Below are 72089 nucleotides of genomic sequence, written 5' to 3'. Positions count from 1 at the left end.
TAGAAAGGAAGAATTAGTGTTGTATGTAGTTTATGTTAGTTAAAGAGGTATTCTTTTAAATTAGAAGAGAGGTTAATAAGAGGAGTAGTGTTTGCGCTTTACTGAGTGAAAATTTGAAAATGATTTTGTATGAAGCTGTGAGTGAAAACGTGCAGTTAAATATATTATTCATGTGGGGATAGTGTATGGGATAGTGACAGATGGGTGAGAGAGTGGAAGAGAAAGATAGAGGTATAAGTGAAAGTGGTATATGGAGGGAGGGGGGATGGGAGAGGTGGATCAGTGTATACTGTGAGGAGGTATAGGAAGGTAGTATGCGTTGGTAGTACAGCGAGGAGATAGGTAATGTGATGGATGAATGAACGAATGTAGTGGTCAATGCATACACTTAGCACTATGGGGCAGATTTATGTTAACTGGCGCATCCCTGCATATCAGCAGGGATGCGCCAATTATTATGCGCCACAGCTCCGCCATCATGAATGCGCCGCATTTATAATGCGGCGCACCATGGGGCAAAAACGGCACAGATGCGTCACGCATCTGTGCCGTAAAAGTGGCGCATTGCTGGAGTTGCGTCGCAAGCGCGACGCAGCTCCAGCAAGGCTCTGGGGGGCCCTATCTGTACAATGCTGCGTCAATCCTTACGCCTGCTTCAAGCAGGCGCAGGGTTTTGACGCAGCATGGGCTCAAAAGTGACTGAGTGAAATCTTGTAGATTTCACTCAGCCACTTTTAGGAGGCGTTCCTGCGCCGGAACGCCCCCCCGCGCAGGAACATCTACATGTGGCGCAGGGCTTTACAACGTGACGCATCTCCCAGATGCGTCACGTTGTAAATACCCCGCACCATGGCGCAGGATTTGCGCCGCTGCTGCATCACGAAAGTGACGCAACGGCGGCGCAAAAGTGGCGCAAGTGCAACATAAATCTGCCCCTATATATTTAAGCACTACATACAAACTCAGTGTAAATTGTTATTGTACAATTTTATTATCCTACTCCTTGTACAAACATCGTGTAATGTATCAATGGGACGCTGCTAATTGTATTCATGAAACTATGAGTGAATCATTCCTCTAAATATGCCTATTTAGTATTTGTGCTCCGTAAAATGGTAAAACGACTCTAATGCTTGATATTGCAATCATTTCTAAAACAATTATCTCAGTGTGAATATTTGTAAACTGGTTCCTGTGCTCCCACTTGTGTCGTTTCACCTCAAGTGTGTATCTTGTAAAGTTAAACATGCCTGGGGCAGAATTCTCCTATTCCAAAGAGCTTTTCTGAAGTCGGACCTTTAAAGTGGAAACTGCGATGGCTGTATGAGCCTGCACAGAACGAAACATTGTGAGTCCTCTTAAAGATGGCAGTGAGTGGTGGCTGTGCTGTTCCTCATGCTGCCCGTGCCTCTATTTGCAGTCATTCATGCCGTGTTTTCGATGGGATCATCTCATTCCCAGTTCTTCAAACGATGCCGAACACGTTCCCCATTTTCATCACCTCCCCTAAAGCTGCTCCCAGTGACTGGAATTACTGTGTTTGCACAAAATAAACAAGCATTGGCAATGCCAATTGGTCTCGCCATTGGGATCTTATATGTATTTAGCAGTGCCGCACATTAGCATGGGTGCTGAATCACTTTCCCACTAGAAGTCAGGGTAAGTGCGTATCAATAAAGAAGGTGCTTTTTGAGGCAGCAGAAGCTCTCCGCAGACATTAGCTAAAATGCCGAGTGTCGCGCTCCCCCTCCGCTAATGTGCTGCATAGCTAAATACATATAAGATCCCAATAGCGAGACCGATTGGCATTGCCAATGCTTGTTAACATATGCATGCTGTTTTATAAACCTGTGAAGTAATTATCTGCGGTTCCAAGAAGAGGGACGTGAAGCCAGGCAGCTCCTTTAAAGTAATTTGTTGGTTTATGGACGTGAAGCACACGATTTCAAGAAGACCTCTGAAGTACTTGGGTGCAGCTTTAACACCAAGCCAAGCAGCAAATTTGTAATTATATGTTTGTTTGCACTCCGGAAGCATATAATCAAAAGGAGACCTCTGAACTGTTTGACTGCAGCTCCACCAAAACGGACGCTAACACAGCCACCAACTTTGCAAAAATAAAAAATAAAAGCGTGTTTTTGTGTGCTGCAAATTATAATTACAAGTACTGCATCTTAGGGGATTTGTGTGCGTGTACTTTAATACATGTGTAAACATCTTACAGGGAATGAAAGGATGTCAGCCTCAGTGAAATAGCACAAATACCCACCAGCAGTGAGGAAAGGAGTGGGGCAGCAGGTGCACAAGACTCTTCCAGGCCTGGTATCCCCCGGAGCGAGCAGCCCCTGTACCCTGCTGGTTGGAGGGCCGTGATTCATCCGGGCAGCTTTTGACAACCAAAGGACAGGCTGCCTGTGTCTGCAAAAGCCCTGGAGCTGAGATGTGATACCGCCTGCCCTCTCCGGCTCTGGCCAGCAGCATTGTGAGTTGGCGCGTCCCCCTAGATGTGACCGCACACTGGGGCAAACTTTTGTTCTGCGACTACCTGCAGCTTAAAAGGGGCATGTCGAGGAGCGCGCGGCGCGACGATCTAAGATGGCCGCCGGGTGAGAAGCTCCGCTCGAAAAACGCCGATTCGAGCATGAAGGCACCTCTTCCAGGCAACGAAGCTCCGCTTTGAACATGGATTCGGCTTTTGGACATTGCAGGGACTGCCTTGGCAAGTTTTGTTGACCGATATGCGGTCTTTTCGTTACCATAATTGCGTTCTTTCTGCTTCCCTCAGATGACGCCCGCCATTTTGTTTTTTTCTTCAGCGTTTTTCTTCTATTTTTTCGCTGCCACTGAATCTTTAAGCCAGGTTCCTGATGTTTTTTGGTGGTGTTGCGGCGGTGGCTGCGTTAGCTCACCTTTTGCCTTCTTTCTGAGCAATTATCTGTTGGCGCCTGGTTTCTCTGGTGGCTTCTGTGGATTCCTCAGATTGTCTCTCCTAGTAATTATTTAAGAGGGAGCCAGTTGTGTCTCAGGTGTCCCAATACCCTCCGCTGTGTTAAACCTTGATACTATCATCGGCTGCTACTCCTCCTCTTGCTGCTGACTACGCAATTTTTCTGCGGTCCTGCCTGTATTCCGCCATTGTTTATTTCTGCCATAATTGGTTGCGGCACTGTCAGTATGGAGGGCGTACACTCTACCAAGCCTCACGGAGGCCCTACTGGGGGAAGGAAGGACTCAAGCAACCCTTCGGTTAAACGCACCAAAAAGGACCCGCCTTCCCCAAATAAATCTCCACTGCCTCTCACTCTTGAGGATATTATGGAGGATTTGCGTCTTATTCGTCCTTTTATCACGGACACTGTTGCCACGCTTCAGAGGTTAGATGATAAGTGGTCTAGTATGGATATGAGACTGTCTGAGGTGGAACAGAGGATTAGTGATGCACAGGATGTTGTCACTAAAGTTGACACTCTCACCAAAGAAGTTGGCCAGCTCAAGAAAGTGGCGGAAGATTTGGAAAACCGCAATAGGCGCAACAACCTGCGCATTTATGGTATTCCTGAAGGATCAGAGGGGTCGGACATGATTCAATTCCTTAAATCCCAAGTTCTTCAAATTGTTGGCCTCCCGAAATCCTCAGATTTTAATATACAACGTGCTCATCGTCTGGGGCCAAGAAATGCATCTTCTGCATCTAAACCTCGTGGAATCATAGCATATTTCCTCCTCTACTCAGATCTTATGATGATTCTCCAAGCCGCCAAGCAACATAAGCAAATGATCTGGTCTGGGCACAAGGTCTTTTTCACTCAGGATGTCTCCAAGCCTACGGCTTCCCGCCGAAAGGAATTCTTGGACCTCAGACCGGCTTTGAGATCTATGAACGCTCGCTATGGTTTAATACACCCTTGTTTTTTCAAAGTGACCTATAAGGAAAGAACTTATAGCTTTGAGGATCCTGCTGACCTGCGGAAGTGTATTCATACTCACAAGGGAGAACTTATGGAACTGAGCAAATCCTAGTTGTTTCTCTTTCTTCTTAAAGTATAGGATTATCCTGTTTTGCTTAAATGTTTACTTAGAAGTTGGATAGTTCCTGTACTTCTTGTGCTCATTCCTTGTTTTTCCTTTGTTTTGCAGGATTCCCCTTTGTGGTGTTCTTGTCATGGTCATCCTTTTGTCCCATCCCGCTGTTTACAGTGTCTACCCCTTCTGTTGCCGTCTCTTTCCCTAGATGTTTGGTAAGTTCCTTCGCTTGTCCTATTTGATTTTTATATTGTTCTAGTTTTCCGATTTATAGTCTTTTGTCTATCAGTTTCTTTTTATACTTCTATGGTGGTTTGTTCTCTTATATGCTTCTCTTGCGCGGCTGTTTTGGTCTTCGTCGCCCCCCTCTCACAGTAATGTTTTTTGTTCAATTGTTTTCCGTGGCTAAAGTCTATTGGCTTTTTGCCACCCTCCTTTTGATGCCTTTTGGGGGTTTCTGTACCCCTGCACCCTTCTCCCTACCCTTTCCCTTCTCCTTTTCGCTTTTTCCCTCATTTTGCTGTTTGTCCTCCCATTCCTCATACCTCTTTATTCCTGTCATCTCTATTCTTCTGGCAACCTCTTCACTATCTGATACACACCATATTTTCCTTTTCTCTTTTTCTGTTCATGGTACTTCTTTGTCCTTCTTCTCTTTTATATCTTCACCAACGTATTTGCGGCTGTTGTCTGCTTCAATTTTTCTGTCCCTTACTATTTATTCAGGCACCTGTGCATTTCATTTTTATTTTCAGTTTGCTCCTCTTTCTCTTTCCTGTCCTAAATTCCATACTCCTTTCGGCTTATCCTTACTTTCTTTGCACAAATGAATGGTCTTTCGTGTCATTTCTTGGAATGTTAAAGGAATTCGCAACCCTGTTAAAAAACAACGTGTCTTATCTCATTTAGCAAGGTTGAAATGTCATGTTGCACTGTTACAAGAAACCCACCTTAATTCTCAAGATTTATCGTCGTTGCGTAGACAATGGGTTGGAGAGGCATTTTGTTCTCCAGCAGCAAATGCTAAAAATGGTGTTCTTATTTTGTTTCATAAGTCTTTATCTGTTCAATTGCACAATGAATTCCATGACACTTGTGGTAGATGGTTATTCTTAGATGTTACTGTTAATAATACACAATTTTCCTTTTGTAATGTTTATGGCCCTAACGGGGTAGATTTGACCTTTTGGAGGGACTTCTCTAAACTTCTATCCTCTCATGCGAGTGATAATTTGATTGTAGGTGGTGACTGTAACCAACTAATGGACCCATTTTTAGATCGCAAATCACACACCAGATATGTCCCCAACAAAATGCAAAAGTCCTTTTTTAATGCTATCTCCTCCAGAGGTCTTATTGACTCATGGAGACTTTCCCATCCCGATACCTTAGAATTTTCCTTTTTTTCTCCAGTACACTCCTCACATTCCCGTATAGACTATATTTTTCTCACACAGCATTCATTCCAATTTATGACTAATTCAGAAATAGGCTCAATTCTTATTTCTGACCACGCTCCGGTTATTACTGATCTGGACTTTCCCTCACCTACTCCCACCTCTAGGCGGTGGCGCTTCAATAACTCGCTCCTCCTAGATTCACAGTTTGTCGAGCAATTTACATTTTTTGCAAAGGATTTTTTTATAAATAATCTTCACTCCACTCCTCACTTTCACTCTATTTGGGACTCCTTCAAGGCTGCTGCCAGAGGTTGTATTATTGCTTTTGTCTCACGAAAAAAGAAAGCAGCTCTTTCAAAGTCGGCCCAAATTCTTAAACAAATTAAAGACCTAGAGCATCTCTACTTCACCACTAATTCCTCAGAATCACTCTCTTCCCTCATCAAAGCAAAAATGCAGTTTAACAAGCACTCTTGGGACTCTGCGAGTACCACCCTCCTCAATTTTCACTCCAAAATGTATGGCGGGCGCAATAAAGCTGGTAAGTCTCTCGCTAACTATCTAAAAATTAAAAAACAAAAATCTAAAATAATAACTATTACCGATTCGCATGGAGTTCCTCAGCATACTGATGACAAAATTCTCGACTGTTTTGTTCAATATTATTCTACACTTTATACGCCCGAATCTGTTCCCTCGCCTTCTCAAATAGACTCCTTTTTTCAGTCCCTTCCCTGGCCTTCGGATAGGTCTGTGGATCTCTCTTCGCTCGATGTTCCTCCTTCAGAAAAGGAGCTACTTAATGCTATTACTCTTCTTCCCAAAGATAAAACCCCGGGCCCAGATGGTTTCACGGTTCGTTTTTATCTCCATTTTAAGTATATCCTTTTACCTCATTTATTTTCTTTGATTACTTCCTTTGTGGCTCAAGGGAGGTCTCAAGGTTCTTTCACTCAGGCTATGCTATGCTTAATCCCTAAAAAAGATAAAGATCCCTCCCTCTGCAAAAAAATAATCGACCCATCTCCTTGATTAATACGGACTGTAAAATGTATGCTAAAGTTTTGGCCTCTCGTATTAATAAAGTTATCCCTGATCTTATCAACATCTATCAATCTGGGTTTGTTAAAGGTAGATCCATCACTGACAACTCGAGAACCTTCCTTAACATTATTCACCTGGCCTCAAAGATGGACTCCCCAATCGCTGCCATTACCTTAGATGCTGAGAAAGCGTTCGATAGAGTCTGTTGGGATTTTATGTTTGGTGCTTTGCGTTGGCATGGCTTTAGTCCTCCCTTTATTCGTTATGTTAAGTTACTATATTCCGCTCCCTCCACCTCTATTTGGGTTAACGGGTCTCAATCCTCTTATTTTTCTTTGCATAGAGGCACTAGACAGGGTTGTCCTCTCTCTCCTCTTCTTTTCATTCTTGCGCTAGAGCCCTTTTTAGAAAAAATTCGCCGTTCATCATTGTATGCTGGCTTCAAATTTCAAAACATGGATATTAAGTTTACGGCCTATGCTGACAATATTTTGCTTTATATTTCTAACCCGTCCACCTCTTTGCCCGCACTCTTTTCTCTGTTACAAGAGTACTCTCTGGTTTCTGGGTATAAACTTAATATAGATAAATCTGAGGTTTTGCCACTTAACAAATTTTGCCTTCCTCATATGTTTCAGGGTTCGGGTTTTGAATGGAACTCAGGTAATATTAAATGTCTAGGTATTCTTTATGCCAGCACCATTAGAGATACGATAAAGCTTAACCAGAAGGATATTGTTAAAAACTCTCTTCCCTTATAGAACGTTGGTCCCCCCTTTTTTAGGTCTCGCTGAGACAGCGAAAGCTGTCTCTTTGAGATATTTTGTAAGTGGGTTTTTAAAGTGCTTCCCCTGGCATAGAGCTATAGTGCACGAGGCGTGCACGCGCGCAAAGCAGCCATATGGCTTTACCTCGCTCTCCCTCGTAGCCCCTCTCCGCCCCCTTCCCTGCTGCTATTTCACACCATTTTCATTAGAACTCCCGCTTCTCTCCCCCAACCCCACGTCTCGCGCGTCCAATGCTTGTCTTTCCTATGTCCTTTCGTTTCTTACATGCAGTACCAACTTTGCTTTCACGCTCCTCCGCCCCTCCCCGTCAGTCGCGCTGCTTTCACTTTCGCGGGTGGCCAATGCTTGTTTATTTTGTGTATGCGGTGGCTTTTCATCTGACACTGGGTGACACGCTCTCCCTCTTCCCCAATGGTAATGTTTTTTTATTTTGTGTGTGCGGTGGCGTTCATCTGACACTGGGTGACACGCTCTCCTCTTCCCCAATGATAATGTGTGTGCGGTGGCTTTTCATCTGACACTGGGTGACACGCTCTCCTCTTCCCCGACAGTAATGGATTCTCTGCTGTGGCCGAGCTGCTCCCGCCCCGTCAAACTCCTCTGTTCAAGGCTGTTCTGGGTGCCACACCACAGGCTTTCGGCCGGCTCTTCCTCGTAAGTTTAAGAGCAGGGCACTATGCTTCCGTGCACAAAGTAAACACAATAGTTGTATCCGACCACCGTTCCCCAGCGTTGCCCCCCTGCTTGGACATGGATACAGTGGGACTCGGGGCTACCTACCAGACTGTGGAGTTCCAGGTGAGGGTGAGGGCGCCATCTAGTTGTCTCTTCCCCTTTGCTCCCCCCAGGCACATACATTTTACCATTCTCCAAGCTTTTAAAGAATGCATGGGTGTGGTGCAGCGTTTTCTTTGTTTCGATCCGGGGCATACTTTAGCTTGGTGCTTGGTGTGACGTGCTTCTGTTTGTTATTCTTCGTCTCCAGCCTGCAGTGGATGTATTTGTATAAACCCTTTTCATCTTTATCTAAAAACAAAACAACGATCATTATTGAAGTTCATTTATTTAAAAGAGGCTCCTGTGGGATGAATGTGTTGTGTTATAAATGAATGAACATAAAAGCCCCATAGCCTATGGGTTGTTTGGCCGCCCTGCTCCTATGTCCAGCAGAGACAGCATCCGGCAGCGCTTCAGGCGCTATCAGCAGAACCGCCTCTAACTGCAGCTCCTCCTCCCCGGCCTCTGTTTCTTAGAATCAGGGCTCGTCTGTCGAGGGCACGGACCTGAAGTCTTTGTGAAAGGCATGAACTCATCTGATATTTATTGTTCTGACCTTCCAGTGTGTGGTAACAGATGTTGAATTACTATGGAAGTGTTGTATCCAAGGTCAGGAGCTGGAAGTAGATGCAAGCCTGCCCCGTGTTTAGATCACCCATCGCCCAGCTGCCCCTTCCAAGGGTTACACTGTGGCTTGTCTGGTTTGGAGGGGGTGAGAGGGAACATGAGAGTCTTGCCAGAAGGCTCACATCTGCTGCTCAATGGCACACCTCGTACAAGTGCTACCTTGCAGATAGTATTCAGAGAAGGCTCCTCTGCAGCAGAATGGACTCAAGAGACTTTATTTTGCCTCTTTTCCATCTGTAAGAGCTCACCGTGCCTCGTTGAGGTGAATGCATGGGTGTTTCTGTGTGATAAGACGCATTGTCTTGCCTCTAGTTTAGCCTCTGCAGTCCACCAGACATCCCCACTATGTACTGTGTCCAGGCGGCCGTGGTCCTTCCAGTTCGCTTGTTTTACCTTCTTTCTGTCACAGCGAGATCTAACTAGGGCTGGAGTTGCTGTTTTTTGGCCTGCCGGGTGGCTCAGCGAGTTGAACACTCACTGCTGACAAATGCAGTAATCTGCCAGTGACTGAGGTTGAATCTATACAGTGCTTCAGCCCTTTACACATCCCTAAGAGTTGCCAAGCCTGCTGCTACTTGTAACACATACATGTGAGCAGGTATCTCCGTGTGGTGCTTTGACAACTTTCAATAGATTCCCTCCAATCTGCATCACTTCCAGCTTCTGCCACAAGTTTTCCAGCTGCTCACAATGAAGCTGAGACACTCCAAGTTCAGTCGAACCGGCACCTTCATCTGTGTTCTGCAGGTAGTGATGGTCTGCTCAACCGCTGCATTGGGTTCAAGAGGTGATTTTCGATTCTGTGTCACTGCTCACTACCAATCTCTTCTAAATGACTCATTAACAATGTCCTCTGAATAGATGTGGGAATGTATATCTAACAAGGAGACATTATTTGTCATTGTAGTTGGGAAAACTGGGGAATGTGCTTGCTATTTTATCAAACTCCAGCATGTAAATTGTTGTTGGCCAAGATTATAGGAGAGGTTGAACGTTTCACGTGTGGTCTAAGGTAATGTGGCAGGTATGGATGTGTCCTTATATGTGTTACGTATGCCCCTGTCTGCCTGTACTAGGGTGTATGTGTGAAGTGGTGCTGCGTATAGCACCCTTTATGCCTATTGCTTGTGTCAATGAATGCCTGCACCTACGCTTTCTCTATATAGAGATATTTGTGTAGCGTGAACCCCGCCGGGAAGCACTGAAGCGCTGATCATTGGTTGTGGACCCGCACAACGAAACAACTGCAAATAACCTTGCATGTATGTTTGCTGGGTGCATGCTTGTGTTCCTGTGTGTACATATGACCGTATGTGTAAGCATGACAACTTTTTCCTCTGTAAGTGTGTATGTACGTGTGTTCAACTGTCCTTTTGTGTACATATCGTACACAAAACCATAATCTTTTGCATTTGTGAGCGTTTTTTGTGCCTCTTCAAATTCACTCTCCTCCTCTTCTTTCACTATCTTCTACATACACAACCACAGCCTCTTCATACATCCATGGCATTCTCTCCCCTTTCTTTCTCACACACTATTAATACCATGTTGTCTACAGTTCATTTACCACTTCATACACAAGTTGCCTATCCCTCTCATTCTTACTTTGCAACTATTTTATACAGCTCTCACCCCTATCTATTCACCATATCACATATTTACACCACACAAACACACTACATACCACACAATCCAACCACTTACAAATTCACAACTAAAAAGTCTAATGCAAATCACAAAAAAACCCTACAATCAACATACATCCAATTCACTACAAACGACTAAAAAGAAGTAAATAATAAAATTTACAATGCCAAAAACTCAAACTTTCTCAAATGCGAGACCTATTGCATTGCAAATGCTTGTTTATCCTGGTGGGGGAGGCTCGCCACTATTAAAATGATGCTCTTCCCTATAGTCAATTTTTCCCTTTCAATGCTTCCAATCTCCCTTCCACTCTATTTTTTTAAAACTATAAACCGTATTTTTACCTCCTTTTTATGGAATAAACGTAAGGCAAGGATTTCTCTCTCTCGTCTTCAACAACCTAAAGATCTGGGTGGAGTGAATTTCCCCAACATTGTTCGGTTTCACTCAGCTTTTACTCTGAAACAGATTTGGCCTTTTCTATCTGACTTGTCTGACCCCCCTCTAACAGCCTGGAGCGCTATAGAACTTGCCCAGCTCTCGCCTTTTCCATTCGTTACGGCTACCCGGTTATCTCATCCTCCACAACGTTTTCTTACTCCTATCTTTAGACACTCTAAGGCACTCGCCCTCTCTGTCTTTCGCTCTTCCCTTTCGCAGTTGGAATTCCATTCCTCAATCCCAATTTGGTACAACAAATCCATTATGATTAATCACAGAGCACTTTTTTGGAAAGAATGGATAGATAAAGGCATCATTACTTTCGATTCCTTACTTAGTAATAATTCCCTGCGCGACTTTTCCGATATTCGAGATTCTTTTCACCTCTCTAATGTTCATTCCTCTCAGTATCCCTTGCTCAAGAACTTTTAGATCTTTTTATTTCTCAGGGTGCTTCATTTTCCACTGCTGACTCAACCATTTTCCCCCTCCCGGACTTCTCTATTCCCCTTAAAGCTGCTGCTATTTACAAGTTACTTTCTTGTTCTCCTGTAGCAAGAATTAAGTCCAAGCTTGAACTCTCCTGGGAATTGGACCTAGCCCAAGAGTTTCCTCTCCAAGTTTGGAACTCTTTATGGTTAAAGTTGCACACTACTTCACGTTCTGCCAGTACCACACAGACTCTGTATTTTTTTTATAATAAACTTTTTTTTACTCCTTCTGATTTATATAGCTTTAAATTGATTGATTCTAAAAAATGTTGGTCTTGCCCCTCTGAGAATAGTGACTTTTTGCATATGTTTTTTCACTGCCCGTTGGTTAAATCCCTCTGGTCCCGTGTTAGGTCTAAACTGAACAATATCTTAGCTACTGACCACACTTTTGAGATTGTTCATATCTTTTAAGGTGGTATGGCTCCTATATGGAATGTTTCTGCTAATGTTCGTAAATTTATTGACTTGTATATAGCCATTACTCTACAGATAATTACGACCAATTGGAAAGATGCCTCCAAGATCTCATATAATGCATGGTGGAATCTATTATGTCATCACCACCGAATGGATCGTGCTTTTTCCACCACTGTACCCCTTTTGATCAAAAAGGATTTGTTATGGTAGCCATTAACCAATTTTCTTTCCCAAACTGTTCCTTAAATAGCTGTTTTTATTTCTCTTTTTTTTTTGTTCATGTTATAGATACAGCTTCTCCTAATATGTTTATTCATCTATTAACTTCTACACTTATATGATGTTTATTCGGTATAATGGTTACATTTTTCCCCCCACCCCCTCCTTTTTTTCCTCTTCTCTTCTCTACCCTCCCTACCCATTACTCAAAACCTTAAAATGCTTTTTACATATGTATATTCTCTATCTTTCTTTGGCACTTTTTTCAGATTGTACGATTTAGGTTTTTTTTCCATTGTTCTATTACATTGCCTTGGTCTTTCTTTTGTACTGATGTTTTACTTGGATTATGATATTTAATAAAGCTTTCTAAACTAGGGGCATGTCACGCATGTTTTGTGGAAAGTGCTCTTACTGTAAAACAAGCGCCGTGTGGGTGGGAAGCAGCAAGGTGGGAGGGAACCAAGCTGTGTGTTTTCTACGAGGCAGCACCGAAGTGGATGCCTGCTTGTGCCCCAGGGGGACTGCCGAGTGCGTGCTCCAGCGGCGTCTATAATTGCTTGTTTTTAAATGCGTTTTGCCGGAAAAAAACGAGGCAGGAAACAATTAAAATAAAATAAGCGGGCACCATGCTAAAATGTTACATGTGGTGTCCAATTATGTGCATGGTGGCCGGTGAGGCAGGCGCCATTGTGATAAAACAAAACAAGCAACAATGGGGCAAATGAGTGGAAAGACGCACCAGTCAGCTAGGTGTTGGGGAGAGACGGGCGACAAAGAGGAAAAGAGAGTGAGCCATGCTGAACAGAGAATGGTGGGAGGGAGCCAAGCTGTGTACTTTCTACGAGGCAGCACCGAAGTGGATGCCTGCTTGTGCCCCAGGGGGACTGCTGAGTGCGTGCTCCAGCGGCGTCTATAATTGCTTGTTTTTAAATGCGTTTTGCCGGAAAAAAACGAGGCAGGAAACAATTAAAATAAAATAAGCGGGCACCATGCTAAAATGTTACGTGCGGTGTCCAATTATGTGCATGGTGGCCGGTGAAGCAGGCGCCATTGTGATAAAACAAAACAAGCAACAATGGGGTAAATGAGTGGAAAGACTCACCAGTCAGCTAGGTGTTGGGGAGAGACGGGCGACAAAGAGGAAAAGAGAGTGAGCCATGCTGAAGAGAGAAGGATGGGTGGGAGCCAAGCTGTGTACTTTCTACGAGGCAGCACCGAAGTGGATGCCTGCTTGTGCCCCTGGGGGACTGCTGAGTGCGTGCTCCAGCGGCGTCTATAATTGCTTGTTTTTAAATGCGTTTTGCCGGAAAAAAAACGAGGCAGGAAACAATTAAAATAAAATAAGCGGGCACCATGCTAAAATGTTACGTGCGGTGTCCAATTATGTGCATGGTGGCCGGTGAAGCAGGCGCTCGGCGTCTATAATTGCTTGTTTTTAAATGCGTTTTACCGGTGTTCTAGATGTGCTCCCCCGTGGGTTTAAAAGTGCAGAATGCGCTTGCATAGCCTGATGGGCATGCGCACACACGCGGGGAAGGGCTTTCAGACGGTGAGCTGGAAACGAAACACCGGCCAGGAAGAGAGCACTCATCGCATGCAGCTGTTGTGATTAGTCCGTGCACCAGAAGAAAGTGCGTGAGTAAAGGGGTCAATAGCCTTGGAAGGATACAAATGACGACATAATCGTCATGAGGAGGGACGAACAAACCATGAACCAATCGGAATGCAGCATTACTGACCTAAGCCAATGAAAAAGATGGGCGGAGAGTGGGCGGAGCTTCCTCGAAGCTTCCACACTAAAGTGTATACTGCATGTCTCGGAGAGACAGCGCAAGCGCTGTCTAGGCGAGACCTAAAAATGCGGAGTGCTCTTTGAACTAACAAGTGAATTTTAACCGAGCTTTTTATGTTTATAACTCCGCCATCCCGTGAAGTTGTTGACTGTTTTTGCCATATAAAGCGTGCAGAGTACTCTGGGATATGAAAGTGAATGGTAAGCGAGCTCGTTTCCCTCTTATTGAGGGGCATATCATCAATAGACGGCGATAAATATCGCAAAGCACGCTTTTTCATTTATCGCCGTCTATCGCTGGCATTTATCCCCCGGTTAGCGCATTATTGACAACCCGTATCACCAAGGCGATAAAAATTCCAGCGATAGCGGGGATATCGCCGTTTTCCATGGAATGTTCCATGGAAAACGGCGATATGGTTGATGATAGGGCCCTGTGGTCTTAGCCCCACAATCCAACTCCCATTTTGGGTATGCCTTAGTCAGGAATTTAACAGACGTTAAATTCCTGCGTTAAGGCATAGTTAACACGATTTCAAATATCGCTACCCCGCGTTGATGATATCATGAAGCTGGTTAGCATTATTTTCCCATGGAGTTTTGTCAGGCACACCTCCTTTGCATCTCATTAACGATGCGATGCGAGGTGTGCTGACAACGGACTCTAAGGCAAGGAAACCCACTAGCGTGTCCTTGTTGATAATGCGATAAAATTATCGCCGCTTTTCGCCCGAAAACGGAAGCTAAAGCAGCGATAATGTTAACACCAGCCTTTGATAATATGCCCCCAAGTAAGTCTGTGCCTAAGTTCAAATCATTTAAGAGTCGCTTACTGATTGAAAGTTTTTATCTCTGATTCAAACATCACCGAATGTATCTGCCACACTAATTGCATTCAGCGATGGTGTTTACCCATGTGATTAGGTTTGTATTTGTCCAATAGTAATGAACGTACACGCACCTGCAACCCCCTTGGCTGCTTGTCATGAGCAGTCAGGCCTATCTCAGAGGCAATGTGTAAATTATTTGTACATAACACACACAGTAGCACAGTGAAAACACTACAAATGGACACAACCCCAGTTTAGAAAAATAAGGTATCTTTATCTAAATCAAACAAGACCAAAATGAAAACAATCTAACATACACAACTCAGAGTATGACTTTTTAAAGATTTCAAGCAAGTCTGTCCATAGAAATCTATGGATGCGTAACTTTTACACAAAGTACCTCAAATGTGTCGAAATCCACAAGGCAAAACAGCTGCAGATAAAGAAAGCATAGGTAAAAACAGTGATGCATCAGTTCCTGAGCCCTTGGGAAGGCGATGCAACAGTTCTGTAGCATGCAGGAGAAGTAACACTCAAATCCAGACTGTAGGGGGAAGTGATGCGTCAATTCAAGACGGTTCTGGTCTGCGGGGGCTGCACCGGAGATGCATGGCGCACAGGTGGATGTGTTTGGAAATCGTGAACGTGCTCGAAATCGATGCGGTGGTGGCAAACAGGTGCTGCGTCTCTTTTTTTAGCCGTGGTTCTATGATCCGTTGTTTCTTTCAGCCTCACAGCAGGGCCTGTGTTGGAGTCGAGCGGTGAGGGAAATGGCGGAACAATGCAGGTAGAGCCATGCATGCCATTTCCCCCGCAAGCGTAACCATGCTTGCTGGAACCACGCATCTGCCCTAACCATGCATATGTGTGGTTAAGGCAGATAGCGGTCTTGTGTTCAGGATGGGTGGGGAAAAGAAGCAAAAGCATCAGAACAGAAAGATCAGGACATGAACAAGTGTGTGGGGTTGGGGTCGGATTTGGGGCAGTTGTTTTTAGGGGTGGGGGTAGCTTTTAGGGCTCAGGGCGGGGTACTTTTAGGAAGGAGGTGGGGTTTTAGTGCTCTGGGCGGAGGTAAGGGAAGTGTTTTTAATTTGGGGCAGGGGTTTAGGCCTCAGGTTGGGGGTGCTGGGGGTGGGGTAGTTTATGGTACGGGGCAGGGTTTTAGGCGTCAGGGCAGGGGGAGGGATAGGGGTAGCTTTAAGGGCAGGGCAGGTTTTAGGTCTAGGTTAGGTAAGGGATAGAATTATAGGGGTAAGGGTGGGGAGGAGGGGTTGGGGTCATGGCGATCTTAAGTTAACCACACATACTCCCTAAACACTCATGCCTTTACATCCAAATTGCATGGTACAGGTATGTGTGGTAAAGGAATGTGCAGTTAAGATGCATTTGTGGTTCGGACTGCATGGTAGAGGTACACATGTTTTAGCCATGCTTGCCCCTGTCATACAACAGTGCAGTAGTCTCAGACTTCGGAGATGGGTAGGCTTAAGTCAGCGTGCGGTGGTTCTTCAGGTTGCTGGCAGCCGCTGCGTTGATTTCTTCAGCCGCACTGGGCTGTGTGTTGAGATTTTCTCTTGCACAACGGTGCTGCGTCAGAAAATACAGCAGCAAGAAGATCAAAGCGTGAACTTTGTTGGGGGCATATCATCAAGGGCATTAACGCCGCTTTAGCGGCACCTTTTGCCACTAAAGCGGCGATATTCCTATCACCCTATACACAAGGTGGGGCTAACATGCATTAGCGCATGTTAGCTGCCGAATTCTCAACGCCTGGCATCTCAGCGATAAACATCGCTAATGAGATGCAAAGTAGGCGTGGCTGGGAAAACAACATGGGAAATTATCGCTAAGGCAGCTTCGCGATATCAGCAAAGAGCCTAAGCGATAATAATCATCGCGTTAACTATGCCTTAACGCAGGAATTTAACATCTGTTAAATTCCTGACTAAGGCATACCTAACATGGGAGGTGGATTATGGTGATACGACCACAGGGTCGTATCACCAAGGCTATCTCCGTTTTGAGTGCAACATTGCTGGTTTTCCAGAGATGTTGGCCCATTTCCCTGGATATCGCTGGAATATTACCGCCCTGGAGTAACGCGTTGTTGATAACGCGCTAACCGGGCGATAAATTCCAGCGATAGACGGCGATAAATGTAAAAGTGCTAAGCGCGCTTTGCGATATTTATCGCCGTCTGTTGCTGATATGCCCTTTGGTTTCTTCAGTTCTTTGTAGATCTTTACAACAGGAACAGACTCCAAGGGCCCAGAACTGGATTTGATACTACAAGGCAGGTCAGAACTCCCAGCAGTGGAGTTCAAGGATGCTGCAGGTGAAGTCTTTGTGTTCCTGAGCCTTCTTAACAAGAGGCAAGCTCTATTTCAAGCCCTTGGAGAATCTTCTTAACCAGGATACCTCTGCAAGGCAAAAGTCCAGTCCTTTCCACTGCCCACAGACAGAAGCAGCAACTGCAGCCACCTCAGCAAAGCAACACACAGCAAAGTAGCAGTGCTCCTCCTGGCAGCTCTTCTTCTTGGCAGGGTCCTCTGAGTCCAAAAGTAATCTGAAAGTCTTGGGTTTTAGGTGTAATACTTATACTTGTTTTCCCTTTAAAGTCTGTTTGTAAGAAAGTCTCCCTTGCTCAGAAAAAACAGTTCTGTCCTCCTTGGTCCAGCCGCACTACAGAGAGTGGAGACAGCATTGTGAAAGGCTGCCACAGTCTATTTAGTTGTTATTGACAACTCCTCCCACCACTCTAGTGTAGCATATGCAGGGCACAACTCAACTCCCTTTGTGCGAGTGTCTGGAGTAAATGCACAAACAAGACCCTGTCAGTCTAAACCAGACATTGATTCCACAGGCAGGCAGAGGCACAGGATGGTTAAACAAGAAAATGCCCTCTTTCTAACAGATAGTGGTGTTAGATGGTGAGCAAAAGAATGATGGAGTTAGCCCAGATATCTTGACTGGGGGTTAATGTTTTGATTTGTTCTGTATTCCGTCAATCAATTGTGTGTCTTTTGCTTTCTCGCCCTAAGTGCGCCGGGTATGCCTAGACGTAGATCCCTGGCTCACTGTGCCACTGGATTCAAGCTTTCCTGGCTGAAGAGGGGTGAAACCCCGAAACCGGTCCTAGGATGCTTGTTTCCGGTCCAGGGAGGACCTGGCTTGGCAGTTCGGGCTGGACTGTTCCCATGAGGCACAGGGTCAAGACTGATATGCATATGTCCAGGTCTAAACTGGGGTGGCATGGTGAGCATTTCTTCCGTGGACCGGAAACAAGCATCCTGGGACCGGTTTTGGGTTCATTAACCTCATCAGCCAGGCTATGTTGAATACAGTGCAAAGTGAACAAGGGACCCACGTCTGGGCAAACCCTGCCAACTCAGGGCAAACAAAGCAAAACCAAAGGGGATGATGGATGGAGTGTTGAACACTGCAAGCACTCACCCCCAGTCAACTGATCTGGGTTTAATCCATCATCATTCTTTAGCTCACTCCGCCACCTCAGTTCAGACATGGCTATATGCAAATCAGTCTGACCCTGTGCCTCATGGGAACAGTCCAGCCCGAACTGCCAAGCCATGTCTTCCCTGGACCGGACACAAGCATCCTGGGACCGGCTTCGGGCTCACAGCCCTCATCAGCCAGGCTATCTTGAATCCAGTAGCCATATTTGAACTGGGGTGGCGGAGTTTGCTAAAGAAAGATGATGGATTCCATCCTTAGCACTTGGAAAATCTGCATACTGGCCTTCCTTCACAAGCACTTGCATTCTGAGATCATCACTCCTTGCAACCTACTGTGGATAGATTACTACTTCTATAGAGATGTGTCTGAGCTTAATCTAAACTGTAGCTAATTGAACACATTGCGGCAAAAAAAGCTAAAGCTGTGGATTTGAAAAAATCAATCATGGCTCAAACGCAAGATGAAGGCTTCATTGGTTGCCAGTTAAACAAAGAATATATTTGAAGACACTGCATGATGTATTCAATCTTTTGCTGCAATGTATGTGCCTCGAAGAGAAATTTGCAAGACAAATTTTATCTCAATTCCAACTTCTGTTCCAGCTTCCCTGTGTTAGCTAATCAAGGGTTAAGAGCAGATCCTTAAGTCATCTGACTTCTAAAATTTAGAATGACCTTTTATCCGCAAACATTAAAAAATCATCATTTAAAAAAGCTTTCATGATGAAGAATTTCTCTTGTTTTTTGATGTGGCTTTGTCTGTAGCAGTTTCCTGTCCCCTGCTTGGCTGTGATGTTTGTTAGTGTCAAAATGCTCTTAGGAGTGAACGTTACACTTTATAAGAAATATAAATGAAAATAGAAGTAGGTGGAACAAGCCCACTCGAAATGTACATTAGGGGACAGATATTTATCTTGAAAATTGAAGTGACGGTCTCATGTAAGAAGGCGCTAAGGTGGGTTGACATTGGTTCTACAGAAGAGTTATGGCACGTCAACAAGGAAGATGGAGATTTAGGGTCTAGAACATTTTTCTAAATGAGTTATGTCTTAGGAGCCCAAAAAGGAATGGTAGGTATATTCAGATTAGAAAACAGCTGGTAAATCGGGCACTATGCATTCCAAATGGGTAGATAGAACATCTACCACTTTTTGACATTGTATTGCTAAATTGGGCTCAATTATACGTCTGATTGGTGCCTTGTACAAAGACCAAAGTTGGTTATGAACAGTGGCGGCTTATATAGGGCATGGTGCGGGGAGGTAAGACGGGGCAGGGGAGGGGAATGGTGGGGGGTAGTAAACACGGACATATCACGGAATGGAGGAAAGTCCGATGGAATGGAGGAAAGTAATAATTACTTTCCTCCGTTTCGTCGTATGTCCGAGTTTACTACCCCCCCCCACCATGGCCTTCCCCCGCCCCTCTGCCTCGCAGCATGCCCTATGCAAGCCGCCACTGGTTATGAAGCTATATCTGTATGGGTTAAGACCTCATTTGCGATTACTTTTACCCTGAATCGGTTCCACCACATATTTGTACACAGATTAATATTTACCTAGTGACAATTGATTGGCCTGGCTGAGGGAGGATAATTTCAGAATCTCCAACTGGCAGATCAAAGGCCCTCTGCCCAATGTGTTCAGATTGCACCAGCACCAGGTTCTGACGCTGAAGAAAAGGATATTGTAATATTCTGATACTTATGGTAGGGTGAGAGAAAGTGGATTATTAGTTGGGGTAGGTGGTAGTCCACTGCAAGTAATAATGTCACTGTTCTTGCTAGATTCGGTAAAGGTTTTAGTCATCTAAATCTGAGCTCAACCCCTGGTTGCTAGATCACAGAGCTGCCAGCCTTAACTTGGGAAAATATAGATAGCATTTAGGAGTACCAAAACAGTTAAAAAGTAGAAAACACTATACAAATCCCACTCAAATTTATAAAAACTAGCTAATAGTTTAATTAACAAATTGACACCCAATAAACAATAAGGGGAACCAGAGATATGAATCTTTAAAGTTTAAAATTGTAAAAGTGCCAAAAAGTGTAAAGCAGCAACAGCGGGCAACTGGTCGTGCTAGACTGGAGCAAAGGGAAAAGTTGTGGCCTACCGCAGTCAATCGCTACCCACTTTTCTTAGAAATAGTTTAGATGTTGATGGATCATGAACGGGTCTGTCAGTGTTGAATGCAGCATGGCTGCAGGCTAGAGTTCAAACCATGGTGAATGGTTCAAAATCATCAAATGCGTCTTCAATGTAAGTCCCGCTGATGAACGTAGCGATAGCTGTGGGTAGTCCTGTTCCAGCGGTCATGCACATTGAGCAGATCAGCTGGCAGGAAAGTCCAAAACCTACATCAGTTCCATTAAAAAGTTCACAAAAAGTTTCTAAGTCCCCACTTTTAGGGTGAGGCAAAAGGAGTATACATGCTGACATCAGCCAAGGGTTCCAGGAACTCAGGAATTGCACTTGTTGGTTAGGACTCACTCTGAGCAAAGACACCAGCAAGTTCCAGGACAGGTCCAGCTGAATCTGGTTAGCGGGCTTTACAGGAAAGCAGGCTTCTTGCAGCGTTTGTATCTCTGTAGGTTAACAGGAAGCCAACCAACTGACCTTTAGCAGGTCCAGCCCCTAGGGTCTCCTCACAGGTCTCAACAACAGGTGCAGTCCTTCATCTGTTTTCCACAGGTTGAGTAAAGTTCTAAAGAAGGTGCCCAGAAGTGACACAGTTATGCCTGGTATTACCCTGTGGGTGGGAGTAACTCCTGGACCCTCTCTAACTAATACAGAAATGGTTCACAGGCATAAATCTACCTATATTTGTTGCAATTCTTGTGTATCCTACTGTAACCAACCCCACAGTGTTCCTCTGGGCTAATTCCAACAAGGCAGAACCTTTCTGTTCCTGTGTAAAGCTCCTGTGCCCACCCTAGAGGTATAGTCAGAAAAATAAGCAACCCCCTGTGCTGTGGTCACTTGTAAAAACCTGTTCTAGCAGCTCCACTCCCACTGGAACGTATGCCTGGCTGGTTAGGAGAACAAAGAGAGGGGGTAGGCCACTTCTGGAGCAATCCACATCTCACTCCAGTGGAGCCATCAGGGGTCTGGTGACAAGTGGACACTGGCAGGAAAGCCTTTTGGTTTTGAGCAGGAAACAGATAACTTTCTAAAAGAGTCTGTTCGTTAAAAGCAATATAAATTCTGACTTTGCCATTAAATTGGGTTTTAAATTACTATTAAAAGGAATTTCTGAACCATGTCTCTAGTTATTTCCAAACCAAATGTAGCACTTACTAAATGTAATAGTGTACCCAGTGTTAGCCTATGGGAGAGCCAGCCCAGCCATAGTGAAAAACAACTTTGGAGGTTTTTCACTGCCAGGGCATGTAAAACATTAAACATAGATGTTCCACTTTTAAATACCATGCACACAGTGGGCATTTAAGGTTTTGCATAGGGATGACTTATGAGCATTAAAAAGAGAGGGTTTAGGCATGTCAAAAGTTTTTTTTTTTTGACAAGTCAAAAAGGCAGTTTGAACACTGCACCACCGGGCTGTAGTGACAGGACTGGGGACATATTTTACCCTGTCACTGCCATTTCAAGATGCCGACACATGCATACAGGGGCCAATTCAGGATGCTGATACACACCTACAAGGCCCTTCATGACCAAAGGGCCAGCATACATCAACCACCTACTGAACTTCCACCAACCCTCCAGGCACCTGCCCTTTGCCTCCCTCACACACACTCCCCACCTTTGCAGAAACTACAGTGGAGGAGGATCCTTCTCCCACTGTGCTCCCAAGTCCTGTAACGACCTTACCCTACACATCCATACATCATCCTCCCTACGGGAATTCAGAAAGGAATTCAGGACCTGGCTCTTGACTGATCCCAGAAAAACCTAGCGTCTGGATACCCTCATGCGTGAGCAGCTGTGCTTTATGAATCTGAGTTGATTTATTGATTGATTTTAATGGCGGCACAATAAGTGCTGCAGTCCACTAGGGACATTTAACTTGCACGCCCTGGGTACACAGGGTAACATAAACTAGGGACTTAATGGTAAGTTAAATGTGCCAATCTGGGATTCAGCAAATTTAACATGTTTTAGGGGTCGGAGCACATGCACTGCAGCATGGTTAGTAGAGTTCCAGTGCACAGAGTGAAAAAAAAGGCACCATCAGTTCAAACAATGGGGGTGATCATGCACAAAGAGAAATTTTCTTACACAGGGGATGTTCCTAGCATGGACACGCTATAGTTGGCAGAATCTGGTCGCCACCTGACGAATTGACACAGAGACACAAGATACGCATTGACAAAAAGAAGATACAAAATATCCTTCATACTTACTTTCCTGTAGGAACAAATGGGTATTTTTTCTTTAGATGGCTTTGGACCATCTGTGCCATTTACTATGCCTGTGCAGATGCAAAAGATGATTAAAGGCTTATGCTTTTTCCACTGGATGTCTAGGGAACACAAGGCATGGCAGGCATGAAGTTAATACTTTTTTCTTTGTCTTTGATAAGTCTCCTGGGGCTGCATTTATGGAGTTTTGGCGTAGGGCTGTGCAAATAGTCAGCTTGCTGCACTGCCCAACGTCAAAGTGAAAGGGAAAGAATGCACTGTATTTATATAATACCGTACATTCCTGTCCTTTCCCCCTGCGCTGGTGCCATTTCAGCATCCTAGCGCCAACATAGGCACCCTTGCACCATTGTGCAAGAGTGCCTGTGTTGTATGCAGGATTGTTGTTTTTTTTTTGCAGGAAAGGGCACCTTCCTACACCAATATAATCCATGAGGGTGTTTTCCTTCTTTGTGTGCTGCAGCATGCAGCACACTTAGAAAGAGGAAATAAAGAGAAGAAATAAATATATTTCCCCTCATTATGCCCGCCCTCAGGAGGTGTAAGATTGTGACATATTCACAGATTTCCAAGTCCTTGTAAATCTGGGGATGCGTCAAAACCCACAGGATTTGCATGGGGACACCCACCGCAAAGGCCATGGATTGCCTCCCTTGTACAGAGTAAGGCAACGCAGCGATTTGCGATTCTCTGTCTTACTCAGGACTTACGAGGCCACTTAAAGCCACGCAAAGTGGCTTTGCATGGCTTCATAAATCTGACTCAGAGACTTTGAGTGGTGCAAATGTGCCTCAAGTCTGTCATAAATATGCCCCTTGGTGTCTTCTGCGATGTAACCCAGCAAACAGACCTTCACACTTGTTTAGATCTCAGTGTAAGGGCAAGAGAGAGTGCATTTGGGGCATAGTTAATTGTAGTAGATTCCAAATCTATAATCTTGCAATCAACAGTGAACGTCCATCCTCCTCTTCCACCTCCTGTTCCATTGCGTAGGAAAATCATGGTGCCAGGAAGAGAGAATGAGTGAGACTAGAACCGAGCAGGATAAGTACTGGAAATGAAACCCTGACACAGAGAAAGAGGAAGTAACGAAGATAACTAAAGATATTTTTCCTCGTTATGCCTCACCTGGGGAGGCATATCCTTCAGGGGCATTTCCAGGTTTACAAGTTCTTGTAAATCAGGGAATGCGTCAAAAAACATGCGTCATAAATCCTTACAATGTCCTCCATCGCTACCGCTTGTCTGGTCTGACCACAAAGCTATTATGTTCTCACTTTCCTTCCAAAACCCTCAGGTAGGGAATTTGAAAAACAAACAGTCAAAAAGGGTCCGGCCCTTGAACAAGATTGCCATCAATACTCTTGAAAGTTCCCTGTCTCAGAATCCCCCCAACCTCATTAAGGATCCAAGTGTGGCAGCCGCTGCCTTTGATGAATGGATTAGGAGTTCAATTGATCAGGTGCTACCAGTCAAATCCATCATTACCCATTGGTCAAGACACACTGAACCTTGGTACTCTGAAAATCTTAGACTGAAAAAACAAAAATGTCACCGCTTGGAAAGGAAGTGGAGATCTTCCTATGAAACCAATGACAGGATTATTTATAGGCAAGCTTTGCTTGATTTAAAAAAATAGGTGCATATGGAGAAAGCATCCTATTTTTCCACGGCTATATCAACGGCAACAAATTCCGCAAAAGATCTTTTTTCCTTAGTGAAAAAGTTAGCCAAGTGCCCCGAGGAGACTGACTCACCAATAAGCCAGATCTTTTGCAAATCATTGGCAACATCCTTCCAGGATAAAGTTAAGGCGGTTTACAGTGGATTCTCTCTAGGCTTTCATCAAGGGATGTTGCTCCCCTCAGGGACACCTGCTTTTTGCAGTGAGGAAACGGAAAGTCCCCTAGGTTCCTTAGATATTAGTGACCGCCCTGAATTATCCTCTTTTCCTTCTTTAACTACTGATGAGGTCACCAATCTGCTATTGTTTACCAAATCCGGCTTCCCTCTGGATCCATGAGCCCCTAGAATCTTCCACCTTCTACCAGAAGCTTTTGCCTCTCATTTGTCCTCGATTTTTAATCAAATGTTCTCCACTATTATTTTCCCTACTAACTGGTAATTGGCACCTATCCTCCCCTTCTCAAAGAATACAGATTTAGATGGGGCAGATCCTAGTAATTACTGCCCTATCACCAGACTCCCTTTTCCCACAAAAATGGTAGAAAGAGCCATGAACAGTGTCATATCTAACTATTTTGAGAGGCATGCCTTCCTGGAAACCACTCAGTTTGGTTTTAGAAAGCACCACAGTATATTGGCATCCGAACTGATCGGACAGACTGTCAATGCAGGAGGCAATGCAGCACTTGTGCTGCTTGACCTCTCTGCCGCTTTTGATACTGTGGACCACCATAAACTACTGGAAGTCCTGGAGGGGATTGGGATTAAAGGGAAAGTGCTTGCTTTATTTAAATCATTCCTATCTGGCCGGGAACAGTTTGTCGCTCTATCAGAATTTAAGTCACCGCATTTCACCCTGCCAAGTGGAGTACCACAGAGCTCTTTGTTGAGCCCTACTCTTTTTAATATCTATGTTGCTCTACTGGCGAGGCTAATTAGATCTCTAGGCTTATCTGCTATTTCTTATGCAGATGATACCCAGATTGTGGTCTCAGTGACAGGCTGACTAGCTGACACAGCGGCACAGTTCCAAACCTGTCTACGCCAGGTTGGAGACTGGATAGCCACCACTTGTCTGAAATTGAACTCTAGTAAGACTGAAGTCTTACTTTTTGGCGAACACACAAATGTTTGGTCTCCCATTCTCTGGCCCACGGAGTTGGGCTCGTTACCTAGTCCTTCGAATAAGGTAAAGAACCTCGGAGTAATATTTTACTCCGAGCTTTCCTTTGAAGGCCATGTTAAGCAAGTTACATCCATCTTCTTCTATACAATAAAACTACTTAGAAGGATTCCTCCATTTATTCCGGTGGACTTGCAGAAGCTAATGATCTCGGCTCTTGTGTTATCTAGAGCCGACTACTGTAACGGTTTATTCATGAATCTTCGTAAGAAATGCTTGGCCAAGTTGCAGATTGTGCAAAATGCCGCTGTTCGCCTTTTGATGAACATCCCAAAACCTAAATCTATCTTCCCGGTACTCAAAGAGTTACACTGGCTACCAGTGGAGAGTCGGATTGAGTTCAAGGCTCTCTGTATAGCTTTTAAAGCTACTCATGGTATAGGACCTACTTTTTTCAGACAGAATTTTCAGCTATACATCCCAGCCTGCCATCTTTGCTCAGCTCACGCCCACAACCTGGTAGTCCCCAGGTACAACAAGTGTTCCTGGAGTGGAAGGAGCGTACTGGACTGTACGACCAGACTTTGGAACTCGCTTTCTCTGAGATCATAAGAAGAAACACAGTTGTTGGCCTTTAGGAAGGCTTTGAAGACGTGGCGTTTTAATCTCTGATGTGGTTTAATGATCCGTCCTATCTTGTCTGTTGAGCTAGCGCCTTGACACCCACGTGTGAATGTCTTGCGCTTTATAAACTTCTTTTTCATTTAATTTCATTCATGGGGGTTGCATGGGAACACCAACGCAGCACCCATGGTATGCCTACTCAAATCAGAGTAATGCAATGCAGCGATTTGCGCTCTGTTGCATTACTCCAGATTTTTGGAGCCACTCAAGGTGCTTTGTGTGACTTAAAAAATATAACTTAAGGTTTGTGTAGCTTTGCCACCATGTTGTGTGGTTCCAGTGCGACGCAAACTAGGTCTTAAATATGGCCATGATTTTCTCTTCGGAAGCCTCTGCCATGTCCAACGGGGGTCAATCAAAGACCCCCACAGGCCTAAGTCCTGGCAGGCCTGCCATCCTACAGGAGTCAGGAGGTCCACCCTATTAGATTGGTCTTCCAAATTTATACTTTTCCTGCCTGGACCTCTCAATGGCCTCCGAGCACAGGGGGGCATGTCAGGGTCATTGGCAAACTTCCACTTTGGGGGTTCATTGCTGAAAAAGAAAACCAAATATCAACCTGGCCAAAAAAACATCACTAATAGCAACAAACGTGCATCTGCTATATATCGGAGGATGCATTTTTATGACAGTTGTCCCTGCCAGTTAGGGTTAGTCAGGGTTCCGGTATTATAGTCAGTGGTTAATTTTGTAAAGAAATATAGGTGCTAGGGTCCTTGTCTGGAGGCCACTGCAGCTTTCACCACATATTGCCCCTGCAGGTGCTGCCAATGACAGTAGCAACACAACTACTAACCATAACACCCCTACAGGTTTGATTTTTCAGGCCCCCAGAGCTTAAACAATGATTTGGGAGGCAGACATTAGTAATCTTTAATACGTATTGAATTAATAAACAACTGTTGTTTTGCTCATCTCTAAATCAGAGAAACATCGCTACCATGTGGCAGACTGTATAAGTACAATTAAGTGCTGGTGCCGAGCACCAGAAACCACTGGCTCAAATTATGCACAGGTGGTTCTTTGCCAGGGGAGAGAGGACAGGGCCTTTGCTGACCTGGTGGGCTGTGTGTCCACCCACCATGGACCAATAGACGAGTAGTTACCTATTTAGGCACACATAGGAAATATTATTGCTTCACTCTTTGATCTCATTAGTGATCGTTATGAAACATTGCAAAATGTTGGCAAATAAAATATAGTTAAGTTCCCAAACTCTCAACTGTGATAACTTTATGGTAAAAATGTTTTGTTTTCTGTGCAGTGTGCATGTACCAAGGATATCACCAGATCTCCAGAGGCCAACTATTAATTCTCTGTAACAAACATAAAATCAGTGAATCACAGCAAGAGCATCTTTTTCATAAAAAAGAGACTTTCAGGGCTATAATTCTCAAAGTAATTCTGGGTGGTGTTCAAATAGCCACAAGTACATTTGCCAAATAGGAGAAATGACATCTCTTATTGTCGTATAGCTCCTAGGAGTCCCCCAGGACCTGCACGTTTTGGGTGACCTAAATTGAGTGTTTGGTGTCCCAACCGCTTCCAGACACTCCCACAGGATATGACAGCAGTTAGACCACCTAGCTCTACAGTGCAACTACCACCCCCATGTATTCTACAGTGGTGTAGGTAGTTTCTGGCAACCAGTGAACATGACAACCCTGATTCCTCAGGGTTCGTGGAAAACAGTACAGTACGTTTCGCTCAGACACTCATGCTTGCTTTCTCTCAGAAAATAAACAGGGCGGCGATTGGGACGTTTCAGTAAGAATGTATTGGCCCAGCGACAGCCCTGTGTAAAACATACGTGCTGCGAAAATCAGGATACGGAAGCATACGAAAGAGATTGCTAGTACCAATATCTTAAATAGTAGATACATTTATACCATAGTGCTAATAAGGTGAACAGATCAGATAAAAACAGTAGCACTTGCATAATCTTAAAATGTGCACCCTAAGTAATTCGCCTAAATGTCCCTAAGCTAACCTGGATGTGTAGGTGCATATGGGATTGCGATGTGTATCTGTAGCCAAGAAACCCCTAGGAAAGAACCAGCCCCCTCACCTAATGGTTTCGAACGAAGGACCCCATCTCTGCGTCGAGGATGACAACCCGCAAGGGATGTCAGACCGATGTGTGTTGAAGATTCGGCATGCAGGGCCCCTGTCTCAGCTTGGAAGGAATTCTCCTCTAATTTGTAGGTAATTTGTAGGGGGGAGTGAGGGTCTTTTATACTAAAGTAGTCACTCCAGGTTTTTTTTTCTAAAATCAATGTTTTTAAAACAATCATGGATGTTTTGCAAACAATCATAAATGTTTTGAAAACAATCACCAATGCTTTTCTAAACATGTGCAATCATGCACAGCTGGCTGTTGGCCAAAGATGAAACAAAGTGGTAACCGCCTATACAGAATAAATCTGCTGTGCCTGGGGACATGTTTATGTACGTCAGGTACAGGGTTTCTGATAGAAGACTAAGAGCCTGGTGTCGAAGAGACCGGAGCAGGCTATTAGGTGAAAGGGCACCTGTTTAGAATCGCTATAGTCCTGTGGATGGATTAATGTATGTAAAACGGGGTATACATGATGGGTCTATCCTAAAAGACATGACATTATATGTTTTATCTCACAAGTACAAAATAAATTAACAAAAGTAGCTTCAAATAATGTATTTTGTGTGTTGACTGTGGCAGTGTCCCTGCATATATATTTGCTAAGTGTTGTAGTGTCTAATTATTACAGCATGTTGAGCTAACAGAGACCTTATGTCCTGATGAAGGCCATTGACCCACATGGGCATGACATATCTGTACAACACATGTTGATGCAATAAAGACAGTTTGGTGGATATAGACCACATCTGCTGGTATTCCACCATTTGTTATTCCAGCCAGGACATGCCAAAATGAAGTGGGTACAGTAGACAGCCCTAGACTATTTGTACTCCTTTCCCTAGGCCTTTAATACTGCCATTAACAAAATAACTATCCCTTTCACATCATGTGGTGGAGCTCACCCAGACACAGGCTGTGGTAAGGATGTGTGAAAGTCCTATGATGAAGTATGTCACAATTTGCGGACTTGCATTATTGTAGCCCCTTTCTCTTGGGTGATGTACTTATAAAATATCTACAAACATCTTGAGGTTTATTTGAGCAACAAAGAATGCAGAACTGGCATACAATGAATAATAAGATACAAGACTTTGTGGCTTAATAAGGTAGGGGCCATATTTATCATTCAGGTGTGTCGCCCTTGCACCACGCAATGGAGCGTTAGGGTGATGCAAATACTAAGTAAGATTTATCAAGCCACGCAAAGCCACCTTCCATGGCCCTGCATGGCTTGATAAACTAGAGTAACGCAGCGCAAATGACTGCGTCGCAAGGGAGGCGTTACATGCGTGGAGCGTGGGTGTTCCATGCATCTACATATGGTTATTGGTGCATTCCTAAATTTACCATTAGTGGTAGACCTGGGAATGCATCAAAATGCTATGCCCCCCAGAAGAGGCATAGCAATGTCAAATATCTTGTTTTATCCTTGTTTTTTTTCGTCTGTGCGCTGCTGCAACCCAGATAGAAGAAGGAAAATGAAGTAGAGGATTGCTTTTCTGGAGGAAGGTGCCCCTTCCTCGACAAAAACAATTCTGTTTGCAATTCAGGCACCCTTGCACCATGGCACAAAGCTGTCTGCATTGGCACTAGGCAGCAGTTTGTGCGTCAGCACAAGGCAAGGACAGGAATGTGCCATATAATGTTATAGACGGTGTATTCCTTCCCTATCCCTTTCGCAGAGTGCATCACAGCAAGGTGGCGTGCTGAGCTGTGTGAAAGTTTGATAAATCTGCCCCAACATTGTTACAGTTTAGTGCAATTCATAGCATTAAACAAATAAACAGGCTTCCTCTATATCTCGAAATTAAATCAATGTTTTTGGATACATTAATCCCATCCATGGTGAAACAGGACAGGGATTGTAGTTCCCAATGCCATGCACCAACAATGGTGAAATAATATATTAACTGCGTCCAATTGACAATCGCCCCACACAATGCCAGAACACAACTTTATGTAGTTTGCTTCCTAGTTGTAGACAGGGGCATACTTCTTTCAAACCCCACATACATTGAGGTTGGTACTGTCTCACCCAATTCTCTTGTGCTCTGTACTGGGCGGGTTGGCATTGCCATCTTAAGAAGAGTCCATTGGCACTGCTGTAAGCCCTCCTGAATCAGTTCCAAGGCAGCTGAACCACATCTAAGAAACTATCACCTCAATCACAGTGGCGTAGCTAGACCTACTGCCAGCCATGGTAGCCCCTAAGTTTGCCGCCTGGTGCAGGTAAGAACGGAGAGGACTACTTGTTCTGAGGAAGGAGTTAGGTTGGCAGGTGGTGGACAACTTGTTCTTGGGGGGATGGTGGTAGTCGACAGACACGACTTGCTTGCCTCCGACACCGCTCCCCACTCGCCCCCCAGCTGTGCCACTGCTCAATCACTGACTCCATGATTAGCTCCCTACTAAAAGGTCAAATTGTCAGATCACCCTGAGATTGGTGAACATTTTCCAATGTGCTCTTCCCCCCAGCTGAACGGGCGTTGAGCTCATGGACGTCCCCTAATGGATTTAGAACATCCGTTTGCTAAATCGTCTTAGTGGGTGATATTCAGAAATGCCTTTTACATTCAGCAATCAGCTACACTGAAGGTGTCACAAGTATCATTTTCAATTTATGAAACTATGAGAGACTTATCTGCAGCTTCATTGTATACCTAACACATCTGCGCTTGACCTTTTCGTGAAATGGGATGCTCATATGAACCTAGAATGAGTTTTTACATTTGTTTCTTTGATTGAAATATATCAATCTGGTTAACTACTACTAGTTATTGGATTCTGATATGAAAAGTGGTTAATATGCACACTTGACATATGATGTATGATTCATTTTAACCGTACACATATTCTAATGTTAGCTTATGGTATAGTTTCAGCTATAACTGTATTACATGTAGCTGCATGCTACATGTGCACTGAAATCTTACACACATAAAGTGTGAGTGCACCTATACAAATAAACCAGTTGCAACTTGATTTGTTCAGCCCAATAAGTACATGTGGCTACATACCACTAACGTAAGAAAAACATAAATATGGAGGGGGAACTACCCTGGACATGTCACAATAATAAAAGCCTTGGGGGCCTATTATCAAGAAGTTGCGATATTTATCGCAAAACGCGCTTAACGCGTTCATTTTTATCGCTGCCTATCGCTGGGTACTTTAGCGGGGAAAACATGCTATTAGCAACGTTTTCTCCATTGTGCTAAAATATCCAGTGATAGCGACGAAATGGGTGAATATCGCTTAGCCTGCCTTGCTAATAGGCGATAGCTGTGTTAGCGACTGCTTTCAGTCGCTAACAGTTTGGGTACGCCCACTTTGCATGTCATTAGCGATAAATATCGCTGACAAGCAAAGCGGGCCCCAAACCGGTCGCTATTGCCTAAAAGCTGTCGCTAACTGCGCTTAGCGACATCTTGCTGATAGGGCGATAGAAATATCGCCGCTTTAGGGGCAAAAAGTGCCGCTGAAGTGGCGATATGGCCCTTGCTAATATGCCCCATAGAATGGAGAGCACTACGATATTTATGTAACTTCAAGGAAACTGTAACCAAACCCACAAACACTTCAGATTTGCATCAGGTGATGTAACAACCACACAGATAGAGTAGTGCTCCTCTAAATACAAACAGATCTTTGTGTAGCTGTTGGAAGAGATTCTGCCTGAAGTAATTCAAAGAACTGAAGCCTGTGAATTGTTGAACCACCCCTCTGGAGACGTCTGGAAAAGCTTCCCCTTCCGCTCTCGATAATGAGTGCAGAGATTTGTTGTAACACCTACAGTGACACATCTACAGCGCTCAGCAAAGTGCTGCGAGAATATGCAAATTTCCCGCATGAAGCATATCAGTGGCAGAGCATGCCCCCTCCCTGGGGTGAGAGTCAAGCATTATTATCGCCCTCCCCTTCCTGCCATACGTCAGGGACGCAAACGTTCACTTTCTCACAGTCGCCGTGTAATGAGCAGCGCTGAGGTTCACTCGCCCTGATTATGCAGTGCACCGCTGCCTCTTGGATGTGACAGACAGGGCAGCATGAGACAGCAGGGAGCAGGACCTGCCCATCAATGCTCTGTATTCATGAGGAAATCTCCAGATGCAGAGGCTCTTAGCACAAAGCTTGAATTATGAATTAATGTTAACATGTTTAGTCCAAATGCAGTTTCCATGTATTCAGTTCCTGGCTTGTGAATTACAGTGACAATCAAGCAAGGACAAAGAACAGAGCGCCCGAGGAACCAGTGCCATATTTACTCAGACTCGTTTACTCTGAGTAGAAATGGATAACAGTAAAGGCCTGGCTGAAAAGAAAGTGCTGCAGGTTTCAGTCATTGTATATCCTAACACAGTTGTCACAACTGCAATAAAGATGTGAATGTCAAGCCCTTATGAGTACAAAACACTTTAATGATATCTCAATAAATACATTTGCAGCACAAATATTAATAGTAGAATGTACAATACAATGGAATGCACCACAATGCAGAGACCTTTGGCTATTCACAATACAGACTTGAGCACACAAACCTAAAATTTGCAAAAACGTGAATTTGCAAAAACGTGAACCACAATTCCAATTAACTGCAGTGTGCACCACCAATCTGCAAACTAAAAGGACAGGTAATTGTTTTATTGCAGCCAGACAGGTAAACATTTCTCCTCTTATAGAGTTAGGCCGAAAGGGTGCAGCACAGACCACCATGACTCTTTAATATGTGTGAAAAAGGCCGCTTGATTGAAGACAGGTACACCTCACAGAACATTACCCTTGGCCTTACACAACTACACTTTGCTATACATTGATTCACCCACATATCCTCCACCTCTTCCACCCATAAGGCTTCCCCATCCTCATCCTTTCTTTGCAACTATTTAGAAACCCCTACTCGGTTATTAATTGTTGAACTTTAACCCTGTAACCTCTTCTCTACTTCTCTAAAGATCTACCTAACTAAGTAAATCCTATCTTTACCTTATTGCCTGCTCCCGGAGTAACTTGTACCCAACCATAAAGGTAAACTGTAAACATGCAGAAAACTAGCCACCAGATGCCACTCAGAAACAGTCCTTAGGACTTTTCTGATCTCTCCAACTAGAAAGCTCTGGGGTATCTTCGAATATCCAATATTTAGTCTAGTACCTCCTTTATTTGGATCACGTAGAGTTCCCTCCCTGTAGCGAGACAAATGCAGTCCGTCCTCTTTGAAAAAATATACTGCTGCATACTCCCATTCGGGGAGCTCTACCCTGCCAAACCCTGCCTCCGTACAAAACACCCTCATGTCTCTATTTATCTTTCAGCTTGCATTATCAAAAGCGGTGGGTCGTTCGGCCCCCCTCCATTGTCTTCTAGGGATAAATTCAGTACAGATCACGAAGCATCCTGACCATTGCTGCCTGATCTCCAACAAGTCCCTCTTCATCTGTTTCAAAAGGGCCAATCCTTTGCATCCTACTAGGTCATTCTCCGCTAGATGTACAATTAAAATGTCAGGACAAATATGTTGTTGCTTCAGATTATTTAAGCAAGGCATGATCTTGTGCCATCTCATACCTCCTTTCCCGTGCCAACGCATGTTAAACAACAAAGAATCCATCCCTAGGTTCATGCCAATCCCTTTCTGCAGTTCATGTTGTTCCGCCCATTTTACAAAGGAATGGACAACCATCCAACTGGACAGCGCCGCCGGCTCCAGCCTTGCTACTTCACCTGAAAAGACACATGCATGAGTATAGAGAACTACATATTACAATCAACCGGCGCACCGCATTTCACATTTCTTTTATTGCAATCCAAAGTCCAACACCCCAGGCGCATTAATCTGCCCCTGCCCCATCCCCGCTTTGCTGCATCTGTTGTTACTCCAATCTGAAATGAGTGCTTGCCGAAATCCCCTGGTACCTCTCCCAACTGCAGCAAAGACCTCCACATAACCCACAGTAGCTGAGCTGCCATCACACCTCGTCTAGACAGCCTGGAAAAAACTGCCACAGGGCCCCCAGTGGTCAAACCCTTCAAAGCACACCCCAACGTACTGGGCAAAACAATGACACCTCACTGGCCTCCATGATGACTACTTTCCCCATGCTCCTTTGGTCCATCTTAGAGTGCTTGAGCATGATTGTTACCGCAGTTCTTTCCTTCCTCCCAAAGTCTACCTCCTTCCAATCAAGTCCTGCAACCCCTTTCCTCCCCAACAACTCCGACACTCTGTATGCTCTAAAATACATCCATGAAATTAATGAAGAAAATAACAATGTCTCATCTTCACTATTGCAGAACCGTTAATATCCTTACTAAAAGATCCCTTGACACTGGCAAGGTCCCTAACCCTCTGACCCAGCCCTCTAGAATGCATCTGCCCAACAATCATTCGGAAGGGGCATAACCACACCTCAGCTTGCCCATATTTGCAATACCTGCCAGCTTGGCAGCAATGGACAAGACTCTGTCAATAAAAGACATAAAAAACTGAACAACATCTTTCTCTCATGCTCAATTGTCTGCCCTCTTCTTCGACCCTCCCTCTAAAAACTCCTAAAAACTCCTGCCATCCCAGACTATATGCACTCATGGTAGAAACGGCCAACGACCTTACCACCAATTGCAGCATCCTTTGTCTCCTATGGACCACATCCCTGAAGGCACCGGCGTCTTGCAAATATCCGCTTCCGTGGCCAGCCCATGGAACCTCTCCCACTATGAACGAGACAAAGCGTACACAATTTCATTGTTCACCCCTGACACATGTCTGGCTTGAAACAGAATATCATGCTTCAAACAACTAATGATGAAAAGTCTTAGCAACTTAGAACCTGTTCATACCTCACGGACTGGTTGTTAATCACATGTACCACAGCCATATTGTCTACTTTGAAGAAGGCCTTCTTGTGCACTATGCTCATCCCCACACTGTGACAGCTACCACTAGGGGAACAGCTACAGAAAGGTGATACTCCTGCCCCATTCTTCCAATGTCACGGCTACTCCTCGGCACACCACCTACCCTGTCAATGCAGCCCGAATCTGCTAGCCTTTGCCGCATTTGAACATCCTATTCCCAATCTTTTGGCGCCATGATGGGGATCCCATTGAGTTCTTTGAAGAACCTGCACCACATGGGTAAATCTTCTTTTATCCCTGCGGACACACACTTGTAAGCCCTAATGACCTACCCAGTCTCCTACAGAATTTTCTTCCTGCCTTGACCACCGAGCATGCAAAATTCAGATGCCCTAGCAGTACTTGCACTTCCCTCACCTTCACCTTTCGTTTTGCCAACATGTCGTCTATCAACATTCGCATATGCAGTTGTCTATCCGTCAGTAAGCGTACCTCCTTCGCCACTGAATCCAACTCAATACCTAGAAATTACAACACTGTGCTTGGACCTTGTGTCTTATCTGGTGCAGGTGGCACCGCAAGTACCCCCCAGGAGCTCCTGGAACCTTGTCAGCAGCCAAACTGGGCTGGCCCACCAGGAAGAAGTCATCAAGGTAGTGTATCACAGTCTCTTTACCAGTTTTCCAAGAGAATAGGTCATTGTAAGAAGGAACTAAATTGCTCAAACAAGGTGCACGATATAGAGCATCCCATGGGCAAAGCCTCATCCAGAAAAATGTGTTTGTCAAACTGGATGCAAAAAATCTGAAAATCCTCAGGGTGCACAGTCAGTAGCCAAAAAGCCGACTTTATTTAACATTTTGCCCTCTCTGCACCTCTGCCTACTCTTTCAACCAGGCCCCTAACTACATCCACTGATGAGTAGGACATGGATGTTAGCTCCTCTGATAAGAAATCGTTCACCGACCCAACTTGTGGCAACAATATGTGCTATGTTCACCTATATTGGACTGGATCTTTTTTCGGTACCACCCCAATAGGGAAGATTATCAAGTCCTCAATCGGGCACACTGTGAACGGGCCCTCCATGCACCCCTCATCAACCTTATTGGTCAATTTGTCCCGCACAACCACTTTATGTGAAGCCACTGACCCTCATATCCCAGCCTGAACCCTTGTTTTAAACCCAGACTCAGTAGCAAGACTTCCTCCCTGTGTGGGTAGTGTATCAGCCAGGCATCCATACACTCTTGTTTCATGGGTGTACAAGCCTTTTCCTATGTAGCCTGTGCTCCCCTTCCGCCCCTGCCCCGACACCTGTTGTCCTTGCTGCCCATTATACCCACTATTTTGCTGGGAGTCTAGGCCCCCTTTGTGTCCTTGACCGTTGTATCCCGTTCCAAAATATTGCACCAATGGGTGCTGTCCTGCGCATTTTGAGCACTCATGCCTAAATTCACAGTAATCCCTTGTGCAGGTTCCCTTATTGAAGTCCCAACAGGCCCCTTGTACACACTGAGGTAATTAGTATATATCCCCCCCCCCCCCCCGCCGGGTGGGATGATTCTGAAAGGAGTGGAAGACTAACGGGAGCACACTGGTCAGGTATGTAGTCTTCTGAAACTTGACAGATCCCATCGTTTGTTGGTGCAATTCTGTGTCAATCTCACCCCATTTTGTCTCTGGGTCCCATGCTAGCCTGGCGCTGAAATCCTCATCATAGTGTGACCACGCATATCCCCTGTATATCACCTGTGCCCTCCTAATAACATCCATGTATTTAAACAAGGACACGCACCCTTCTGGGTACTTTTCAAAATCCATGCAAATATCACAAATGCTGCTGTCCAGTTTTCTACTGTCATGGCCACTTTAGGCCTCTTTGACATCTGCAGCTCTTCCTCTTTCGATCCTTCTTTGGATCTCAATTCCCTGTGTAGTAGCTTCAGCATCTCTACATATTCTCCCTTCCATATTTTTTCCTTTGTGGCCAACATAAGGTGTTCCCCCAATGCCTTTGTCACACCCATGTTGGGCAGTTCTGGTAGTTTAAACCCATGACTTTCTTTAGCCCTTTCTGCCTGCCCTTTATCAATGTCTTTCCCTCCCTCTCCTATGTCATTTGCGTCTTTTACTGCCCTGTGTAATTCATCACATTGCTTCCCTGTCACTCCCACTTTTGTCACCTCCCCTTCAGTCTTCTGCCCCTCTGTGTCGACCTCAGCTTTCCTCATGTACCGCCCTTTTCTGAGGCGTACCTCCCCGTCCACCTCCTCCCAGCTGCATCAGTCCCTATTGACACTACTCTTTGAAAGAACCTGCTGACCATACTCCCCCTCTGCCTTACCTGGCGTCAAGGTCGGTGTCTGCACCGGATTCAGCCGCCTAACCAGTCGTGCAGAGGATTGAATAGTGTTGCCCTGGGCTTGGTAACCATCTCCATTTGTCTGTAACATACTAGGCACACATTACTGGGACCCCCCAATCCATCTAGTGCTCCCCCATCCGCCTCGAGAATCTTACCCTCCTTCTAGCTATCCTTATCGTAGTTCAATTGTGTGACATCTACTACCCTCTCCCTCTTATCCATCGTTTCTCCATTACGTGCCTCTGCACTTCACCGCCTACTGCGAATGTGCTCCTTTAAATCAATAAACAGGCACTGTAGGGGCTCTTGACACCCATCTCCCCCACTTTGTGGTCCTGCCTTGACCATCTCATCGCTGCCTCTGGAGCCACATTGACCCAACTGTGCTGTTGCACTGACAAGACCATCTCGGACCCATGAGTGGCAGTGTTCCTAACGTCCCTTGGCGTACTCTGGCTGGTTGCTGTAGTCTGTGCCATCTCTTCCCCTCGGTATTGCAAAGCTGCATGCAACTCACCCAAGACTGCTGTATCTCACTCTTGTTGCTCCTGCAAAGAAAAGGCAAGGTCCGGCATACCGGGATTAGTGTCCCTGCATGTTCCTGCTATTATTGGTATCGGGCAACTGCCAATAACCCCCGCCACCCTGCCCGTGCATGAGTGCACCCTCCACATACCTTCACACCCCCACCCAAGCTGTATCAACCCTTTCCTTCCTGCCCCCGTGGAGTGCACCCCTTCGCAATGGGACTTAGAAGGAGAAAGGGGAAAGAACACGCAAAGGCAGAAAAGTGAAAAGTGAAAAGAGTTATAAAAGAGATTATTAGAAACTAAAGCTATAAAAAGAAGTAAACATCAAAATAACTGGAAGAAACACTCAAAAGTCTAGAAATTGAAAGAAATGTAGAAATAAGAAAAAGGGGGCTGATTGGCAAGTGGAAGAGTTAATAATATCGTAAAAGAAAATGAATTGAGGGAGAAAAAGCAAAACTAAAATGCAAAAAGTAGACAAGAAATGACTGGGAAGGTTTTCGACCAAAACAAACCAAGGGGTTAAAAAGTGGGGCGGAAGAAAAGAGTAAATGGGAGGGAAATATAAAGAAGCCTTTGATGGTTGTAATGTAAAAATGAGTGTGAGATATCTCATGCGGTTAATGCAACTGCACCCCCGTTTTACGAGCAATCAGGAGCTCTATAGTCACTCATCTTGTCAGATAATTTAGTTAGTTAATATTTCTACTGCAGACATATGATAGTTTGTAATTCGCAGGTTCTACCCCAGTCAGAAAAATGTGGCTGCATGATTCTGCTGCAGATATAAATGTCCATCCAAGATAACGGATTGAAACCCAGTTGGAAGACTCATTAGTTTAATGCACCCATTCCCTAGATTTGAGAGTAGCATGTAAATGACAAGTTCCAATCACAGTGTGATATGTAAGTGGTCAATGTGAATACTGCAGGAATCTCTGCTTAGCATGTATGTAACAGGTTTCAGCACTATGGAGAAAGCTCATTACCATCAGTGTACTAATAGTGTGAGCTAACTGTACATAGAAAGAAACCCTAACTCATAAAATGAATAAATGTTGCCCCAGATACTAGATCAAGTTCCAGCCACCCTATTATCTGCCTCTACTACAGTTCTCCACAGCATCTATGGATCTTGTTTACAAGGTCCTTTGTCTTAAATGTCACACTGGTCGGACAGCAGCATGGTCTCATGAGTAGGTTTGTTGATTGCGCCACTACCTATTCTCTATAGCTCATGTGCAGTTGTTATGGGTTCTAATGCAAGCAAGGGAACTGGGCCACATTCTTCCCTCTGGAGAATGAACCAAAGCCATCAGCCCCCCTCAGTATTACAGTCTCAAACCTACAAGCATGAACTGAACCAACTATTCTAACCCTCCACACCACTTCCAAGTACACTCTATGATATTTGGACAAATGTTTGCCTACATTGACCAGAAGAACATTGGCTGTATTTTATATATACGGCCCACTGTTCCTGTCTGTGACATGGCACACTCGTAACTAGAGATAATGTGCTGTTAGGTCAGCCATGAACCGGAGCCTGCCATGGGGGCGGGACATTAGTGAAAGTCAGACAAGCAGTTTGAAGCAGCCAGTCCGCCTTTCACCGAGCAGGGGGCATCTGCCCTGCTTTTGAAAGGAGATGGAAGTCCCCCGGCAGGCACAGGCAGGTAGTGACTGCACAATCAGCAGGGGGATGTCTGGAGGATCCACAGGACCCCCTTTCCTCCCTTTACAGTGGTCACCTATGGGGGCACTGACTGTGCACCAGCTCTATTTGGCGCACAGTCAGTGCATATCTTGACAGCCTCTTTGCTTGTGCGTCTCCGTCCATAATATGGTACGGGCACAGAGGCAATGTTTTTCCTCATTAGCATGGAGATATGCTGATCTGTAGTACAAGAGGCCATGCACGAGTCTGCAGTCCCTTTTGTAATAATAAAGTGCCCGAGGGAGGAAGAAGGTGGGTACACATGCCCGTTGTACCATCAGGGACCTATATGGACCATGGAGGTCCACACACAGGTGCAGACATCTGTAATATACATAGTAGTGACCTGCAAGAGTTGTAGACTAAGGTGCCGATTAGGATCCTGGAAAAAATTTCCCCAACCGAATGTAATCTGGACTTTTTTCCGTACAAATGGTAAAAGCGCCGTACAAACAGCCAAGTACGATTCGTATGGGAAAAAGTCCATACAAATCGCATTGGGAAAATTCCCCCACACGTCCTCGGGTCGGGAAAAGTCTCCGACACGTCCCCGGACATTTTTACTTACAAATGGGAAAACTGAAGTCCCAATGCGCAATTACGATCCGTCCCATCCGTCCGATTGTACAACTTTATGGAAAAAAGACCGTCCGGAGCGAACTCCCATAGCAACCATGGAGATGTCCAAACAAGTGCCTGGTACGCGCCGTACCCCCCCCCGCCCCCGTATGTTCGCGCCGTACCCCCAGCCCCCCCGCGGATGGGCGCGCCGTACCCCCATCCCCCCGTATGTACGGAGCGTACCCCCCAGCCCCCCGTACGTACGGAGCGTACCCCCGTATGTACGGAGCGTACCCCCCAGCCCCCCGTATGTACGGTGAGGACCCCCCAGCCCCCCGTATGTACGGAGCGTACCCCCGTACCCCCCAGCCCCCCGTATGTACGGAGCGTACCCCCACCCCCGTATGTACGGTGAGGACCCCCAGCGCGTAGCTGGGAGTCCGCACCGTACATACGGCGGTGGGGGTCCGCACCGTACATACGGGGGGCTGGGGGGGGGGTACGGCGCGTACCGGGCCCCCTAATCAGCTCGCATCGCTGCGTACTTAGCTTTTCCAGCACTTTTTGGGTGCCGTAAAAATTTTCCCATCCGGACTGCAGTCGGTGCGAATCGTAATTGCTGGTACGTAAAAACATGCCTAACTCCGTCCGGACGTCACGTCCGCGGTGTCCCGGATCACATTTGTATGTTTTTTGGTTTTTTTTCCGAATCGTACTGGAATGGTGTTTCCGTACGAATCGTAATTGCATGTTTGTAAAGTTTTACAACCCGGTACGAGTCGGACGGAGAAAAAGCTCCGACCCACGGTTTGTACCGGGTTTTTCCAGGATCGTAATCGGCCCTTAAATATCAATCACTTGTGCTCTCTAGTACCATGCATAGTGAAGTTTCATTAACTAAGGTACCAGACAGTAAAATGGAGGACACTAAAACCCCTCACCATCAAAGTTCCAGTTAGGTTTGCTGGTTGGTCAGGATTCCCTGTTTGTTACCCTGTTAAGTCACAAATTTCTCATTTTTATACACTTTTATCCAGATGGGCACCGAATTGCCCCATATTCAAGTACTCCACCTTATATAAATTTCAGGTGTGTTCAATTGAACACACCTGAAAACCCTGATGGTGCACATAACTGGGACGCTATGTACTTTCACAAGAGACTAAGCCATGAAGAAGTCCCAATTGTTTATGAGACGAAAAGCGCTGGCTGGAACCTGAATATGAATCAAGAAAAGATGATGGAAAAATAAAGAAATTGTTATAATACACTTGAATAGAATTCTTTACCTGGTGCACCTCTGGATACTTTGATGATCAAGAATCTGATTTACAGTGGCACTGAACAACAGCAGGTGTTCGAGGATGTTTGCACAGGACGTATTATTTCTTTAAACTAAAAGTGAAGTGCAGGCTTGAAAAGTCAGCCGTTGGGTTCTTTCTTGTGTGATGATTAAAACAATAAAGCTACAAGTCACAGAATAAAACCGGAAAAACAGGTAAGGATTAGCTACTCACACTTAACATGTGACAATAGGAGAGTTTGCAGCAAGTGAATGGGTAATTACATTTATGAGGCACAGTATGTTGCTAGTCAGCCACTAGGCTCTATGGACAACAGAGGGAAGAAAGGGTTGATGGTTATGACCTGGAGTGACTACTTCACTCCAGCTCATAACAGATACTATCTCCAGTCCTGAACCTTTTACATACGAATCATGATTTTCAGTTCTGTTTGTGTAATTAGTTCAGTGAATATAAAACAAGACTACAACACCCAGAATGCATTTGGATATCACAACTAAATACAGGACTAAAAACTATGGCCATACTGAAAAGTAGGCAGCTGATCACCCTAATGGATACTATATGGGTTGGCAAGATGGTAATGCAAACAGACTGAGACTAGGGTTGCTTTCTCTAGAATGTACCTGAATCCTATTCGTGCTCAGGGCAAAACATGCTTGCTTGGAATTCCTCTCTGTGGCAGGTGGTCCCATGTTATCTGTGCATTTTGGGACCTTTTGTTTTACTTTTTAAATATAGGTTAAAAAATCCCAGCAATGAAAGTTCTGTTGGCTAAAAAGCCACAATTGACTGACAGTGTCATACAATGCATTGATAGGTTTGTCAGCTGTGAATTATACATGCTCATATTTTTAAACTCACACCAATATCTGCATGTGGGGTCCCAGAATGCAACATAGTTTTGGCTAAACCAGAAAGCAAAAGTGGTTGCAGGTGCCACTCGTGACAGTGAGCCGCATGGAGCTTATGACAGATGATAAGCAGTCTGTCCTCAAACATTCATCCTTCTCTGAGTGTATTGCTCCATCTGCAGTCTAATCAAAAGGTTATGATAAGGCATTAGGTGATTGCAACCCAATTCATGAGGCACAAAGGCTGCATCACCAGTGCCCTTTACTGAAAGAAAAACCTGTGCTTGGGGGGTCAGAATCTCTGTATTTGTTGCATGTTCTGGCTCTGAACTCAGGGCCCTCAAGTTATTCTGTGTCAGATGCAAGAGCCTCTTCTTGATACCCGCTCCTTGTACTTTTGTTTTGCTCGTTGTAAGTGCAGGACTAGAAGTGCCAAATTTGCGATTAAAAGCTAGGACTCGATGAGTTACTCATATGAGGAAATTGGCAAGCTTTCTTTGAAGTAATACGTGGGAAATCCATGCATATGCCGCTTTGCCAAGTCCCAGAATTGTATTGTTCATTAGAGTGTTTTATGCCATGTCAAAAAAACATCACATTTTGGCTGCTCCAGGGGGATTTCTTATACAGAATATATATATATATATATATATATATAGACAAATACAAGTTGACCATAAATCATTTTTGTTAACAAGGACAGTCCTGTTTGGCTATTATGCATAAAGAGGTGCAGCTGGGTGATAAGATCTCAAATTTACATTAAAAACTGCATGAAAGTTGAAAAAGTTTCACCTTACAATCCAACCGATGTTGTGTGTGATGTGCTATATCCAGCTATTCCCAAAATGTGAGAGGTATCCATACAACCGTAGGGGAAAGGGTTAATTTAAAAAAATCAAAGTGGTGTCCCCCACGTGACGCTAGAATTCCCTCATGCAATAAATCCTCTCCTATTCATACCTCCATCATGCAAAGAACTGAAAATATTGAACCAAATTATATGTGACAATGTTACTTTTTATTACTATACCAATAAAAAATAACATTAAAACACTTACAAATGTTAAAAACACTGTTATTTCAATTGAAAACGGGGCCTTGTCTTTCCTAGTTAAGCCACCGAATTTTACTCTTTGTGTAGATACAATTCACACATCAATATACATAGATTAAAAACACATTACATCATAAAAATCACATAAAAGATGTACAAATTCAAAACTGGCATATAGCCACCCAAATTCGGAGATAAAACAAGAAACATGTAGCTGTCGACGCAGTGTTTCGGTGAATGGCACTCAATATAAACCACCTTCTTCAGGACTCTAAGTTTGTAACAACAATCATCTGTTTAATTGTTATCCGAGGAATACAGGTAGATGCCGAAGGCAAATTCCGGGACGTATTACTGTTCTTTTTAGAGTAGCTCCCTTTTACGCCCTCAGTGTCCTTTCGTATTTCTTATGCATCTACAGTCAATACATTAATTGGCGTGCTCCTCACAATGTTCCCGATTCTATATGTGGGAGTGAAAAATCACTTTCTTTGTAATTGCTATTTTCGGTAATTTTACCGCAGTCTCTTCTATATAAACATTCCAAGCGGCGTTCTGGATTTCTTTAACTTGTGGCTGATCCCGTCCATGAGACCAGGGGGCAGATTAATAACGGACTTGCGCCACTTTTACGCCGCCGTTGCGTCACTTTTGTGACGCAGCGGCGGCGTAAACCCTGTGCCATGTTGCGCCCCATTTACAACGTGACGCATCTAGGGAGATGCGTCACGTTGTAAAGCTTGCGCCACATGTGGGCGTACCTGCATAGGGGGGGCGTTCCGGCGCAGGAACGCCTCCGAAAAGTGGCTGAGTGAAATCTACAAGATTTCACTCAGTCACTTTTCCGGCCATGCTGCGTCAAAACCCTGCGCCTGCTTGAAGCAGGCGTAAGGATTGACGCAGCATTGTAACGATAGGGCACCCCAAGCCTTGCTGGAGCTGCGTCGCGCTTGCGACGCAACTCCAGCAATGCGCCAACCTTCCGCCATTAGATGCGTCACGCATCTGTTTATCCTTGCGCCACGATGCGCTGCATTGTAAATGCGGCGCATCTATTGTGGCGCAAGGGTAAACTTTCGTGACGCATCTTCCCTGGCGCATCCATGCTGATTTGAAGGGATGGGCCAGGGAACATAAATCTGCCCCAGGCGTTCTATTTCCTTCTCAATTGAAATCCAACAACACTTTCCATCCTTTAAGCTCATACTTGCAAATCAGTACAATCTTGATTGTATTTCTGAGGCAAAGGAGTAAGCAAACTGCTCCACCCTCTCTAGAAAGAAGAGCGCCACCTGCCTTTGACAGGACTGGTAGCACCTTTAGGAGGGGTGCTTGTAGTGAGCGCTACTGAGAGTAATACCTGGAATTACAGAGAACTGCTAAGAAGCCCACACAATGGCTGACATAGTCAGTTATCGCTGCCCTGTCAGCCAATAGCACTTTGCATGGATTTGCCAGTCCATGTGCTCAATGCTAAAAGCAAGCATTGGTAAAGCCAAAAGGTCTTTCCTTGTAATGCTGTACACAATCAGAAACCTGCAGTGCAGGATGGGGAAAAAGTTAAAAAAGTTAAAAAAAAAAGTGCAATTAAATGGATTCATCATTTTGTAGTCACAGACATGCTCCGTTACATAGGCACAGCTACAAAATGATTACTGATTAGAGATGGATCTGTAAATTAAATTAAATAGAAGTAGCACAAAAGCATTTTTAAGGCAGATGATGCAGCAGCAAAGACTGAGGGGCTTATTTACTAAGATATCACGTAGCTCAATGCAGCAAGTCACTTTGTTGTGCGTTGTGATAGGGACTGGGCAGGAATGCTCTGTACTTAACAAAATACAGTGTATTTCTATACATTTCCCAGCACTGGTGCACAATGTGCTGCCTAGCGCCAATGCAGGAACTCTTGCATCATGGTACAACCGTGCCTGCAGTGTAAACAGGATTGTTTTTGTGCAGAAAGGGACACCTTCCTGCACAAAAACAATCCCCTGAGGAATTCCTCTTTCTATGTGTGCTGCAGGATACAGCACACATAGAAAGTAGAAAATACTATGAAAAATTAAAAATATTCCGCCAAGCTATGCCTTACCCGGGGAGGCAAAGCAGTTTTGGTGCATTCACAGGTCTACCACTTATGATCTGTGAATGTGTCGAAATCCATACGTTTTGTGAGGGAACATCCACGCACCACCCATGGAACGCCTCCCTGGGGCAGAGTAACACAAGGCAGTGATTTGCACTATATTGCGTTACTCAGGATTTATCGAGTAACTCAGGTCCACACATCTCAAGGGTGCGTAGCTTTTGCACCCCGTTGCACGGTGCAAAAGTGACGCAACTCTTTATAAATTTGGCACTGAGGGTGGAGGTAGTGAGCAGCAAAGAAGAGATTGAATGCAGGAGAGGGTAGCAACGGAGAATGGGCGGGTGGGAGAATGTAGAAACGTAGGGTGTGGAAAAGCAACAAAGGATGTGTGACAGTAAAAGGGAGTGGGAGCGTGGGAGGGGGCAGGAAGCAGGAGTGGGCTGAGCAAGAGCAGCACTTGAGGAAGAAGCACACAAGTGAGAAAGCAATGGTGGAACGAGAAGCGTATGAGGGTAAATGCAACACAGAGTTCACAGGGAGAGACACACATGGAAAAGAGAGCAACACAGAGCATGGTGGAAGGGGCAGAAGAGAAAAGTACACAAGAAAGATAATTGGAAAACACATACAATCTTAGTTCCCGAAAGGTGAGCAGCAGAAGGACACAATTAAAAAGGCTAAGCTCCATGGACGAGACACATGCAAGAGGAGAAAAAATGATGAAAGTAGTTTCCACACGCAAGAAATAAAAAGCAAGCTAATGAGAGTAACAATAAAGTCAGCCAATGGTTAGCAAAGTGCGGGCTGTAATAGGGCACAATAGATCTTTGTCAACCAGACAGCTGTCTGGTAAGCATAACTCCATAAGTCATGTTCTTAAAATGAAACTCTCTGTTTGTTAAAATTACAGGATGGGCAAAATATTCCACTAATGGGGTCCTCAAGCAGCCACTGAGTGAAATCTGACAGGTCCTCTCGCTATCCACCCTGGGTATTTCTCCATCACACCAACAAATGAGTAGTACGTGCCTTCTGATGAGACTATTGCAGGTACCCATGGCTGAACATGTTACATTTCTGAGGCATATTATGAGTGGGATAAGGCAGTAAACCAGGGCCTTGCTGCTTTGAAGAAAATATAATTTTGTGGAGGGAAAATGGAAATTGCTATGCACAGCTGCAGAGCAAGTCACAACTGTGAGAGAATTATGTATGCACTTGGAAAAATGTGTTCCTGTAAAATAATGAAACAAAACTTGAAAAAAGCATGCACTGTAATAAGAAGAAATCCTTTTTTCCAGGATGAGGTTTCTTAACAATGTCCCGTCCATCCTGCAGAGTTGCAGCGCTTGTATGACAGCTGGTCCAGTTGCAGGTTGGAAGACCCGGTGCCAGCTGCAGCACTGATAGTTGTCTGCCCAAAAAAGCAAGACTACATGGGCATTTAAGGGCATATTCACAAGGAACTATCGCCGAGTCAACAGCACTTTATCGCAACCAAAGTTGTGATAAATCTATCGCCGCATCCACAAGCTGGTGTTAACAGCCCACAGCACCAGTTTAAACGCGTTTGCAGCTGCAAAAAACATCGCCACAGAGGCCCTCCGCAACTATCGGCAATGAGATACAGAGTGGGCGTTCCTGTGCCAAAAGCTACGACAACATCACACCACAACATTCTCAACGACCAGACAGAACTGCGATAAAAACACCAAACAGACGATAAGGCATGTTAGCACCAGGAAATCTACACCTGCTCTGACCTGGTGTAAAGTCGGACGAAAGCCTGCACAACAAAGGGGAGCACAGCCCAGGGTCACATCGGAAGGGCAACAGATGCCATGGAGCCACCCATCATGCGGCCCGGACGCCCAAGAGGGCCACAACACCCACCAACACCACCCCAGGACCACAACCCACACCCGGAACACCCCCCCCCCGGACCACCACAGATGCAGCGCAGACAAAGACAGCAGACTCCCAGGAAGTGTACTAGCGGACAACCAACATCCGACCCCACACCAAGCTGCTGGCTTGGCTCCACCTGTTGGCCCCTGGCACCCCCCAACCAACACCCGCCAGAGTCAGAGGAGTCTCACTGCCAGCTACATCCAAGTCCCTCACATCTGTCTTCGACATCGCCATCAACCTGGTACCCTAGTCCCCATACATCCAACACAATGCGCAGGTCACACTGGAGACCAAGCAAGGACCATATGCCATAGCAGGATGCACGCACATGTGGGGGGCAATCCACAGCACACATGTCCCACCTGTGCCCCCTGGTGACACAGCACACAATCACCACAACAGAAAGCACATGTCCCATCCAAATGTGCAGGCAACAACAGAACACCGTGGAACCTCCAACATTGTCGCCTTCAAATACACAGCCAGTGTGCATGATTCCTCCGTCCTCCGACAGTCCATCAGCAACCAGCGTCCCCAGGATGGCACCAAGGGAAATGCACAGCCCCTTGGCAAGTTCCAAATGAACACCCCACTCACCTCAACTCCACAACCATGCAAATCACAACTCTGGCAATGCACACGTCACAAAATCACAACCACCATGCACAGCAACATGCCCACCCACCAGACACGATAGAACAACTCACAATGGTTACCTGGCCAAGCTGTGAACATGAGCCATCAACAGCATGTGAGGGGCATGTGTGAAGGATGCAGTAGTACCATGATTGGGAAAGTACACAATGCCAAGAGTGGCGGAGATGGGCTGGACAGACCGCAGTATGCAGCACACACCCATATCCATGGCGACATACACCTTTGGTGAATGGAGTGTAGTGGACGGGGCGCAACCATGTCACCACAGCCAGTGGGGGACCTCGCGGAAATCTTGCCTGTTATGCCCCCCCCCCCGGAGCGTGACCAGAGTGGAATGGCCCGGCTTACGGTACGCCAGCGTAGGGGTGTGAATAAGAAGCATGTAGCCCTGGGTGTGGTCCTCTTCCGGAAAGCCCAACATCTCTGCCAGGGCAGTGCCTCTCACCCCACCACGAGGCGGACGCCGTCCTCTAGAGCAGAGTTGCCTGTGCGGCTGCCGGACCCCGGCACGCTGGACCACAAACCCATCAGGCCCGCCCCTGCACAGCCAGTTCTCACTGATCACCGGCATGTGTCAAGGAGGGCCCACCATGTTCTGGTGCAAGCTCCAGGCCCGAGTCCCACAACCTCGGCAGCCTCCTCAGACCATCACGGTCTCCATGACACGGGCCCGCTTTAGTCCTTTTTCGTTGACGTACTCTACTGCCGCCTCAGGTCTACTCCTCGGCCCAGTAGGCACCATGTGTGAATCTGTGTCCTGAGTCATGAATGGCAGTGACCCCAAATCTGGGCCAGCGGCAGCAGCACCAGGCCCCACCTGATCAGTGAGGCATAGTTCCATATGGGCTTCTTGCGACACGTGGTCCCACTAACCCTGTTCAACACCAGCCGGCGACACCTGGTGCCACTAACCCTGTTCAACTCCAGCCATCGACACCTGGTGCCACTAACCCTGTTCAACACCAGCCTGCGATACCTGGTGCCACTGAACCTGAACTACGCAGGCCAATGGGGCCATCCAACCTATGCCGGCAACACTCGGTGAATGGCCCGTGCTGACTGCTGCCTCAGGCCTACACCACGGTCAGGTAGGTCACACATTTGGAACTGAGTCTTGATTACACCATGGCAGTGAACACCATTTAAGGCATAGGACAAGTCACTATACTCACTTCGATGTGGTGCTAACAAGTCTGTGCATGGCATCACAACCACACGTGTCTGTGGCCCTACGCGGACTACTGCACTCGGCATATGCTGCGCTTTAGTGGGTCACAGATATGGAACTGACCATCGGTTATTCATAAGTCACAATACATGTCATCGCACGCATGGAGAGGCGTAAGAGGATGACGCGTTGCAGTCCAGAGGGAACAAGATCATCGTTGCGGAGGTGATCGAACACTACCGACAACTGCCCTTGTGTCACTACCTCTGTGCCTCACCAGCCAATGACAGGTGGCTGTGGGCCACTGCTGACCGCTGCCTCCAGCCTACACTGCGGTCCAGTAGGTCACAGACTCTTCATTTTGCAATGGCTGAGTTCATATCAGCATACCGGCATCATCGCAGACAGCATCCCCTAACAGCCCCGGTGCCACTAAGTCTGTTCCCCGACAATCATGGACACTTTCTGGTTGAACTCTGGTGGCGTCTGAGTCTATGGACTAGGGGGCAGTTTTCATCCTCATGTAGCTGATACCAAATTGGTGGTGGCAACAAGGCTGACGCATTCCACTCCTCCATTTGCTGCTTCCAGATAAAATCAAACCTTTTTGCGTCATGCCCTGGAGGACACCTTCCACTGTCCCCCGAAACCCTACACAACATACACCTCGGACATTGATGGTGATCCACTCAGGTCACATGGCCCATCTGACTGCACCGCAAGTCACAGTTCTGTGGCTGGGTGCCTGTGCCAGCCGCTGTGCATCTGGGACCACTAACTCTGTACTTGTCAAGTCCGGGACCCCTTCTTCTGAGATATTGGATGGCCCCTGAAGCGTTGGCCTTGGGGTCATCAATGCCATATGTCTGTGGCCCTGCGCTGTCCACAGCCTCTGGCCTCAATTGCGGGCCATCAGGGCCCACACATAGATTCGGGACCTGACCGGCCCGGACGTCGCATCAGCGCAGGAGGCATACGCCACCACCGCAAGGACCACCTCCAACCGCCATCTGCCAGAGCTGATACGGTGGTCCTGACAGACCTATGGAGTTGCTCAGACCTGTCATGGAGGCCATTATCAGCCTGATACCCTGCTCAGCACTCCAGGTGCCAGCGACTCAGTGCACCGCAAGCCATTGTCCGTTAGTGATTGAGTTTTGTGCTGTGGAGATGTTGCGCAGCTATGTCACCTCATGCAGTGTGGAAGACCTGGGAATATGATGGGGAAGATGTGTCAAGTGTGCGTACGGGAGATGGCACAGACAATGGGAGGGCAGGAGGCAACATCCCCAAGGCAGAAATGCAGACTGGAGGTGGTAGTCAAGCCACACACCCGGAACCATTACTTGGTATTGCGCTTTGGACTGCGGATGCAACTGTCACCTCAGGCTGTGTGGGACGTTGATGAGGACGTTGATGCAGGCGTAACTCACCCCACTGCATCTGCATCAGGACTAACTCGAAGGGACACAATCCTAGCAATTCCTTCACATGAGCGCGCTCATCTCTAGTGCCCCTACCTCAGTGCACTGCAACTCACGGAACCTCCTGACTGAATATTGGGGGACCTCTGTCCTTACACCATCTCCCACCATGTGGTTGTGCAGTTGACTCTGTTATGCATGTGTTTTCTGTTTCCGTTGAACTGGTGTCCAGTGTTCAAGTTGTTGCCAGCACCAAGCATTCCGTGCCGACTGGCCTACACTCACCCCACACACATCCAGCACAGGCGTCACTGTACATGTGACCCTGCCAATAAAGGGGCCGGGTGCACATGCCCGTAGCCTGTTCGACATGATATCTACATGTGTCCCTGTGGTCTTATTGTATGCGTGAGGGCCCTGGGCCCTAGGACATTACAGTGTGCTGTGTACATCGGATGCAGACATGTCACCGCAGGCAGCGGGTTGGAGCTTGGGCATGTAGGTATGTCGTCACCCACTCAATTCGTAAGGGGAGTGACCAGGGCCGTCATACGCCACGCAAACGTGGGTGTGTGACTGGTATGTGCGTGCCCCATTGAGCGTGGTTGTGTACTGTGAATGTGCATGTGTCTCTATGGCAGTGTGGGTCTCCTTTGTGGGGTGTAGGTGGTCCCTGAAGGGTAATAGACACCAAGTATGTGATCTAGTTTGCCTTCCATGGGTTGGGACCCCACCCACACCTGTTTGGCCACCTCCTTTTGGCGTGTTGACACATTGCATTGGGGTTCCATGTGTGGGTGGGTGAAGTGTCGTGGGCCAGCTGTGCTTGCGTGTGCTTCCTGCTGTGTGGTCTGTTGCAGGGGCTGTGTTCTCCTCTGAGTAGCTTGTCTGCCCTGGTCCTTGTGGTGGTTTGCGTGGGATATCCATGGGCAGTTGTAGGGCATCAGTGTCGAAGGTGGGGTGGTCCTCTCCGGCATCACAGATGTGTTGTCTTCTGTGCTCTGCTGATGGAGTTGTGTGCCCCTCTGCAATGTGAAGGGGAGATGCATGTTGACATTGTGTCTACATGTATGTTGGAGCATTGTTCTCGTTTACATGCAGACTGTTCGGCAATGTACATTGTGACTGTTTGTGAGGTGCTGGATTCTTCTGCGAGACAGTGTGGATTTGGACTACATGACGGATGTGAGGTCGTACGCGTACATTTCCATTTCACAGTTTCCTGTTCTGTCAGATGTGGTAGGCATGTTTCTATGCATGTGCGGAGCCAGTTGTGTCCTCTGTTCTGCAGTGTCGGCTATGCGCATTGTACCACGTTGTCATCGATGTGGGTGTGCTGTTCTTGCTATGTGTGTGTGCTGCAGTGTGCCAAGGGATGTGGGACATGATCCTAGGTAATTGTGTAGTGCAGTGTGCTACGCTTCGTTGTGCATGTGTGTCATTGTGCCCATCTCCCCCCGGCCACCCAGTCCCTGTCCATTACTTTCCCTGTTGATGTTGTCAGGTCCTCTTGAGCTGTGTCCATACTCCCTACTCCTTGCACCGTCTCCACACTGATGACTGTTGCCTGGGTTTCCTCCAGCTTCACCTGTGGCGCTGGACTGCCACCTCCTGTCGCCGTTGCTGCCTTCCTGTTGGCAGGGGGTTTGTACCTGGTTTAGGTTTTTACGTCCTGCCGGCACCTCATGGCCTCCTCCGTTGGCCTCCTCGACACTCCGTCTGCATTCATGGTAGTCTGCTTGTAGGTCAGTTGCTGGTTTTCCTGCCGTCTGCACCCTGTCTTCCTCTCCCTTCTCTCCTTGGCCTTCGCTGGGCCCATTGTTCCTTGCTGGTGGTCTGTGAGGGTTGTGGTGTTCACGTTGTCCTCTGCGCTGGGTCAGGGTGCATCCATGTTGCTCCGTTCTTAGGCTTGTTTCTGTGGTTCATATGGTGCATTTTCCCGCAAGACGTTTGGGATTTGCAGGCCTGTGGCTGGTTTTCGCTACTTTTTGTGCCGCGATTGGCATCAATGCATGAATTTCCGCATTCGTGTTTCGCATTTTTGCGGTGTGGTGTTGATTTTGATGCTGTCATTTGACGCGTTATCTGGTGTCTATCGCATGGTACCACCTTGTTGTGAATTGCACGTTGTCACAGGGTTATTGTCCTTCTAACTGTTGGTTAGGTAGAAAAACACAATAGTAATCAGTGTCATGAACACTATGACGAGGCCTACTTAGACCTATCCTAGCTTCTTTATATATACTTTTATCTCTATATTGGAATGTGTGAAGTTTTACACACGTGCAGAAGTGTTAGTATCATGTCTACCTCCTATCTAGCCAGACATAATTTTGTTGTTTTTGTTATGGGCACTGCCGTTACATCATCGACCCTTAAAGTGGAAGCTTGCATGTTTATAATGTTTAAATTCTCGTAGCATTTTACCAATATATAAATTGAGATGAGGTGTGTACGTTTTTTAGGTCTGACTTGGCCAATACCTTCTAATTTTACTAAAATTGTATGTGGCTTCCAGCTATCTCCCTTCATCAGCTGGTCTGGTGTTTTGCCATTCACATGTTGCATACACCTACTACGAGATACAACAAGGGGCAATGGGTCGGCGTACTATGATCAGATGAGAGCACGGGCAGCCTTCCAGGTTTATCAGTCCCTCTCTCCTGCCAATGCTGTTATAAATTCCTTTTGAAGTGGCCTTTGTTTATCTGACTGCTGGTATTCCAAAGCATAAGAGATGACTTCCAATAAAAACTGTTCTGTAGTAAGTTATTCTCTTGTTTTTTAAGATTATACATGTGAATTCACAAGAGGACACGTTTCTGAACACCAATTTTGCCAGTGGTTCTTTATTAAACTTTACCAGGCAGAAAACCAGCCTTTATCGTGTTTAATTTGTAGCACTTATAACACTTTTTAAAAATGCCTTTCTTTTCCTTCTTTCCTTCTTTGTTGCTTTCTTTCTAGAGTGCCTTCTTTCCTTTTCCTTCTTTTTTGCTTCTTTCTTTTCATTTCCTCTCTTTTTTCCCTTCTTTCTTTCATTCTTTCTTGCCTTTTTTTCTTCTTTCATTGTTTCTTGATTTCTTTTCTGTTTTCTTTTCTTCTTTTTTGCCTTCTTGCTTGCCTCATTCTCAAAGGCAATAGGCTGGCTGCAAATGGCAGAACAATTCACTTTTTGTAATTCTTTGTTAGCCAAGTCCTTTTGAATTTTCTAAAGTGATGTGCATTCTATAGTTGCTTATAGGGATTTCCAGTCACACTTCGTTAATGTTTCTGCAGCTGTGTCATTTACATTGTTCTTCAATCCACCCAAGCATGCATCAAGGGGCAATGCATCAGCCTACTTCAGCCACTGGCTGACTACACCATGAGTTATGGCATGCTGCCCTTTCACATTGAGCACCTCCATATACAATGTAGTACCTTTCAGTGTCAGTGAGAACTACAGAAAAGTCTGCTTTTTATTTAGACCAAAAGCATTTTTGCCTTTAGTCATTTTATATGGATTGACAAACACCCATCAGCTTTCCGGCCAATGAAGTTTTGCATAAAACATGACATAAGAAGTGCCAAAGGTTTGGCAGACAATGGCAATACTTATTTAGTCTAGTTAAGGCTTTAATGGCGGTACGGTTTGATTTCATAAATATGAGATGAATTGACAATCAGACACAACAAACGTCCAGGCATCTGACCAATAATTGGACGTGCAACACACTATGACTGTCACGCCAGAGGTCACGCTAGTTTACAACAACCAGCCTCGGTCAGAAGCAGAAAGTTTCCTTGCCCTGGTTATCATTCCTTGGCAAGAGCTGTAATAGAGAACATTAGCATAGCACTTAGAAGCGGCAATAGGGGTCAGGATGCTTGAAACCTACTAACCATATTAGTAATGTTCATGTTGTTTTCTCTTGCCATTTAATGCATTGCTGCATTTACTTCTGTATGATTACCTTTCCTATTTTATGCACTACTCTTGGGTTTCATAAGCAAACATTTTGAAGTTCATGAAATGAAATTAGGATTTATAATGCACACTAATACCTGGAGGTGTCTAGGCTCGGCGGCTCGGCCTGAAATGTGCGCCTGCGCGGAGGAAACAAGAAGAAGAACAACTATTTGTTGGAGGCGTGGCTTGGCGCCTGCGGAGGATGGCGGCGCTCCGGTGAGGCTCCGGGGCGGTGTTGGGAGATATGCCGGTTCCTGCTCCAGTTCCCTGACGAGGACCGACTGCTGAAGTGTCGGAACATGCCCTGACCTTGCCCGTTACCGCCGAAAGTATTTTGCAGACTTCGCGTCGCTGTAAACGGCAATTGTAAGTCCTGTCAGGATTTACTCGGTGGCGGCCGCCATCTTGGGCTCGCTACCGACGCACATTGTGAGGCGGTTGTCCCATTGTCAGCTCTAGCGCTCTGAATGCCTGCAACAGCACGTTCCTAATGGATCTTAAAGTGCCTGCTTTCCTGTATCCTCATCCTCACATGCAACGTCAGCATTATTGGATTGCCAATTCTTTCTAAAACGCAGGGATGACGTTCCCTCATGGAGTGCTTTTATTTCATATGCCTGTTTTTTTGCCTTTTCTTCAGCCATGACTTCATTATTGCCCCTTCCTCTGATTTTATCTGTAAGCAGCAATTTGCTTCATTAAAGCACGCCAAGTGGCCCTCTTCTGTTGGCGCTCTTACTCACTGCGAACTCTTGTGAGGTATGTGATGGAACATTTCTTTTCATCCTTTTGTTCCTCTGACTGAGCTCATTTGGTATTACGAAGTGAGTTGGTGCCATCCTTCTGCATTATAGTGCCGCATGGATAATGTTTTGATCCTTTTACGGATGGCTCTCTCCACTTTTTTGTGTGCGTTTTGACGACTGTTTTCATTATGGTGTTGTGAAGTTGGCTGCACTCCTTTCCTGCGGTATTTGGACGTCGTCGCACTCCTGCTGGGCTCTTTCCTGTGTTGTCTTCATTCTCGCTTCCTGTGACCTCTACTGTGTCAGCCATTTCACGGATTTGCTACATGGGTAGACTTAAGTCAGTGTCGCGCTTGCCTCGCTCTACCAAGCCTCAGTTTGTGAAGAATTCCAAGGTTTTCTCTGCTTTTTCGCAACTACAAGATTCTCTTATCCCATCTGACTCAGATACGCCAATGGATCCTTCCAGGAACCCGCAGGACACTTCTAAATCTAACACGAAAAGACTCAAATCAAATTCTCTTTCACCTCCAAAGCATTCAGGGCCAGTATCCATGGAACTGTTGTTGGAAGAGATAAGGTCTTTGCGTCCTTTTATGGAAGAGACTAATATTAAGCTCCAGGTCCTTACGGATAACTGGTCGCAAATGGAAACGAGGGTCACTTCAATTGAAAAATCTGTTCAGTCGTTCCAAGAGACATCTTCTGTGGTATCCAACTTGAAATCTCAAGTCTCAGATCTTCAACAGCAAGTGGAGCAGTTGGAAAACAGAAACAGACGCAATAACCTTCGTATTTATGGCCTGGTTGAAGGACTCGAGGGATCCGACCCAATCACCTTCTTTAAGTCGTTCCTACCCAAGCTCTTACATCTGGCGCAGGACAAGGTTCTCAACATTCAACGAGCTCACAGGCTGGGTCGACCACCTTCCTCTACTTCTTCATCTCAGCGGCCCAGAGGGGTCATCATCTACTTTTTGGAATATACTGACCTTTTGATGGTTTTGGCGGCGGCCAAATCCTCTCCGAATTTAACCTGGTCTGGCTCATCCCTGTTCTTCGCGCAGGACTATGCTAAGGCAACGGCCACTCGGCGAAAGGCTTTTCTGAATTTAGAAGCGGATTTGCGGGCGATGGGGGCGCGATATGGCCTGTACCACCCATGTTTATTCAAAGTTACCTATAACAACAAGACTACAACTTTTGGAGATCCAGTGCGCTTACAAAGTTTCATCAATGCACACAAATCATCTGCCATGGATGCCTCCGGACCGTCATCCTTTGCTTGTGGCTGACTGGTGTTTTTATATTTCTCTTATGGCTAATGAATTTTCTGCTGTGTTTCTCTACAAACTTTTTCTTGGTTGTAGTTCACCTGAATTTTTCTGATTCTTCAGGTGCCCACGTTGCTGGCTCTTCTATTGTTTAGGCATGATGATTGTTCCTTGTTTTCCTTGTTTAGTCATGGTTCCAGCATGATTTCCTGGTATGTTTTAATCCCTTTGTTCTCCTTTTTTCGTCCTGCAGGAGTTTGTCCTCGTGTTTGACGATGTCTCTCGACCCCTGCCTCGCTGCTCCTCGGTGTGCTGCCTCACCCTTGTGGCTCCTTCCTCCCTCCACCCTTTCTCGTATCTTCCCCTCGTAGGTATGTTGTTTCCCTATTTCCTTTTTTACCTTCCTGGTAAATCTGTTGGTTTTTCCCTTTTCCCCTCCCTTATTCCTTTTCTCTTGTTTGTGTTATTGTTTACACATTTTTATGGTGATTTACTATCTCTGATTGGAATTCTTTGCCTCTGCAAGGATTGTATTCTCCTTTCTTCTTGGTACACTCATTTCTCAACTTTTCTCCCCCTTCTGGCTTCCTATTCCAGTGTCTTTATTATTCTCTCACACTCTCTGTTTTGTTTTAAGGCTCTGGCTCCTGTCTTTTATGAGAATTGCATTCCCTGTCCTTCTGGCTCCATTTTTCTCTCTACTTCTTCTTTATTTCTGGCTTTCTGGGTCATTCCCGACACTGTTGCATTTTATTCTCCCTCTCTTGTTATGGCTCACACTTGTGATCACTTGTTTTCTTTCTTTTACTTCAACGTGTTTCCACGAGTTTTTCTTTTTTCCTTCTGTCTTCTCTTCTTTTCATGAGTTTTTCTTTTACTGGCTTTGTTATTCATATTTTTTGTAGATAAATTTTTGTCATGTCGTTGAATATATTGTCATGGAATGTGAAGGGTATTAATTCTCCGATTAAGCGTCAACGGATTTTGTCGCATCTTGCCAAATTGAATGTTGATATTGCATTCCTCCAAGAAACGCATTTAACTGAGATTGAATCTGTTAAGCTTAAACGTGGTTGGGTGGGTGAACTGTTTTACTCGCAAGGTGATGGCAAACGCAATGGTGTGGCAGTCCTTTGTCGCAAGTCTCTTCCCTTCCAGGTCCTTACCCATGAGTCGGATGCTTCTGGTCGATGGGTTTATGCCAAGTTATCGCTCAGAGGTGTTCCAGTCTCTCTTCTCAATGTTTATGGTCCTACCATGGGTGAACCTTCTTTTTGGGCTGATTTCTCTCCACTTTTAACTAAATTTATGGACCACAACTTTATTCTGGCGGGGGATTGTAATCAACCTCTCGATCCTTTTATCGATAGGGTGTCCACAGCCCCCTATATTCCCAACAAACCCCACAAGCTCTTTTAGCCATGCTATCTCACAACATAAACTAGTAGATTCCTGGCGCCTTTGTAATCCAAAGTTGCGGGAATACACTTTTTATTCTCCCTGCCACCACTCCCAGTCACGACTTGACTACATCTTTGTTTCCCACAACCTCGCTCAATCACTCTTGCACTCTGAGATAGGCCCGATATTGCTTTCTGACCATGCTCCTGTTCTTACAAGTGTTGATGTATTCCCTGTTGGCCCCAGGAGATGGCGTTTTAATAATTCCCTCCTTGCAGACCCCAAATTTACTGCCACCTTTACTTCCTTTTTTGATGAATTTTTCCTCCTTAACGATGGCGACTCTCTCCCTGACCATACTATTTGGGATGCTTTTAAAGCAGCAGCACGTGACTTTATTATTAGATACGTTGCGAACAAACGTAAGGACGCCCGAAGGTTCACTAAAAATCTCCTTTCTGACATTAAAACACTGGAGCATGCATATTTCACTTCTCATTCCGCTGATAGCCTGACAGCTCTTATCGCAGCAAAAATGAAATTTAATGAGAAGTCTACGGAGGATGCCTCCTTGTACCTGTTGAAGTCTACTGCTAAATTCTATGGGGGTAGGAACAAGGCAGGAAAGCTCCTAGCTAATTATTTGAAGATCAAACATAATAAGTTAAATATTGAATCTGTTTATGACTCTGATGATAATTTAAAACACATGGATGTTGATATTCTTGCTGAATTTTCACGTTTTTATGAAACTCTGTATACCTCCGAGACTCACTCTACTCCCAGTTCCCTTGCTCATTTCTTCTCTACCATTCATGCACCAGCTGACTTCCCTCTAGATCTCTCCTCTTTAGAATCTGACGTCACACAACAGGAATTGCTTAATGCATTGCAACATCTCAAACCCAACAAAGCCCCTGGTCCTGACGGCTTTACCGTCGAATTCTACCTTCACTTTTCTAAATTGTTGATTCCACGACTTCATTCTCTTCTCCATACTTTTATTTCCAGCGGTGCCTCCTCAGGGACGTTTTCGGAGGCACATATTTGCCTCATACCTAAGCCTGGGAAGGATACTCATTACTGCAAAAATTACAGGCCCATATCCCTAGTCAATATTGACTACAAACTCTTCGCTAAAGCGATAGCAATTCGATTGGACCACCTTCTTCCCGATCTTCTAGGCGAGGAGCAATCTGGGTTCGTTAAGGGCCGATATATTACGGACAACACTAGGCTCTTATTCAACATCCTGTCAAAATCCTCCCGTTGCCAGCACTCACTTGCAGCGATTGCCCTTGACGCCGAAAAGGCTTTTGACCGGGTTGAGTGGCGCTATCTCTTTCATACTCTCACTTGGTTTGGTTTTGGCCCTAGATTTATCTCTTTAGTTTCCCTGTTATATTCCCGTCCCAGAGCGGCTGTATTTGCGAACGGTCAAATCTCTTCCTATTTTGATCTAGGCAGAGGCGTTCGCCAGGGTTGCCCTTTATCCCCTTTTCTTTTTAACCTTGCTTTGGAGCCTTTTCTGTCCAGGCTGCGTCAAAATCCTGCCATCCATGGGTTTCAGATTGCAGACTCGCACATTAAGCTAGCTGCTTATGCAGATGATATTTTACTCTTTCTTTCCAACCCTACAGAATCCATCCCTGCTTTCATGACTGAAGTCCGAACTTTTTCCTCTATCTCTGGGTATAAACTTAATCATGATAAATGTGAGATCCTCCCCCTAACCAAATTTACTTTCAAGCAAGATTTTATTGACTCTCGGTTTACTTGGTGTCCTTCCCACATTAAATATCTGGGTCTATACATTACCCCCTCAATCTCAGACACTATTTCTTTATGTATGTCCAAATGCGCACAAAAGATTGCGGATCTCACAGCACGGTGGCATCCTTTATACCTTTCCTGGTGGGGCCGTCTCAACACTATTAAAATGATGATTTCTCCTATTGTTCTCTATACAATTTCCAATATACCAGCCCCCATCCCAACGAAATTCTTTTCAAAGATTAATTCAACGTTATCCTCGTTCTTATGGAACTCCAAAAAACCTAGAATGTCTCTTGCCAGACTCATCCGTCCTGCCTTTGAAGGTGGTGTCAACTTTCCTGACTTCCCTGCATATCAGAAGGCCTTTTTATTACGTCAAGCTTCCCTCTGGTTACAAGATCCCACTTCCCCCTGCCCTCTATGGCTTAAGGTTGAACGTACTCTCCTCTCCCCGTTCTCTTTTGCAGAGTATCTTGCTTTTTCCCGTAAACCCTCTTTGATTCCTACTTCTATTCACAAGTATACTCTTAAGCTTTTACTGTCGGCTGCTCCTGGCCCTCCTACGACCGTTGCTGATCTCCTTTCCTCCACTATCTGGCATAATAAATATCTCCTAATTGGTCGTAAGCCCTTTTATTGGAAATCTTGGAGAACCCGAGGTTTGATCTGGATCTCGCAGCTTTTCTCTGGTTCCACCTTTGTTTCTTTCCCTCATCTCAGTTCTTCCTTTGGCTTACCCCAATCCTTTTTCTCCAAATATCTTCTACTTAAAGCTGCTGTCCTGGAGATTCATGAGCGACTTTCAGCTCTCCCTCCTTCCCCTATTTCTCACACCCCTATTTTTCGACTTCATTCCCTCTTGCGTATTGTCCCTAACACATCTCTTATCTATAAATACCTTCACGCACCTGAGTCACTTAGATCTAAATCCAAGGTTGAACTTCAATGGGAAAATGATCTCGGGATAGATTGGCCGATATTTTTATGGGACAAAATCTGGACAAAATTGCGCAAAACTTCTAGAGCGGCTTCGTTGACACAATCCCTATTTTTTATTTACAACAGATTGCTTCATACTCCTTCTACACTACATAAGCGATTTCCTACTACCCCAGACAATTGTTAGTCGTGTGATGCTCCCAATGCTACCTTACTTCACATGTTATTTCTTTGCAGACATGTACATGATTTTTGGTTACAGGTGTGGGCTCAAGTCAATGTTATTTTTCATACGTGTATTCCTTTTTCTCTTACTCACCTTTTCCTGGGCAGTTTATCCACTTGCTGGAATAACGTAGATATGTCTGCTCGCATTGTTGATTTGTTATTAGCTGTTGCTTTTCAACAGATTACTGTTAATTGGAAAAATGCATCTAATATTTCTTTCAAAACATGGTGGTATAATGTCTGTCATAACCATAGACTTGATAATGCCTTTGTCTTTCCTGTTCAACTAGCAGCTAAACGTGTAGACCTGTGGCTCCCTATTACGCTATATTTAGATAATTGTGCTGCTCGTTCCTCCCTTCCATCACCTGCTCAACAAGAAGTTCCCAAACCCCCATGATGCCCCTTTCACCTTCAGAATGTTTCATCCTACTGTTTTACTTTCATGCTCTTTGTAATTAGTCGTTCAGTTATGATTGATATAATCTCTTTGTTTCTTTTCAATGCCCATGTTCATTGCTTTGTTGTGTACTTTCTCTTATATATTGTATTTTGCAATCCCCTTCCCTCCCCTTTTTCCACCCCTTCTTTCTCTCCCCCCTCCTTCCTAATTGATATTCTATATTGTATTTTCCTTCTTCATTGTCTAATAAAATTCTTTCAAACTTAAAAAGAGAAGAAGAACAACTATTTGTTAAACAGCAGGGTTTTCAGAGATTTACTGAATGCCAAGAGGTTTTTTTCTGTCCTCAGTCCTATTGGGAGTGAGTTTCACAACCTCACTGTCCCTGCCACAAAGCTTGTCCCTCCCATGTGACCATTTCGACTTTGGAGACTACCAGATTTGCAGGAGTTGCAGAGAGCAGCTCCCTGCCCGGGGGATACCACTGAAATTTGTTTGCCAGAAAATCCAGGCCGAGTCCATGGAGTGCCTTAAAGGCAATACAGAGAGCCTTAAATTTGATCCTTATTTTGACCAGTAGCCAGAGCAAGGAGGGTAAGGCATGTGCTACTGAATGCTGTTTCGGAATATCGAGCAGCAGATGGGCTGGTGGATTTTGGAGGAACTGCATTTTATTAAGGAAGCATGGGCGTATGTTAAGGAACAGCCCGTTGCAGTAGTCCAGTCTGGACAGTTTGAGCACTGTCACCACTGCTTTCTGGAGCTCTAGTGGAATGAAAGGAAGGATCTTTCTAATGGTTTTGATCATTAAACAACAGGAAGAGGTGATTGCATTAATTTGCCCCTCAAAGGATAGTTTAGACTCGAAGAGGACTCCGAGGTCTTCACCTTATTGACAGGAGTGGAAGTTTTGCCCGTTTCCTGTGGCCACCAGTTTGGTCGCCAGAAAGAGGTATCGTTTCCAAAAAGGAGCACCTCGGTTTTCCCTGCGTTAAATTTGAGGAAGTTTCCGGCCATCCACGGTCTAACCTTGCGCAGGCACTCTTGAAATCTTAAAGCGGTGTCCGTGTGGTCTCCAGAAAAGGACGCCACGACCTGTGTGTCATCAGCATATGACACTGTTTTAAAACCAAAGGATTTGTTGAGCAAACAGAGGGGGGTGACATATGAATTGAAAGGTATTGTGCTCAATGAGGAGCCCTGAGGTACCCCATATGGCAGGGTAGAGCACGTAGAGCTGTGCCTGTCAAGCTCCACCCATTGTTCTCTGTCAGTGAGAATGGACTTTAGAAGGGCCAGAGCCTTGCCCCTCCCATGGAAAAGAGGCGACTGACAAGCCGGTTGTAGTCAACCGCGTGGAAAGCCGCCGAGATGTCCAATAGGATCAGTGCTGACATCCCACCTTTATCCAGAATCTCTCTGATTTCTTCAGACACGTTTATTAGGGCCAGCTCAGTGCCATGTTGACTTCTATTTGCGCACGATCTAATAACTTGTTGTCCTCCAAGAACTTGGTGAGTTCTGTGTTCCTGGCCTTCTCAACAATCTTAGTGGGCAGGGGAAGACGAGAAATAGGCTTATAGCTGTTCGCAACTCCACAACCATGCAAATCACAACTCTGGCAATGCACACGTCACAAAATCACAACCACCATGCACAGCAACATGCCCACCCACCAGACACGATAGAACAACTCACAATGGTTACCTGGCCAAGCTGTGAACATGAGCCATCAACAGCATGTGAGGGGCATGTGTGAAGGATGCAGTAGTACCATGATTGGGAAAGTACACAATGCCAAGAGTGGCGGAGATGGGCTGGACAGACCGCAGTATGCAGCACACACCCATATCCATGGCGACATACACCTTTGGTGAATGGAGTGTAGTGGACGGGGCGCAACCATGTCACCACAGCCAGTGGGGGACCTCGCGGAAATCTTGCCTGTTATGCCCCCCCCCCCGGAGCGTGACCAGAGTGGAATGGCCCGGCTTACGGTACGCCAGCGTAGGGGTGTGAATAAGAAGCATGTAGCCCTGGGTGTGGTCCTCTTCCGGAAAGCCCAACATCTCTGCCAGGGCAGTGCCTCTCACCCCACCACGAGGCGGACGCCGTCCTCTAGAGCAGAGTTGCCTGTGCGGCTGCCGGACCCCGGCACGCTGGACCACAAACCCATCAGGCCCGCCCCTGCACAGCCAGTTCTCACTGATCACCGGCATGTGTCAAGGAGGGCCCACCATGTTCTGGTGCAAGCTCCAGGCCCGAGTCCCACAACCTCGGCAGCCTCCTCAGACCATCACGGTCTCCATGACACGGGCCCGCTTTAGTCCTTTTTCGTTGACGTACTCTACTGCCGCCTCAGGTCTACTCCTCGGCCCAGTAGGCACCATGTGTGAATCTGTGTCCTGAGTCATGAATGGCAGTGACCCCAAATCTGGGCCAGCGGCAGCAGCACCAGGCCCCACCTGATCAGTGAGGCATAGTTCCATATGGGCTTCTTGCGACACGTGGTCCCACTAACCCTGTTCAACACCAGCCGGCGACACCTGGTGCCACTAACCCTGTTCAACTCCAGCCATCGACACCTGGTGCCACTAACCCTGTTCAACACCAGCCTGCGATACCTGGTGCCACTGAACCTGAACTACGCAGGCCAATGGGGCCATCCAACCTATGCCGGCAACACTCGGTGAATGGCCCGTGCTGACTGCTGCCTCAGGCCTACACCACGGTCAGGTAGGTCACACATTTGGAACTGAGTCTTGATTACACCATGGCAGTGAACACCATTTAAGGCATAGGACAAGTCACTATACTCACTTCGATGTGGTGCTAACAAGTCTGTGCATGGCATCACAACCACACGTGTCTGTGGCCCTACGCGGACTACTGCACTCGGCATATGCTGCGCTTTAGTGGGTCACAGATATGGAACTGACCATCGGTTATTCATAAGTCACAATACATGTCATCGCACGCATGGAGAGGCGTAAGAGGATGACGCGTTGCAGTCCAGAGGGAACAAGATCATCGTTGCGGAGGTGATCGAACACTACCGACAACTGCCCTTGTGTCACTACCTCTGTGCCTCACCAGCCAATGACAGGTGGCTGTGGGCCACTGCTGACCGCTGCCTCCAGCCTACACTGCGGTCCAGTAGGTCACAGACTCTTCATTTTGCAATGGCTGAGTTCATATCAGCATACCGGCATCATCGCAGACAGCATCCCCTAACAGCCCCGGTGCCACTAAGTCTGTTCCCCGACAATCATGGACACTTTCTGGTTGAACTCTGGTGGCGTCTGAGTCTATGGACTAGGGGGCAGTTTTCATCCTCATGTAGCTGATACCAAATTGGTGGTGGCAACAAGGCTGACGCATTCCACTCCTCCATTTGCTGCTTCCAGATAAAATCAAACCTTTTTGCGTCATGCCCTGGAGGACACCTTCCACTGTCCCCCGAAACCCTACACAACATACACCTCGGACATTGATGGTGATCCACTCAGGTCACATGGCCCATCTGACTGCACCGCAAGTCACAGTTCTGTGGCTGGGTGCCTGTGCCAGCCGCTGTGCATCTGGGACCACTAACTCTGTACTTGTCAAGTCCGGGACCCCTTCTTCTGAGATATTGGATGGCCCCTGAAGCGTTGGCCTTGGGGTCATCAATGCCATATGTCTGTGGCCCTGCGCTGTCCACAGCCTCTGGCCTCAATTGCGGGCCATCAGGGCCCACACATAGATTCGGGACCTGACCGGCCCGGACGTCGCATCAGCGCAGGAGGCATACGCCACCACCGCAAGGACCACCTCCAACCGCCATCTGCCAGAGCTGATACGGTGGTCCTGACAGACCTATGGAGTTGCTCAGACCTGTCATGGAGGCCATTATCAGCCTGATACCCTGCTCAGCACTCCAGGTGCCAGCGACTCAGTGCACCGCAAGCCATTGTCCGTTAGTGATTGAGTTTTGTGCTGTGGAGATGTTGCGCAGCTATGTCACCTCATGCAGTGTGGAAGACCTGGGAATATGATGGGGAAGATGTGTCAAGTGTGCGTACGGGAGATGGCACAGACAATGGGAGGGCAGGAGGCAACATCCCCAAGGCAGAAATGCAGACTGGAGGTGGTAGTCAAGCCACACACCCGGAACCATTACTTGGTATTGCGCTTTGGACTGCGGATGCAACTGTCACCTCAGGCTGTGTGGGACGTTGATGAGGACGTTGATGCAGGCGTAACTCACCCCACTGCATCTGCATCAGGACTAACTCGAAGGGACACAATCCTAGCAATTCCTTCACATGAGCGCGCTCATCTCTAGTGCCCCTACCTCAGTGCACTGCAACTCACGGAACCTCCTGACTGAATATTGGGGGACCTCTGTCCTTACACCATCTCCCACCATGTGGTTGTGCAGTTGACTCTGTTATGCATGTGTTTTCTGTTTCCGTTGAACTGGTGTCCAGTGTTCAAGTTGTTGCCAGCACCAAGCATTCCGTGCCGACTGGCCTACACTCACCCCACACACATCCAGCACAGGCGTCACTGTACATGTGACCCTGCCAATAAAGGGGCCGGGTGCACATGCCCGTAGCCTGTTCGACATGATATCTACATGTGTCCCTGTGGTCTTATTGTATGCGTGAGGGCCCTGGGCCCTAGGACATTACAGTGTGCTGTGTACATCGGATGCAGACATGTCACCGCAGGCAGCGGGTTGGAGCTTGGGCATGTAGGTATGTCGTCACCCACTCAATTCGTAAGGGGAGTGACCAGGGCCGTCATACGCCACGCAAACGTGGGTGTGTGACTGGTATGTGCGTGCCCCATTGAGCGTGGTTGTGTACTGTGAATGTGCATGTGTCTCTATGGCAGTGTGGGTCTCCTTTGTGGGGTGTAGGTGGTCCCTGAAGGGTAATAGACACCAAGTATGTGATCTAGTTTGCCTTCCATGGGTTGGGACCCCACCCACACCTGTTTGGCCACCTCCTTTTGGCGTGTTGACACATTGCATTGGGGTTCCATGTGTGGGTGGGTGAAGTGTCGTGGGCCAGCTGTGCTTGCGTGTGCTTCCTGCTGTGTGGTCTGTTGCAGGGGCTGTGTTCTCCTCTGAGTAGCTTGTCTGCCCTGGTCCTTGTGGTGGTTTGCGTGGGATATCCATGGGCAGTTGTAGGGCATCAGTGTCGAAGGTGGGGTGGTCCTCTCCGGCATCACAGATGTGTTGTCTTCTGTGCTCTGCTGATGGAGTTGTGTGCCCCTCTGCAATGTGAAGGGGAGATGCATGTTGACATTGTGTCTACATGTATGTTGGAGCATTGTTCTCGTTTACATGCAGACTGTTCGGCAATGTACATTGTGACTGTTTGTGAGGTGCTGGATTCTTCTGCGAGACAGTGTGGATTTGGACTACATGACGGATGTGAGGTCGTACGCGTACATTTCCATTTCACAGTTTCCTGTTCTGTCAGATGTGGTAGGCATGTTTCTATGCATGTGCGGAGCCAGTTGTGTCCTCTGTTCTGCAGTGTCGGCTATGCGCATTGTACCACGTTGTCATCGATGTGGGTGTGCTGTTCTTGCTATGTGTGTGTGCTGCAGTGTGCCAAGGGATGTGGGACATGATCCTAGGTAATTGTGTAGTGCAGTGTGCTACGCTTCGTTGTGCATGTGTGTCATTGTGCCCATCTCCCCCCGGCCACCCAGTCCCTGTCCATTACTTTCCCTGTTGATGTTGTCAGGTCCTCTTGAGCTGTGTCCATACTCCCTACTCCTTGCACCGTCTCCACACTGATGACTGTTGCCTGGGTTTCCTCCAGCTTCACCTGTGGCGCTGGACTGCCACCTCCTGTCGCCGTTGCTGCCTTCCTGTTGGCAGGGGGTTTGTACCTGGTTTAGGTTTTTACGTCCTGCCGGCACCTCATGGCCTCCTCCGTTGGCCTCCTCGACACTCCGTCTGCATTCATGGTAGTCTGCTTGTAGGTCAGTTGCTGGTTTTCCTGCCGTCTGCACCCTGTCTTCCTCTCCCTTCTCTCCTTGGCCTTCGCTGGGCCCATTGTTCCTTGCTGGTGGTCTGTGAGGGTTGTGGTGTTCACGTTGTCCTCTGCGCTGGGTCAGGGTGCATCCATGTTGCTCCGTTCTTAGGCTTGTTTCTGTGGTTCATATGGTGCATTTTCCCGCAAGACGTTTGGGATTTGCAGGCCTGTGGCTGGTTTTCGCTACTTTTTGTGCCGCGATTGGCATCAATGCATGAATTTCCGCATTCGTGTTTCGCATTTTTGCGGTGTGGTGTTGATTTTGATGCTGTCATTTGACGCGTTATCTGGTGTCTATCGCATGGTACCACCTTGTTGTGAATTGCACGTTGTCACAGGGTTATTGTCCTTCTAACTGTTGGTTAGGTAGAAAAACACAATAGTAATCAGTGTCATGAACACTATGACGAGGCCTACTTAGACCTATCCTAGCTTCTTTATATATACTTTTATCTCTATATTGGAATGTGTGAAGTTTTACACACGTGCAGAAGTGTTAGTATCATGTCTACCTCCTATCTAGCCAGACATAATTTTGTTGTTTTTGTTATGGGCACTGCCGTTACATCATCGACCCTTAAAGTGGAAGCTTGCATGTTTATAATGTTTAAATTCTCGTAGCATTTTACCAATATATAAATTGAGATGAGGTGTGTACGTTTTTTAGGTCTGACTTGGCCAATACCTTCTAATTTTACTAAAATTGTATGTGGCTTCCAGCTATCTCCCTTCATCAGCTGGTCTGGTGTTTTGCCATTCACATGTTGCATACACCTACTACGAGATACAACAAGGGGCAATGGGTCGGCGTACTATGATCAGATGAGAGCACGGGCAGCCTTCCAGGTTTATCAGTCCCTCTCTCCTGCCAATGCTGTTATAAATTCCTTTTGAAGTGGCCTTTGTTTATCTGACTGCTGGTATTCCAAAGCATAAGAGATGACTTCCAATAAAAACTGTTCTGTAGTAAGTTATTCTCTTGTTTTTTAAGATTATACATGTGAATTCACAAGAGGACACGTTTCTGAACACCAATTTTGCCAGTGGTTCTTTATTAAACTTTACCAGGCAGAAAACCAGCCTTTATCGTGTTTAATTTGTAGCACTTATAACACTTTTTAAAAATGCCTTTCTTTTCCTTCTTTCCTTCTTTGTTGCTTTCTTTCTAGAGTGCCTTCTTTCCTTTTCCTTCTTTTTTGCTTCTTTCTTTTCATTTCCTCTCTTTTTTCCCTTCTTTCTTTCATTCTTTCTTGCCTTTTTTTCTTCTTTCATTGTTTCTTGATTTCTTTTCTGTTTTCTTTTCTTCTTTTTTGCCTTCTTGCTTGCCTCATTCTCAAAGGCAATAGGCTGGCTGCAAATGGCAGAACAATTCACTTTTTGTAATTCTTTGTTAGCCAAGTCCTTTTGAATTTTCTAAAGTGATGTGCATTCTATAGTTGCTTATAGGGATTTCCAGTCACACTTCGTTAATGTTTCTGCAGCTGTGTCATTTACATTGTTCTTCAATCCACCCAAGCATGCATCAAGGGGCAATGCATCAGCCTACTTCAGCCACTGGCTGACTACACCATGAGTTATGGCATGCTGCCCTTTCACATTGAGCACCTCCATATACAATGTAGTACCTTTCAGTGTCAGTGAGAACTACAGAAAAGTCTGCTTTTTATTTAGACCAAAAGCATTTTTGCCTTTAGTCATTTTATATGGATTGACAAACACCCATCAGCTTTCCGGCCAATGAAGTTTTGCATAAAACATGACATAAGAAGTGCCAAAGGTTTGGCAGACAATGGCAATACTTATTTAGTCTAGTTAAGGCTTTAATGGCGGTACGGTTTGATTTCATAAATATGAGATGAATTGACAATCAGACACAACAAACGTCCAGGCATCTGACCAATAATTGGACGTGCAACACACTATGACTGTCACGCCAGAGGTCACGCTAGTTTACAACAACCAGCCTCGGTCAGAAGCAGAAAGTTTCCTTGCCCTGGTTATCATTCCTTGGCAAGAGCTGTAATAGAGAACATTAGCATAGCACTTAGAAGCGGCAATAGGGGTCAGGATGCTTGAAACCTACTAACCATATTAGTAATGTTCATGTTGTTTTCTCTTGCCATTTAATGCATTGCTGCATTTACTTCTGTATGATTACCTTTCCTATTTTATGCACTACTCTTGGGTTTCATAAGCAAACATTTTGAAGTTCATGAAATGAAATTAGGATTTATAATGCACACTAATACCTGGAGGTGTCTAGGCTCGGCGGCTCGGCCTGAAATGTGCGCCTGCGCGGAGGAAACAAGAAGAAGAACAACTATTTGTTGGAGGCGTGGCTTGGCGCCTGCGGAGGATGGCGGCGCTCCGGTGAGGCTCCGGGGCGGTGTTGGGAGATATGCCGGTTCCTGCTCCAGTTCCCTGACGAGGACCGACTGCTGAAGTGTCGGAACATGCCCTGACCTTGCCCGTTACCGCCGAAAGTATTTTGCAGACTTCGCGTCGCTGTAAACGGCAATTGTAAGTCCTGTCAGGATTTACTCGGTGGCGGCCGCCATCTTGGGCTCGCTACCGACGCACATTGTGAGGCGGTTGTCCCATTGTCAGCTCTAGCGCTCTGAATGCCTGCAACAGCACGTTCCTAATGGATCTTAAAGTGCCTGCTTTCCTGTATCCTCATCCTCACATGCAACGTCAGCATTATTGGATTGCCAATTCTTTCTAAAACGCAGGGATGACGTTCCCTCATGGAGTGCTTTTATTTCATATGCCTGTTTTTTTGCCTTTTCTTCAGCCATGACTTCATTATTGCCCCTTCCTCTGATTTTATCTGTAAGCAGCAATTTGCTTCATTAAAGCACGCCAAGTGGCCCTCTTCTGTTGGCGCTCTTACTCACTGCGAACTCTTGTGAGGTATGTGATGGAACATTTCTTTTCATCCTTTTGTTCCTCTGACTGAGCTCATTTGGTATTACGAAGTGAGTTGGTGCCATCCTTCTGCATTATAGTGCCGCATGGATAATGTTTTGATCCTTTTACGGATGGCTCTCTCCACTTTTTTGTGTGCGTTTTGACGACTGTTTTCATTATGGTGTTGTGAAGTTGGCTGCACTCCTTTCCTGCGGTATTTGGACGTCGTCGCACTCCTGCTGGGCTCTTTCCTGTGTTGTCTTCATTCTCGCTTCCTGTGACCTCTACTGTGTCAGCCATTTCACGGATTTGCTACATGGGTAGACTTAAGTCAGTGTCGCGCTTGCCTCGCTCTACCAAGCCTCAGTTTGTGAAGAATTCCAAGGTTTTCTCTGCTTTTTCGCAACTACAAGATTCTCTTATCCCATCTGACTCAGATACGCCAATGGATCCTTCCAGGAACCCGCAGGACACTTCTAAATCTAACACGAAAAGACTCAAATCAAATTCTCTTTCACCTCCAAAGCATTCAGGGCCAGTATCCATGGAACTGTTGTTGGAAGAGATAAGGTCTTTGCGTCCTTTTATGGAAGAGACTAATATTAAGCTCCAGGTCCTTACGGATAACTGGTCGCAAATGGAAACGAGGGTCACTTCAATTGAAAAATCTGTTCAGTCGTTCCAAGAGACATCTTCTGTGGTATCCAACTTGAAATCTCAAGTCTCAGATCTTCAACAGCAAGTGGAGCAGTTGGAAAACAGAAACAGACGCAATAACCTTCGTATTTATGGCCTGGTTGAAGGACTCGAGGGATCCGACCCAATCACCTTCTTTAAGTCGTTCCTACCCAAGCTCTTACATCTGGCGCAGGACAAGGTTCTCAACATTCAACGAGCTCACAGGCTGGGTCGACCACCTTCCTCTACTTCTTCATCTCAGCGGCCCAGAGGGGTCATCATCTACTTTTTGGAATATACTGACCTTTTGATGGTTTTGGCGGCGGCCAAATCCTCTCCGAATTTAACCTGGTCTGGCTCATCCCTGTTCTTCGCGCAGGACTATGCTAAGGCAACGGCCACTCGGCGAAAGGCTTTTCTGAATTTAGAAGCGGATTTGCGGGCGATGGGGGCGCGATATGGCCTGTACCACCCATGTTTATTCAAAGTTACCTATAACAACAAGACTACAACTTTTGGAGATCCAGTGCGCTTACAAAGTTTCATCAATGCACACAAATCATCTGCCATGGATGCCTCCGGACCGTCATCCTTTGCTTGTGGCTGACTGGTGTTTTTATATTTCTCTTATGGCTAATGAATTTTCTGCTGTGTTTCTCTAGAAACTTTTTCTTGGTTGTAGTTCACCTGAATTTTTCTGATTCTTCAGGTGCCCACGTTGCTGGCTCTTCTATTGTTTAGGCATGATGATTGTTCCTTGTTTTCCTTGTTTAGTCATGGTTCCAGCATGATTTCCTGGTATGTTTTAATCCCTTTGTTCTCCTTTTTTCGTCCTGCAGGAGTTTGTCCTCGTGTTTGACGATGTCTCTCGACCCCTGCCTCGCTGCTCCTCGGTGTGCTGCCTCACCCTTGTGGCTCCTTCCTCCCTCCACCCTTTCTCGTATCTTCCCCTCGTAGGTATGTTGTTTCCCTATTTCCTTTTTTACCTTCCTGGTAAATCTGTTGGTTTTTCCCTTTTCCCCTCCCTTATTCCTTTTCTCTTGTTTGTGTTATTGTTTACACATTTTTATGGTGATTTACTATCTCTGATTGGAATTCTTTGCCTCTGCAAGGATTGTATTCTCCTTTCTTCTTGGTACACTCATTTCTCAACTTTTCTCCCCCTTCTGGCTTCCTATTCCAGTGTCTTTATTATTCTCTCACACTCTCTGTTTTGTTTTAAGGCTCTGGCTCCTGTCTTTTATGAGAATTGCATTCCCTGTCCTTCTGGCTCCATTT

The sequence above is a fragment of the Triturus cristatus genome, chromosome 2_1 (assembly GCF_964204655.1).
Source record: "Triturus cristatus chromosome 2_1, aTriCri1.1, whole genome shotgun sequence".
NCBI lineage: Eukaryota > Metazoa > Chordata > Amphibia > Caudata > Salamandridae > Triturus > Triturus cristatus.
The sequence above is the reverse complement of the archived record's forward strand: the minus strand, read 5'-3'. Positions refer to the sequence as shown.